The sequence below is a fragment of the Oryctolagus cuniculus genome, chromosome 13, assembly GCF_964237555.1.
Source record: "Oryctolagus cuniculus chromosome 13, mOryCun1.1, whole genome shotgun sequence".
NCBI lineage: Eukaryota > Metazoa > Chordata > Mammalia > Lagomorpha > Leporidae > Oryctolagus > Oryctolagus cuniculus.
The window spans coordinates 33,354,528-33,416,627 of NC_091444.1; the positions used below are offsets into that span (position 1 = coordinate 33,354,528).

The window sequence follows — 62,100 nt, forward strand, 5'->3', positions numbered from 1 at the left end:
CTGACATAAAAACCAGTACATACATCAATGGAACCGAATAGAGAGCGTGAAATTAGTCCTCATACATACAGACTACTGATTTTTTGACAAAAGTACACAAAACATACATTGGAAAAAGGATAGACTTTTCAATAAATGGTGCTGGCAAAACTGGATGTATATATGTAAAAGAATGAAATTAGATCCATACCTCTTACCATATATAAAAATCAACTCAAGGTGGATCCAAGACTTAAATTTAGTACCTGAAAGTATGAAATTGCTATAATACAATATAGGGACAACATTGCAAGACACTGATGTAGGAGGTGACTACTTGAACAATGATCTAAAGTGCAAACAACAAAAGGAAAACTAAGCAAATGGGATTAGAGCAAACTGAGAAGCATGTGCACAGCAAAGGAAACAATTGAGTGCAGAGAAATCCGATAGAATGGGAGAAAATAGTCGCCAGCTACTTACCTGACCTAGGATTAACAGCCAGAACTTATCAGCGTGTAAAAAACTCCATGACAAAACAACTAATCCATTGATGAAATGGGCACAGGATCAGAACAGACAGTTGTCAAAAGATGAAATACAAATGGCTAATAAATGTATGAAAAAATGCTCCATATCAATGGCCATACAAAAAATGCAAATCAAAACCTCCGTGAGCTATCACCTCATCCTTGTCAGAATGGCTATTATCCGAACAGAAAGCAACAAATGCTAACAAGGCTGTGGATAAAGGAGAATGCTAATATACTGTTGTTGGAGATGTAAATTAGTTCAACCACTGTGAAAAACAATACGGGGCTTCCTTTAAAAAACTAGAAACAGACTTGTCATATGACCCAGCAATCTCACTACTAGATATATACTCAAGACATGACTCATTGTATCAGAAAAATACCTGCTTCACTGGCTTTATAGTAACACTGTTAATAATAGCCAAAATATGGAATCAACTAAGATGACCATCATAAGTAAAATGGATAAAGAAATTGTGATATATATATATTCACATAATGGAATATTATTCAGCTATAAAAAAGGATGAAAGTCTATCATTTGCAGAGAAATGGTTGGAACAGAAAACATTTTGCTGAGTAAAATAAGCCAGACACAGAAAAACAACTACATATCCTCCTTTGTATGTGGGAAATTATTTTTTTCAAATGATTGTATAAGTTTTGCCACAATACAGTGTTTTGTCAAACTTTCATTTAAATGTTCGTTGAACTGACAGAATATCTATACTACTTTAATAATTTTTTTATTTGACAGATAGAGTTAGACAGTGAGAAAGAGAGTGTCGCTCCCCGTCTTCGTGGAGGAACGACACAGGACCCTGCGCTGTTCTTTCGTCTGCTCGGCCCTCCCCGGGTTTGCTGCTGGTTCTTCCCGGGTTGGCTACCATCCCTTCCACCTCCGTGGAAGGGCGGTTCCCCCTGCCACCTTCCCCATTTCCACGGGGGAGCGGCACACCGCCGCCGGCTCTCTCGGGGGCTGCACAGGTGTTCCTTCAGATAGATGTTCCCCTTAGATGTTCCTGGTGCATGTTGTCTCTCTCCTCCTTTATAGTCCTCTTCCGCCAATCCCAACTCTGCTACCCACACGCCGAGTACGCTGCTCTCCTCCAATCAGGAGCAGGATCAGCTCCTGGAGGTCATCACTCAAGTTGGCGAGAGACAGCTGCGTAGAAGCTGTTTACTCCTCTCCCAGCGCCATATTGTGGGAGAGCAGATGCATAGAATAAGTCTTAATTCCAGTAACTTAGTCTAGTCCGGGTTGCTCCCCACAGAGAGACAGAGAGAAAGGTCTTTCTTCTGTTGCTTCACCCCTCAAATGGCCACTACGGCCAGAGCTGCTCCGATCTGAAGCCAGGAGCCAGGTGCTTCCTCCTGGTCTCTCATGCGTGTGCAGGGCCCAAGCACTTGGGCCATCCTCCACTGCCTTCCTGGGCCATAGCAGAGAGCTGGAATGAAAGAGTACCAATCAGGACTAGAACCCAGTGCCCATATGGGATGCCGGCCCCGCAGGCAGAGGATTAACCAAGTGAGCCACAGCGCCGGCCCACTACTTTAGTATTAGTGATTTTGTGACTTTTAAAATTCATTTTATATGAGTGAGGTTGAACATATTTTCATTTGATTATTGTTTATACCCTTGTCTATTTTCCTTGACTATGGTCTTTTTATTTGTGGGATATTTATTTTATTTAGTACAGCCATTAAGCCTTTGAATATAATGTATATTTTAAAATGTTACCTCAAAAAATAAAATAATTAAATTTTTTAAAATCCTATGGAAAATGGGCAAAAATAGAAAGGTGTAACTAACTAACAAGTAGCCCTTAGAAGTTGGAAAAGTTGCTCCATTTTACGCACAGAAGGAGAAAGGTACATTAAAATTCACTGAAACAACTTTTTCCATCCACCATATGGGCAAAACCTCAAAAGGTCACAATGCACTGCTACAAGACTTCTCATACACTGCTGAAGGCAAGCAAAATGGTGCAATTCCTATGGGGGAGGTGATGAGGAATATTTGATGAAACAGTAAATGTATTTCTCTTTTAACACAGCAATCATATTTCCTGGATCTTATCCTGGATAATATGAAAATATATGCAAGAGGTTATTCATTGTCTCACCATTAGCAACTGCAAAACATTGGAAACTACCTAAATGTCTGAGCCATAAGCAATTGGTTGTTTATACTACGGTATATGTACACATTCAACAGTGTGGTATTATGCAGCTATGAAGTGAAAATGAAGAAGAATGCAGTGAGCTAACAGGGAGTTTATTCTAGAATATATCAAGTGAAAAGAGAAAAATGTAAATGTATGTAGTGTTTGACTTGTGCATCGCCTGAATTCAATCATTTTAGAATGGCTTTGTTAAAAATGTCTTAAAGTTTTGCTCTTAGAAAATACAATGACTGTTAAAGGACAATGATATCTGAAACCTACTCACAAGTGGTTCAGAAAAAAGTAGAGAGGAAAAAGAAAGAAAGCAAATATAGCAAAATGTTGAAATTGGTGTATCTGTGTAAAGTGCTTAAGGAACAACAAGGAGGAATCAGCGATGTCTATTGGGCTCCCCACAGCACCCGCTGAGCATTTCCATTGTTAGCCATCATGGATTGTGAGTTGCATAAGTCTGATGTTCCTTTTTTATCTCCGTTATTTTCAGCAAGATCTGCCCACAGGAAGATCTCAGTTATAATGTGAATTAATGAATAAAAAGAAATTAGAAAACAGAAACCACATTGAATTCTCCATGGAGTTATCTTGGGGTGGGTGTGGGGCAAAATTTAAAACGTACCTTTAAAACTGGGGGTCAAGGGGAATGGATGAATATGGGCAAAACAAACAACTTAACCAAGGCACAGAAATAGGTGTGAGTGTGGTCAGGCTATTGATAATCAGGGCCATTATGACAGGAACAGAGACTTTGGCATGGAATTAATGGGAAACAAATTGGTAACAACTGATGAAGAGAATCAGACTATAAGACCCCTCAAGTGCAGACAGAGGCTTGAGGAGGCACCAGAAACTTCTTTTGAGCCCTTACATAATAAGCAACATGATATCCACAATGCGCAGATCCTCTTCTTGTATTACGTACAATGGGAAAAAAGACAGGAATCTAGGCAAATGGTTTTGCCGTTACATAGCCACAGAAATTGTTATAGTGTTTTTTCTTAATCTGCTGTTCCAAGCATATTGTTTTATTCTAAAGAGTTTTGCTTTGATGAAACATTATGAGAAAAAGATAATATTAAATAAGTTATAACTTTAAAGTGAAGACAATAGTAATTTCAGCTCCCATTATTAACTATCCTAGGCATGGTTTATCCTCTTCCAGGTGTCAAAGCTTAACCTGAAAGATGTTGAATGCTTCAAGATGTGTAAGCGTATGATTCCTCAAATGGGAAGAAGTGATTCTCATGAAAACAGCCAAATGCTTACATGAGGGATGCACCCAGTAGCCACAGTTACATGAGGGCTACCAGGTCTAAATTATTTATCCACTAATTTTATTTTTGTTGAAAATATCAATTTTATACCTAATAAATATATCTTTATAAGGGAGCTATGATACAAGTATATAAGTGTAAAATACAGACAATGATCAGATTGAATGTAGCACTCTATGACCTGGAATAGAATGGAGAAACATTTAGAACTAAGAAAGAAAAGAGTTCCCCTTCCTGGGGAGTTCCCTGGCTGGTCCAGGTAGGAGAAGGCTGAAATTCAGAAAAGAAAATCAATACCCATTCATTCTGTTACTTGATGCATATTTATTAGCACAAGTAGGCATTAATCTTAAATCTATATCAAAAATTAAGCATCTCTGTAAATTCCTATATGATGAGTTGCCTTTATGACAATGGATTTGTAAATTAATTATATGATTACTAATTCTTCAACAAAAGTTTATGAAACACCAAACACTGCTCTGTGCACTGGAGAAATAAGAGGATCAAAAGGCAAAGACAAAATCCCTGTCCTCAGGAACTTAAAAATTTTAGTGGGGAGACACAGATACTAAGCATAAGAGGGCATGAAACATAACCCATTAAAGGTGAAATATACTGTACAGAAAACTGAAGCAGGGGAGCAGGGGAAGATAGCAAGGTTTGAGGAAATTGCTGTTTTAATGAAGGTCACCCTGAGAAGATGTTTAAGAAAATACCTGAAGCATGTGATGGAGGGAGCCATCGGAACAGCTGGGAAAGGTTGTTGGAGCAGAGACACAGCAAAGGCCAAGGACCAACTTGGTGTCAGTGAAGGAAATTAACTCAGTCTTTGACCATGTAGGTTAAGGTTTTGGGATTTTCTTCTTAAGAAACTTAGGAACCATGAAGTATTTTCCATGGAAGAATTACAACCTAAATTATATTTTGTGTGAAAATTCTCTCTGGGGGCAGCATAGATGGTAGAACATAGGGAGACAAAAGCAGAAGACAGAAATAATACATAAAGGAGATGTAGTCCAGGTAAAGGGACTTGCAGAAAGGTGAAACTATTTTGAAAGTAGACAGAGTTTTTTTAAAAAGCTTGCTTTTTTCTTAAATGAAATATACACATGAAGGAAGAATGGATTTCACACAGTAGCTGAAAGGAAAGTATGTTCTAATGATGTGCTTCAGAAAAAAAAGATGGGTTTGTAGAGGGCAAAGCTAGGAGGAACTGGAGACATAAGGCATAGAAGTTGCCTAAAAGACATAAAATTAGGCAGTTTAGAGGGAAAAGAAGGATACAGAGAGATAGGGGACTTTCAAAGTTAAAATCAGTAAGTTTGTGAGAGGACTCTCAGGAGATGGCAAAATAGAAAGCACAAGGAATCATTCGCATTGCCTAGAAACAAGTACATTGGCAGCATCTACTCCCCTCCCTTCATTTTCCTTTTTTCTCGCTTTTAAGAGCCAGACATTAAAGGCTAAGGCATTTTAAAATGACTGTATAAAGGGGATAAGTTAGAAAGTGACTACATATGCCTGGAGAAAGATTTCAAAAAGACCTAAAGTGATCTTAAGTTTACACCGCAGAATGCCTCTCAGCACAGAGACAGCCAACAACAATTTTTAAAAAAGTAGAAACAATTATGAGAAACAACAGACCCTGGGGAAGAGGGACAATATGACTTCTACTCACCACATTATTAAATTCAAGCGTCCAGTTTTCAACAACAATAGCATACAGGCCAATTATGTATTGTATGCCAGTCACACAAATAGATTCAAATTGAATGATAAGAAGATATCTCATGCAAATAATCACCATGGGAGGGCAGGTATAGTTATAACAATATTATACATTAAATTTTAAAAGTTTACAAAGGACAAAGAAGATCACTGTATAATAACAATGGATTTAGTACACAAGAAATATTTTTCTGGCATATAGAACACTCTACCCAACAGTAGCATATACAATCTTCTGAAGTGCACATGGGGCATTTTCTAGGACAGATCACATGTTAGGACACAAATTAAGCCTTAATATGCTTAAAAGATAGATTTTCTACAAAATATCTTCTCTGACCACAAAGTAACAAAGTTAGAGATAGGCATCAAAGTAAAAACGGAAAATTCAACAGATTTACAGAAATTACATTCCGAATTCTACATTCTGGAGATTTATAGCATAAATTTAAATAATCAATGGATAAAATAAGACTCTTAAAGGGAAGTCAGGGAACTTACTTAGAGATGAGATGAGTAAAAACTTAAACACGACATGCCAAAATCTATGGAACACCAGAAAAAGTGTATTAAGAGAGAAATTTACAGCTACAAATACTAACATTAAAAAAAATAAACTAGAAAGCCAGCATTGTGGTGCAGTAGGTTAAGCCAAACAGAATTACCATATGATCCATCAATTCCACTTCTTGGGATGCACCCAAATAGCTGAAAGCAGGGTCTTGAAGAGGTATTTGTCCTCTCTTGTGTATTGCAACATGATCCACAAGAGCTAAAGAAAGCATAGAAGCAACCCAAAGTACATGTTCCTAGATGAAAGAGAAGCAAGATATGGTATAAATAAAATGAAATACTATTCAATCTTAAAAAGAAAGGAAATTCTGAATACGCTACATGAGTGAACGTTGAGGACATCATGCTAAGTGAAATAAGCAAGTTACAAAAAGACAAACAATGTATGATTCCACTTATGAAATATTATTTTAGTAAAAAATCATACAGACAGAAAATAGAATGGTAGTTGCCAAGAAAGAAAAGTTACTGTTTAATTGGTATAGAGTTTTAGTTTTAAAACAGAGTTATCAAGATGGATGGTGAAAATGATTGCACAATATTTTGAATGTTTTAATACTATCAAACTATACACTTAAAGATGGCTAAGAGGGCAAATGTCATGTTGTGTGTATTTTATCACTGTAAAAAATTAGAGGGGCAGGTATTCAGCCTGGCAATGAAACACTGACCATGATACCCACATCCCAAATCAGAATACCTTGGTTAAATATACAGCTCCAGCTCCTGACATCAGCTCCATGAGAACCCAGAGAGACCATGGTGATGGTCAACCAGTTGGATTCCTGCCACTGATGTGGGAGACCTGGATTTAGTTCTCAGATCCCAGATTTGGCGCAGACCAGTCCTGACTGTTGTGGGCATTCAGGCAAGAAACCAGTAGAAGAAGAGTCTCTGTCTCTCTTTCTCTTTCTCTCTTTCTCTCTCTCTCCCTCTTCCTCTCCCTCTCAGTTTCTCAGAAACTCAAACAAATAAATTAAAAATAAATTTTAATTATAAAAAATTAAACACTTTGGGGTCAGCACCATGGCGTAACAGGTAAAGCCGCTGCCTTCAGTGCCAGCATCCTATATGGGCACTGGTTCAAGTTCTGGCTGCTCCACTTCTGATTCAGCTCTCTGCTATGGCCTGAGAAAGCACTAGAAGATGGCCCACGTCTTTGAGCTCCTGCACCCACATGGGAGATCCTGAAGAAGCTCCTGGCTCCTGGCTTCAGGAGCCATTCCAGCCATTGCGGCCAACTGGGGAGTGAACCAGCGGATGGAAGACCTCTCTCTCTCTCTCTCTGCCTCTCCTTTCTCTGTATAACTGACTTTCAAGTAAATAAATAAATCTTTTTTAAAAAATTAAACACGTGTTTTTATCTAAGGACTATATGAGAGCAATAGGTACTCATACTGACTTTGAGTGTCACCATGGCCTCTTGGCCCCTGGACCCTTCATATTTATTTTTTCTTAAGATTGTTTATTTGAAAGTCAGTGGCCGGCGCTGTGGCTCACTAGGCTAATCCTCCACCTAGCAGCGCCGGCACACCAGGTTCTAGTCCCGGTCAGGGCACCGGATTCTGTCCCGGTTGCCCCTCTTGCAGTCCAGCTCTCTGCTGTGGCCCGGGAGTGCAGTGGAGGATGGCCCAAGTGCTTGGGTCCTGCACCCCATGGGAGACCAGGAAAAGCACCTAAGAAAGAAAGAAAGAGTTAACAGAGAAAAAGAGAGAGAGAGAGAGAGAGAGATCTTCCTTCACCTGGTTCAGTCCCCAGATGGTCACAAAGGCTGGGGCTGTGCCAGGCCAAAACCAGGAGCCTGGAGCTTCATGTAGGTCTCCCACAAGGGTGGAAGGAGCCCAGACACTTGGCCATTCTGCTATTTTTACCAAGCCATTACCAGACATCTAAATTGGAAGTGGAGCAGCTGGAACACAAACCAGCACACACAAAGGACACTGGTGTTGCAGAGGACAGTTTCACCTACTATGCCAGAAAACCAGCTCTTACTGCTCCATACTCTAAGAAAGCATAACTAGGTCCATGAGACAGGTTATTAAGCTAGAAAATGTATGAAAATAGAGAAAGAATTGAGGAGAGAAAAACAAAGACATTTTGAGTAACAGAGTATTTGTAGATAGGTGAGAGAGTATGAAAGGAAAATGTTCAGGAAGAAAACAAAGACACACAGAAAACATTTTAACAGTATCAGAAGCAGTTGCCTTATCTGTAAACTAGTGATCAAGGGCAAGAATACAGCTGACCAAGGAGAAAAGAGTTCTGATCACACTGATTTTATTAACTCTGTAGATCTAGAGCATAGACCATCTGGGTATATGTCAGTTGTGATTACTGATATTTTTGTAATATTTGAGTAAAGATAAAAAGCTTTGTATTATCACTAAATTGTCTCAGGTTGTTTGTATCCCTTTGATTACACTGTTAATTTCAGCTAGAGATGTAGAAAATGATTGAATATAAAAATGAGAACTGGATGAAACTCAAACCAGAGCTTCATTGAGATTTGATTAATCTGATCAATCTAGACAGCTAAACTAGATAATTCAAGCCTTCAAGTGGATTTTTTGGATCAAGTAATCATACCAAAATGAGTAATCCAGTTTCGCTGTCTGAATTGATCAAGCAAACTAGATAATTGCAAAATCTCTCCCTTGTTTGCACTGGGTAGATATAGTTCACTTGTATAAAGGCAGCTTTTAAAAATTCTAATGGGATTAAATTGGCCATGTAGTTTTCCATGTCTTAATTCTCAGCATCTTCACTTAATGTCTTGTTTGACCAGAAATGTGGTTTGGAGTCCCTAGGTTCAGGACAAATGGTGCTTGACTATTTACTATTATTTTGTGAGCCCTCCCAGAATTTTTTTTTTTTTAAATCACAGTTCATGTCCCTGTCATGATCCTAACATCAGGTTGCTAGGTCATTACTTTTTTTCTTCTTCTTCCTGACGCACATCTGGAAACTCACCAGTTATTTTCCTATCCAACCACTGAGTAGGCCTATTTAGAAAGTCAGAGCCAGGCTGCAATTCTGAGTAACTGCCTTTCTCCCTGTTCTTGACATTTCTCCCCTCTCCTTCCCCCAGTATAAACTTTGCAGTGTCCCACCCAATGCCGCCTTGGGAATAACACAAACGTAAGCCAATAAGGCAATGCAGACAGCTTCAGGAACAATGGTGCCTCTACACATCTGACTATGTTCCATTCTCCCCTCTACTGAGTCTTCTCTGTGTGTATACTACACTTCCCCAACTCATATGGCTCTTATACCCCAAGTAACAGTTGCTTCCTTCTTGCCATTACAAAAATTGTTGCCTTATAGTAGTAATAATAATAGCTAATGCATCAGAGCTTAATAAATGCCAGTCACTGTTTAAGCCTATCTATCTACCTATATTTATATATATACACATATTTATCAAAAGGCTTGTGAAAATGGAATTAAAAGATCAACATAAACTTTGTTTCTTAACATCATTTCCATTAAACCTAATGCACTTTTATATGCAATAATTCTATCAATGTTATCTATCCCTAACCAGGAATCTGGGGAATTTAATCATGTCCATACAGTCTTTTTTACATAATTAACTAAGGGGAAATGTGTGTCCTTTAAAGAATTTTCTTTAATTTAGGAAACAAAAATAAGTCAGATGGAGCCAAATTAGCATTGCAAGAAGGTTGCCTAATGATTTCCATTTAAACTCCAGGAAAAAATGCCCTTGTTTGATGAAAAAAATGAACAGAAGCATTGTTGTGGTGGAAGACTCTCTGACAAAGCTTTCTGATCATTTTCTGCTAAAGCTGCAACTGGTTTTCTCAGGAAACTCTCATAATAAGCACATATATTATCATTCTTTGGATGTTGAGAAAGCAAGCGCCTTGAGAAACCCAAAAACTGTTGTCATGGCATTTGCTCTTGACCAGTCTGTTTTTGCTTTGACTGGATCACTTTCACTTCTTGGTAGCCACTGGTTGGATTGTGCTTGTGGTTGGATTGTGCTTGGTCTTCAGAACTGCACTAGAAAAGCTATGCTTCATTTCCCATTACAATTTTTAGAAGAAATGCTTCAGTATATTGATCCAACTTGATTAAAATTTCCATTGAAAGCTCTGTTCTTGTTTGTAGCTGATTTTAGAGCAACACTTCTGATACCTATCAAGCAGAAAGTTTGCCCCACTATAGTTTTTCATCAGAATTGTGTACGCTGAGACAGTTAAGATGTTTATGGTATTGGCTATTGTTTCTCCTGTCAATCACAGGTCCTCCTCAAATAGGGCAAAAACAAAGTTATTTTTTTCCTCACAAATTCATGCAGTTGGTCTGCTTCTGTAAACTTCATCTTCAACACCATCCCATTCCATCTTAAAATGAGTTATTCATTTATAAACTGATGATTTTTTCAGGCATTGTCTCCATAAATGTCTCATAAAGCATCAATTGTTTCATCATTCTTCCAGAAAGCTTTGCCATAAATTTGGTGTTTCTCCTGTTTTAATTTTAACAGATCTCATATTGCTCTACTAAGAGAGCTCTTTTCAAACACATGCCTTATACTTCTTAACACCTCAAACTAGATCCTATTCAGACATGTTACAGCAAGTTAGTACTACTTTATTTTTGTATAAAAAATTGAAATTTTTGGATAGTTTCTTCACAATTTGCATTTACATGAATTGTTTAAAGATCCCTCATACAGATATTCTTTGATATACAATGGTGCTACATTCTGACAAATTCATAAGTTAAAAATATCATAAGGTAAAAATGTATCTAATACATCTAACTTGCAGAACAGCATGTATGAGGCAATCTTACCTTAAACATGCTCAGAAGACCTAGACTAGTCTTCAATTGGACAAAATCATCTAACACAAAGCACCCTTTACAATGAAGTGTTAAATATCTCATGTAATTGAATACCTGTACTCACAATTAGCTGCCAGCATATATTATAAAGAATCAGTTGTTTACCCTGTAATCACATAGCTGATTAGGAGCTGTGGCTCAAAGATGCTGCCAAGAATCATGTAAGGGTCACACACTATACATCACTAGCCTGGAGGAAGATAAAAATTCAAGACTGCAGTATGATGTCTACAGAGTGGCTATCAATTTCACATCAATGTAAAATCAAAAAATGGTTAGTTTAACCATATGTTCAGCATAGCATTTGAGATCATCTCCATATTAAAGAAGAAAAAGGAGGACGAGGAGGAGGAAGAGAAGAAGGAGGAGGAGGAGAAGGAAGAGGAGGAAGAGAAAGTACATTGGGAAGATGAAGCACTCAACTCAAAATAAAAGAAGGATCCCACTTCTACTTTGTGTCCTGGGTTCCTCAGAAATGAGGTAATAGTCTAAGAAAGCAATGCCACAGTGCTGGAATGGATAATGGTTTCACAGTGTACCTGCAGCACAGACATTTTCTTGAGGCTGTTGGGCATTGTTTTGTTCCAAGTCCAGTTTATTCTCTCATGGCAATCTTATTTGTCAGTGGCAGGTTACTCTGATAGTTCTTAAGTGCCTGATGCCCACTAATCAAGTTGTGACTTTGGCTCTGTGATCCCTTTAGCCAACTAAGCAAATGATGCACCAGTTTCTGACTAAAGCAATCAGACAGGATTGCATACACCTGATAGGATCGGCTTCTGTTTCTGTCACGATTTCCACTGTTGTCAGCAACTTGGCAGTCACCACAAACCCCAAACGTTTGTAAATTTTTTTCACAGCTCAGACTGAAAAAGATCAGGGCTTGGAGGAAGCCTCAGTGCAAAAGAAGCAGAGTGTGACCTGAGGGGAACTTACCTGCAGCCGTGGGAGCTCTGAGGAAGTCAGCGAACCTCCAAAGGGGTCAATGGTACTTTTCATGCAGTCTTCAAGAGGTCTCCAGAGTCACCAGCAGTGTCCTTCAGGACCCACGTTGCAAGCCAAAACTAGGAAGAGGCAACAGTAGAACAAATTTAATTTCAAGACTTAATTGGCTTTTATTCATGACCCCAGAATCTGGCAGCATTCAGAACCAGAACAAACTCAAAGAGCTGAGACTACAATGTAGTCTGACAACATTTAGGAAACAAAAAATGGAAGTGACATACTGAGATAGCTTACTTGTAACAGATCCTTGTTTTGCCTTATTTAAATCAGCTGATGCTTGGGATTGGGTGAAGTTCATCTACTATGGTTGACTGAGACTCAGTCACTTGGTTTCAAGAGTGTCCTCCTAAATAAGGCTTTCAGTTAGTGTTGGTAATAAGCCAGTTACAGCTGACTGCATAAGGACTCAAGTACAAAGGTGCTTTTGGTCTAAACGTCCTCATACCTACTGGGTAGCATCAGCTAATGTCTTCAGCAGGATGGTATAAAGATAGATGAAATACGATCTCTGGACTGCAGTTCTTCCTACCTACTAGGGGCTCAGAGGCATGGGCATTTTTTCTTGTTCTTCAGAATTTCTCTGTGGTAAGAGGTAAGCCTACATCTTTTTGTTTAAATGAAAAGCTTTCAAAAAATCACTGGTGACAATTACATTGAAAAAATGCAAGATCCTTCATTTCAGAGGCCCAGTTGTATATTACATAAAAAGTGTTTGAGACCATGAAGCCACAATAAAAAAAAAAAAAAAGGAACAGAAATATATCATTCAACTTTTAAGAAAATATACATAGGCCAAAGCCGCGGCTCAATAGGCTAATCCTCCGCCTGTGGCACCAGCACACCGGGTTCTAGTCCCGGTTGGGGCACCGGATTCTGTCCCGGTTGCCCCTCTTCCAAGCCAGCTCTTTGCTGTGGCCAGGGAGTGCAGTGGAGGATGGCCCAAGTCTTTGGGCCCTGTACCCCATGGGAGACCAGGAGAAGCACCTGGCTCCTGCCTTCGGATCAGCGCAGCGCGCCAGCCATAGCGGCCATTGGAGGGTGAACCAACGGCAAAAGGAAGACCTTTCTCTCTGTCTCTTTCTCTCACTGCCCACTCTGCCTGTCAAAAAAAAAAAAAAAGAAAAAAAAAAGAAAAGAAAATATACATAAGATGACATATGAGCTCAATAGCAAGTCCAGAGTATTAAAGGAATAGAGACTGATTTTGAAAGAGAGAAAATGGCACCTGATTTAGTTTTCTAGGAGCTTGTGGGAAGCCTACTACAGAAAGATGAAGCAGATATTAAAAACTGCTAGATTCAGCAACTGAAAATATTTCAAGTTAACACCAACTAGAGTAAGGATAATACGGGCCACTTCACTGAGCAGGAAAAGGGACAAAAAATTTCTGTATGCAGGAAGCCTTCAAAAATGTAACAAAATCCAGTACAGCAGACTTGGAGGTGCTGTGCTTTTACTTATGTAAAAATAAGTACAAGCAAGGTAAGGGATTTTTAGCTTTAGCAATGCATGAAAGGATTAAATGCCAAACCACAGGAAAGTATCTCAGCTGAACAGAATTGGCTATTGAAATACCTTCTCAGAATAAAGGAACAAAGGTAAAATCTGCCCTTCTGACAAACTACTAATTAGAAATTTAGCATTTCATATTAGTATTGGGGGAGAAGAATTGACATGAATAATAATCCCAGTGGTTATTATTTTCTGCAGAAAGGATACAAGAGGAGCTGACCACCCCTGGGAACCCACTTCCTGGAACAACTGGAAGAGGTTTGAAAGTGGGATGGCAGAAATTAAAACAGCAGCTAAAAGCTGGCAACTGATGAGGGGAAGTATGCACCAGGTTTTAATAATATAGCATTACTCTTGTGAGATTTATAGCATGCTGTTCCACTGTATCAAAACCTTTTGTAGTGGAGTGATCATATAAAAGGATCAATAAAACAACCCTTTAAAACAATAAAGCAAACATGCTCCACATGTTTTAGAGGAAATGAAGACAAAATTAGTTAAGATTTAAGCTTGTTTAGGTCTCTCATGCCAAATTTGATTAGTAAAAATTCAAAACAGAAGTAAACATTATTTTTCTAAAGTAATATTGAGGATTTAAAATCAAAGGAGGGTCCCAGGCAGCATGTCCTAAAGATCTGGTAATTTTCTTGTTAATTTATTTAATGTGGATAGACTCAAAGTACTTTTTAAACTTGTGCTATTATAATTAATTTTCTAAATATTCTCTATGCATTACCAAGCTCCCCCTTTGTGCTGAATAAATATAGCATAAGAAATATGGACAGACTGGCGCCGCGGCTCACTAGGCTAATCCTCCGCCTGTGGCACCAGCACGCCGGGTTCTAGTCCCGGTCGGGGCGCCGGATTCTGTCCCGGTTGCCCCTCTTCCAGGCCAGCTCTCTGCTGTGGCCAGGGTGTGAAGTGGAGGATGGCCCAAGTGCTTGGGCCCTGCACCCCATGGGAGACCAGGAGAAGCACCTGGCTCCTGCCATCGGATCAGCGCGGTGCGACAGCCGCAGCGTGCCGGCCGCGGCGGCCATTGGAGGGTGAACCAACGGCAAAAAGAAGACCTTTTTCTCTGTCTCTCTCTCTCACTGTCAACTCTGCCTGTCAAAAAAATTATAATAATAAAAAAGGTAAGTTTATTTTGGTACAAAAAATTTTGAAATCCGCAAAATAGTTTTTTATTACATGCATTTTCTATGAACTTTTGAACACCCCTTATATGCATGGATTTCACATTTTTTGGCACTGAAATAAGTTTACCTTTTAATACCATTTTCCAAAAGCATTTTGAAGTATTTTTGTATCTTCAATTATTTAAACAGTGATGAATGACAGAAATCACAAATCTAAGTTCTTTACATGTTACCTCATTTGTACCTTACAAAAACATGTAACATAAATTCTATTATAATCCCAATCCTGTGAGAACACAACAGCCCCAATATTTGAGTTGACTTGTCTAAGATCACAGAGCCAGTGACGACATGTCCCTTTTTTGAGCAATTTTTAAAAACTTCCATAGTATGACATATTTTCTCCTAGACTCTTTAATAAGAATCAAAACACAGACAACAATGTAGTGAAGTGACTCTAAAGATAGACTAAGTGAGCCTTTCAAAATTTTTACATCTATTAGTCTCTCTTATGCTTAAAATCCTCAGTCTTTTTTTCTTTAATTTTTTGAGATGTTGAATTATATTTTCAAAGAAATAGTTTTCTTGGGCTACTTTGGACCTTTCTCTGAGAAAAGAATTAATATTTAATGTTTTGGTTTATAATTGGAGTCCCGAATTAACTGAATTATATAACTAAAATTGAGGTTGCAAAATGCCTTGATGTTGAGATTGACCAAATTTCACTTCCATTTCTGACCAATAGTCTAGCTCTATACCCCTGAACTGCTCCTACTTGTGTATCTTGCTAATTTTTTCTGAAATAAAATCAGCCTTTAATTTTGAAATCAGGTTTAGGGCTCTGATATCGTCCTTTGTTTCCTGCTGCTATTTCCACTAGTCCCCAGCACCCCCCTACCCACCCAATTAAGAAGTCAGATTCCTTAAAGTTTCCGCTCTTGCACTTGTTCTTGTTTTTGAGTCCTCAGGGACTGATAACAACAAGCCAAAATCTAAGTCTTGCTCTGTAAGGAGCCCTTCTTTGTAAATCAATGATTTCCTCCAACTAGCTCTAAGCATTAACTACAGAAGACTTCCAAATGACCAACTTCATGGTTGCACCCATACTGCAAACAACACAAAAAACACAACAACATCCTGGTAACTCTAAGACACCACCACCCTTCCACTCTTTATAGCTGCCCTCAGGACAATAGTTGCTCCCTGTCTTCCTTGTACACCCATACTTCAAGCCACCAGCCATGTCATGACATGGTCATCTCTCCCAAGGGACTGAACTTAAACAGCACACCTATTTCATTTTTTTTTAAAGATTAAATAATTTTTTTAAGTCAGAGTTACAGATAAAGCAGGACAGACAGAGAAAGAGAAAGGAGAGATATCTTCCATCTGCTAGTTCACTCCCTACAAGGCCACAACAATTGGGGTTGGGCAAGGCTGAAGCTAGGAGTCAGGAGCTTCTTCCAGGTTGCCCATATGGGTAACAGGGGCTCAAGCACTTGGATCATCTTCCACTGCTATTCTCAGGCCATTAGCAGAGAACTGGATCAGAAGCAGAGCAGCCAGGACATGAATTAGTGGCCTATGTGATGCTAGCATTGCAGGAGGCAGCTTTACTTGCTCCACACAAATAGGTGTGAACCAAGCACACCTATTTCAAAGACCAGTAGTAGGCCCAGAAACTGACTAATGACACTGTAAGAATGCTACAGCAAGGTAATATGAACTGGGTAACTTATAAACAACAGAAATTTATTTCTTATGATTCTAGAGGCTGGAAAGTCCATGATCAAGACACTAGATCTGGTAAGGGCTCACTTCTTTCTTCATGGACTGAATATTCTATTTGTAGCCTCTGGAAGCAGAGACAGAGACAGAGATCTCTTTGAGGGCCCTTTTATAGAGCACTAATCCATTCATGAGGGCTCCACCCTCATGGCATAATTGCCTTCCTAAGGCCTCACCCCCTAACACCAGGGTTAGAATTTCAATGAATTCAGCACATTGTATTACACTCATGGTCTCCCAAGTTCATATCCTTCTCCCATGCAAAAGACACTAATTCCATCCCAACAATCCTCAAGTTCTTAACTCATTTCAGTACCAACTGCAAAGTCTAAAGTCCACATTCTCATCTAAATATTAAAGTTAGATATAGACAACACTAGAGGTATGATTCATTCTGAGGCACAATTCCTTTCCAGCTATGAACCTGTAAAACCAAACAAGTCATGTGCTTCCAAAATGTAACAGTGGGACAATCATAAGGTAGCCACTCCTGTTTCAAAAGGAAGAAATAAAAAGAAGGGGTGACAGGTTCTAAGCAAGTACAAAACCTACCAAGGCAAACTTCATGGGATCTTCAGTCTCAGGAACAGTCATCTTTGGCTCAATGTTTTCCCTTAGACCCACTGAAGTAGCAATGTCACCCCTGCAATTTGGCTGGATGCCTCTCATGCTGTGGTTCTCGGCTCCCATCATGCCGATGCCTTGCTCTCTGTCAAGGAGGAGGGTGCACCCCACCATCCATTGTAAGCTGAGACCTTAAATTACCTCCAAAGAGGCTCACATCTGAAAAACTGCTTCTATGCAGTGCCATTGGCTGATGGATATTGTCAGTGTCAACCTAGGATGCTGCCTTTTTCAAGAAAAATGGGGTAGGAAGGACAATTGTCCTTCCAGGACACCTGGACAACTGTAGTTTTATATGAAGATAAGTCCATTGCATAGAACTTATACAAACCTACATAAGTGTGGATCAGAAATGTGGCTTCTTGAAAATTTTTTTTAAAGATTTATTTATTCATTTGAAAGTTAGAGTTACACAGAGAGAGGAGATGCAGAGAAAGAGAGAGGTCTTTCATCCGCTGGTTCACTCCTCAATTGGCCGTTACAGCCGGAGCTTCGCCAATTCGAAGCCAGGAACCAGGAGCTTCTTCCGGGCCTCCCACACGGCTGTAGGGATCCAAGGACTTGGACCATCTTCTACCACTTTCCCAGGCCATAGCAGAGAGCTGGATTGGAAGTGGAGCAGCCAGGCCTTGAACCAGCACCCACATGGGACGCCAGAGCTTCAGGCCAGGGCATTAAACTGCTGTGCCACAATGCCTGGCCGGAAATGCTTTTTTTTTTTTTTTTAATTTCTCTTGTATTATCTCTGACACTTAAGGAGTAGGTTTTCCCTTCTGTCTTTTCATCTTTTGCATGAACTGTGATTCCAGTGACTTTACATTGATATTAGAGAAGCAAATAAGAAGTTAATTCCTCTGCCTTTATTATGCATTCAGCCTTGCATAACATTCTTCAGTGAAATTAGAAACAACCACTGGAGGATCAGAAAATACCAGTAACAAAACCAAATTCTAACTCATTCGCTTTCATTTAGGGGACTATTAATTCAAAATTCATATTTCCTTTTAAAGTTTCATCCATTTTTAGAATGCATATAGACTGTATGAATTTGTGTCATTATTGCATGTTTTCTTGAGGGAATAGACTCTCCTCCAGTTTAGAAGAAACACTTTGAAAAGAAATGCTATGATACTATTCAAAACTAAAAAACATAGTAAGGAATATAGTATCTCTGAGTTTATGGTAATTGGTGATATGCTAACTTAAATTCTGACGTGTCCCTTGAAAGTATGATCCACATCTGACTTACTGATTTTTTTAATTTGGCCCACAAACATACACAGACAATAACTTAAATAGTACTAAAAATTGATGAATGAATTAAAAGAATGCATACAATTGAAGTGATAAAAATTCAATATATAATATAACATCAATTTCACCTTTTCGCAGTTGGGCTTCTTTGTGATGAACAAATTCCCTAGGGTTTTTAATATACAATATTTATATTAAATATTTGAGATATGTCTAACCATAGCATCATTAGCAGTGATCAGTTTGATTATTTGAGATTAAGGAACTAGATTGGTAATTTCATTATGTTATAATTATTTATGGATCTAGCACATCATGTAAAAATGTAAGTTTAGGACAATTGAAAAAATGCACTAGTGAAGAATAAACTGGAACAGACTCACCATAAAATGTTAAACTATTTTCGTGGATTTTGGTTTTGTTAAATTCTTAAATATGTTTGGCCTAACACATTTCCCTTTAATTCCCTTAATATACCCTGTGGATTTCCACAGAAATTTGAACCGTATGTTTCTGATTCATTTACACTTAACTCATCAACTTGTTTGGTAAGAATGATTTGAAGCACAAAGCCTCATGAACAGTTTTTGCGGGCTCTTTTATTTTAGTTAGTAAACAACTGGAAACTGAACCCAGAAATCTTGGGGCTTCATTTAATACTCAAATTCCATAAAGAATGAGAGAGTTCTTAACTGGATCAGGCATACTTTGCCTTTGACGGCGCCTTGCTCCAAATCTTGCAGCTGGGAGGAATTATTTTGATAGTTCACTCTATTTCTTGTCACTTTTATTTTAGAGGATATAAGCCTTTGATGGTGCAAAACTTGTTGGAGTCAGGACTAGATGACACCCCATCAGCTCTATTTGTTTATGCAAGTTGAGGTAAGGGTGGCCACCGCCACTCCCTGCTCATCAAGGGAATGTGAAAGGAAGGCTTTTCCATCCTTGCTGAAAATTAAGAAAATTAAGCAATGCTTTTTGGTAATCTCTCTCAAGACCTATCCACTGCAATCTGTTTATTTGTTTATTCAGAGAAAAAGAAATAGAAGTCCTTATTTCGCACTCTCTGGGGTCTTAGTGAGCAAGTCAATGGTTATCTATTTAATGACTCTTTTCACAAGCTAATTATTTCTTTATTTGTCTAGCCTAACCCTAGTATCTTTAACCCATGGGTGCCATCTATTTCCTTTCTCTGTCAACTTGGGAAAATTCGCAATACAGATCTGTGTCAGGGTATTTCTTGGAAGAAGTTGGTCGCAGCATTATGAACACTGGCTGATTGTTCTCTGCTGTCTGTCATCCGCGCTGCTCTATTTTTTCTCATTAAAATGGCTGACATCTCTTTTTTTGGAAATTAGCAGCCACACCTTCTGTTCCTCATGGGCATTCCTCCAAGAGCTGTCAGATCTCAGTTTCCCTGGGGTCTGTATTTATAAAGACCCTTAACACTCTGTAAAACATTACGAATAATCTTCTTAAACTGATGTCTACTTTTCCCTCCACCCATCCCCCTTCCTCCTTAATTACCAACCTCCAAGTCTTCCCTATAACTTCTAAGGACTCCTTTGGAAACAAGATCTGAAAGCTAAAAGCATTCCTTTCCTGCAACTACCCATTGGAAATTAGAAATAAAAATCCTCTGGCTTTGAGATGTATGTAACTTCTGTAGAAGAAACTTAAAAACAGAGGATTAGCGTACAGAAATAAGAATAATCCGAAGGAAATTCCTAAGGAGAAAAACAGCTCTCTTTCATCAATGCTCTTAGGAATTAAGGAGATGAAAACAGATATGTGTGGTATTTAGAGGAAAAAAGTGCACTTTCAATACAGAGCATAAAATCTACCTTTGAGTTTCATAAATAAAGATCCTGGTGTTTTCTTTTTTCAAACTAGACTGGTAGAATCAAGAGAAAAGATACAATAAAAGGGGGAGGGGATGTGGAAATGAGTTCTGAGCCATTCGTTTAATCAACATTCCTGGACCAAGGTGTTATGGGAAATGAGGCACTAGGGATGGAAGTATGTTACCCACCCTCACTTACAATCATTATAAACTTTTTTATTTCCCTGTTTACATAAACCATTCTACCCTACTAAGATAAAAATCTTGAGGCTTCACTCCAAAGTAGGGAATGAAAATTTCTAGGACTCTGTATGTTATTCATTTTTAATCTCACTTCTTAAAAATTCATTTTAATAGTACATTTTAAAATATGATCAATACATAGTCAGAAGCATGCTTACACAATTTACACATGAATGCGCAGATACCAGGAGGCTCAAAAATGCCTTTTGTTCTGTTTTGTTTTGCTATTCAACAGTATGTTTAGAGCTCATTCACCTATGGAAAAGAATTCAGGATTGGTAACCCTGGACTAAAACAAGTTCCCTATCTTACTGTTATCATTAAGCTCCTTGTCTTTGCACAAGTTGCTTAGCTCTCTGCATTTCCATTTCATGTTTCAAGGTTTTAATTAGATACTGCTTGAGAGCCCAATCAGAAAAATGCCAATAATACATTTTAAATATACTTGTTAAGACTGGTTACTTCACTTTCACAGTGACTTGCAAAAGATCAGGTTGTGAAGGGCAAACAAAACTTTTTGTCATCAAAGAGCTGGGAGTCTAATAGTAGAAGACATTTACAAGCTTATTGTGTTTTAATTTTTGCAATAATGAGGCCACTAGGAACAGTTCCATTCTGCTGTGCATGACTAAACTATGTGTTCACTGAAGTACTTTTTACTCAAAATTTCCCTGGTGTTGGGTTTAAGAACAGAGTTATTTATGTACACAGTGGGGGGAAGTTTTCAACACTAAAAAATTGTAATATACATGGGAAGCAAATCAAGGTTTAGCTGTTAAAGATGAACTAAAAAAAAATAGTGAAGCTCATTGAAGACCAGTTTTGATGAGTATATTTTTAAGTCTTTCTTATTTGCTTCTCCATTACTCTACTATTGAATTTTTTTTAGATTTGTTTTCAATGTCTGTTTATGTAAAATAATATGATGCATTTTCTTAAGATTCTTGTGTCCCTTTTAAGTTTAGGGAGTCAATTCAACACGGTTGGTCAAATTTCGCCCTCAACTCTTACTGCTCAACTTAAAAAATGGGGAGTTTATTTCATTTGATTCTTTAAAAGTTAAAAGATGTATATTCCTATGACCCTTACTATATTTTTGGTTGCTTGAAAAAGACAGACAATGTTTAATTCATTTAGATGTTCTGAAGCTCAAAGCATGAATTCTTACACATAATAGGTGCACAAATAAATGAATGAGTGGTTGAGAGAACAGGTTGAGAGTAGTTTGTTGCCAAAATCTAGAAGAACTTTCTCAAAATCTGATTTGTGGACTGTTTACATTCGCTGATTTGAGATCTTGTGAAAAGACACTTTATTGAGTCCTACATAAAATATATTAAATCTTTCATGTCATAAATTCACCAAGATGTTCTAGGCATGTAAAGTTGGAACCACTGACCTGACCAAGAGAAATGTCAACGCTTTACTCCTTTATTTTTTTTTTTTAACTACTACTGAGTATAAGAAATATGAAGGATGGCTTCTCTTCTGAGACTTCTTTGGAAGCAAATTTTGCTTACACTTCTGAACTTAGTTTAGAATGCTATAGATATCCCCAAGGCTGCATATTTATGGGAATTTAACAACAGAAATCTTTCTGTGGTGGTGGTTGAAGATTAGGGCTCTTTGGAAATAATGACTAATAATAGCTACGACATATTGAGTACTTATGCCACACAAGATTCTATTTAATAAATGTATTATTTATTTAATCCTTATATCCATTCCTATATATTTTGTACTACTGTTAGAAATACTTTACAGTTAAGAAAACTCAGTCACAAAAAAAGGTTAAGTAACTTGCTCGTAGTCACATAATTACATGGTAGACCTGAGATGAAAATCAGAAAATGCATTTTTATAGTTCACGTGCTTTACCACTTTTGCTAAATGCCCAATAAATAAGAAGACATGTTAAAGGACAAAGATGGAGAATTCAAGGATGAAAAAGATGGTTGTACCTTTGTAGAAAGCAGACCCCTAAAAGGAAATTAATGTTATGCTTCTGTACTTGTGAGTTACTAAAAAGGATTATGAAGATATGATTTGATAGCCTTTTCCTGAACACAGTTTAGCTGCTCTCACACTGTCCACAAACCAGTCACAATTGTAATTATTGAAGCTTGTGGCTCTGGTAAATGTTAGCATGAGCAGTCACTCTGAGAACCAGGGTTATCAGTATAGAAACATGGAAGTATGAGAATCATGGGGATGCTTAGACAAAAGGATAGATTTCTGGGTAGAATTAAAGATTCCATGTAGATTATAAATGAAAGATTAATTTTAGGAAGACACTAGTGATACTTTTTCACTGGTGATCAACTATAAATTGAAAGCCAAGAGTTCCTTATATTCTTTGATGCTTACATAAGTTACATAATATTTTTGAAAGGAAAGGACTATGGAAACAGAGGCCCCAGATCAAGTCATGTTTACCAGCCTGAAAATAATAGGGGTCAGGAATGCAGTGTTCTAAGTGTTAGGAAAAATCAGCCTTTTAGGCTTAGGGGATCTGTATACCTAGAATGGTGACTGAGAGGCACGTTGCACTTTATCCTTCTCCAAATAGGAAAGGCTAAGATCCATTCTCCCCCTTCCTTCCTGAGGTCAGGGCAGAAGAGCTCTGATTGTGACATCCTATTATCATCAACAAGAGGGATATAACATCAGATATGCTCTTTTGAGACAGCTTCCTGCTTCTCTGCTTGCTCTCAGTTAAGCCCAAAGATAGATCTCTCAAAACAGACATCTTTATCTCAGTACGCACAAGGAGGGACCAGTTAATAAGGGAGTTAAGTCCTAGAATTACCTGTGTTGTTGATATGGGACATGTATGTTAAGTCACCAAGCATTTTTTAAATACTTGCTAGTCCCCAGTGGAGGATTTCCTGCAAAGTATATGGAGTAGTATCAGATAGAGCAAGATGTAATGGAATAAGGCAGAGCTCAGTCACCAGATCTGGTGAAAACACACATGAAAGAACACAAACTAGTAGATCATTCTCATGAGTGAAGAGCTTTGAACTCTGATTAAAGTCCCATAGGGGTCTTTAAGAAAAAAAAAAAGTATTCTTGTTCCCTCTTCAAGGTAGAATGATTCTACTTTTCAATGTAAAATCCAAAAATAAAATGGACAAAAGAAAAAGATCTTTTTAAAATGTACACCAAAAAAGGAGTTTTCAGCACGAATATGTTAGTGCTATTCAGCATGTATTTGAAATGAAATGTGAATTATTCACTATCAAGAAAGTTCAATAAGTGTAGGTGCTATTCACAATATTTGTTACATAAATGACAGCATTTGAGAGGATAGCTAAACTGGTTTGCTTTCAGACTCCACACTCACTTTACCCCCTATTGCTTTAGTGTAATACGTGGAGAATTAGGTTTAGATATCAGTGTAGAACTTGCTTATTAGGATCTCATATATACAAAAATCAGGAGACCTTGGAAGACAAGTACAAGGCCAAAGATCTTGCTGTGGTCTGTCCAGTAAATCCTCCGTGAATTTGTTTGACTTGTTTGGCAGCAAAATAAATATGATTGGTTGTTTGTTTCAGGTACTTGTTCAAGCATAATCATATTACATTTTGGGACCATCAACATTTAGAAGTCCCAAACCTGTTGCATTACAACAGCATATGGGAACATCTCCCAAACACATGGCAACCAATACAATATGCAAATACATTTGCTCCATGAGCTGGACTCTGCAGCTTTCCAGAAATACAAAACTCAGCAAGTAGAGGAAGAAGTTACATGTTATAACTGAGACTTCTACCACTTGAAACACATCACTTGACTTGAAGAGTGAGGATTTGTGTTATTAATACTCAGTTAACTTTGTGAAACCAAGAACACCAAATTGCATTTCAAATGTCAGATAAAAGGCTAAAATGCAAGGTGTCTGACTTTGGAACCAGTATACATTCCATTACAAAGAATGATTCTCAATTCAATTTTCTGTATTGCTGAAGCCTGGGAAAGAGTTACTGTATAACTACGAACATTTCCACCTCTCCCCTAATTTTTAAGGCATGGCCTATGAGACAATCTAGATTTGGGTCCAAAACTTCTGCTAACTTTATGTCTAAACAAATTACTTAACTTCTCTCAAATCTAGATTTCTATTATATAATTGTATTAACTAAATTGGAGGAGTTTCAACAGGATTATATAAAGGTGATCACAAACGCTGAGCATAATACTAATATGTTAATACTGATGACAGTAAGTATCTACCTGAGATTAAGAATCATGTAAGGGTACTTTTAAATGTTTATAGAAAACTGGAATTAAAAGATAAGCTTTTATTGGCACAAGAAATTGAACTCCATGGATAATTTATTTGTAACATGCATTTTCCAGGAACTTTTTAAAGACCCCCTCGTATATATTCTTATTCAATTAAAATACCTTGGGAGAGTAGTACTAATAATGCCATGTGTCAGGCCATGATCTAAATGCTTTACTTGTGTAAATTTGTTTAATCTTTACCACAAACCTATGAAGTAGCTGCTGTTAATATTCCCAACCTACCTGAAGCTCAGTGACATAAATGGAGGAACAGAGATTCCAACCACAAAGCCTTACGTCATGGTAACCACTGAACAGGTGGAGGCCAAACTTTGTTTCTGATTCAGGGACCTCCTCCTAACCAGAACATTTAACAGAACTCATTGATGAGCCCCCCCCTTTTTTTTTCACAAGTTTCTGAATCACAGTTCACTTTCCTAACTTACTATGTGTGAGGCTCATTGAAGAAACACAAATTACAATAAGTGTAAGGTGCTATTCACAATATTTGTTACATAAATGACAGCATTTGAGAGGATAGCTAAACTGGTTTGCTTTCAGACTCCACACTCACTTTACCCCCTATTGCTTTAGTGTAATACGTGGAGAATTAGGTTTAGATATCAGTGTAGAACTTGCTTATTAGGATCTCATATATACAAAAATCAGGAGACCTTGGAAGACAAGTACAAGGCCAAAGATCTTGCTGTGGTCTGTCCAGTAAATCCTCCATGAAACAGGCAAGGCCTAAGGGACAATTCCACTGCCAGGCCACTTCCTGTGTTATATCCTGGGTCTCCACATTGTTGGCCACTCACTCCAGCAGGCCTTTCCCTCTACAGCTGTTCTGGATGACAATTTTCAAAATGTAAATTAATACAAGCCTAAGACATTATTACTAGCACTTGTATTGGACTAATTGTTGCCCCCCCAATATTCTCAACAGCTCAGAACTTAAGAATGTCTCTTGATTTGAAATTTGTATAAGTTTGCAGATATTAGTTTAGGATTTCAGGTTGAAATCATCCTGGATTTATTTTTATAATGTTTATTTACTTAATCTCATCTACTCGAAAGAGTGATACAGAGCAGAGGGGGACAGGGAGCAATATCTTCCATCCACTGGTTTACTCCTTCAGTGTCCACAAAAGAGGAGCCCAGAGCTCCATCTAGGTCTCCCACATGGGTTGCAGAGGCTCAATCAATTCAACCTTCATCAGCTGCCTCCCCTGTTGCATTAGCAGGAAGGGTAATCAGAAGCTAAATAGCAGGGCTCATACCAAGCATTTCAATATGGAATATAGGCGTTTCCAGCAGTGGCTTAACCTGGTATGCCACAATGGCATGACGGATCCTAGATCTAGAGTGAATGCTAAATCCAGTAACTAGTATCCTTATAACAGAAAGGAGAGGGGGATTGGGGAACAGAGACAGACACAGAGGAAACCTAGAAAAAGAGAAACCACATGAAAACAGAGGCAGAGATCAGAGTGAAGTAGCTGCAATCCAAAGAATACCAAGAGTTGCCAAGAGCCACCAGGAGCTGGAAGAAACAACGAAGAATTCTTCCCTAGAGATTTTGAGGCAAGATAGCCCTGCCAACACATAGCTTTCAGAACTTTATGCCCTAGAACTGTGAAAGAATAAATTTCTGTCTTTTTAAGCTACATGAGTTTTGGTAGTTCGCTATGGCAGCCCAAGAAGCTAAACACTACTAGTGCTGCTTATTTCACAAAGAATTAGAAAAAGTATCACAATGACTTTAGGATCCTCGGAAGAAATCAGCGATTCTATGTATAAGACAAAAGTAAAAATTTTGTAAATCACACTCTACTTGCAGAGCAATTTCTGTGAATCACATTCTACACAGGGAAATCACAGGCCATTACTGGCAACATTTGTTCTCAGTTTTGAGGCTCCAATAATTACAGCAAAATCTACTTATAGTGAGAGCCTTTTTCCCCTGTGTAGTATATTTCCACATAATCATAAAACAGCATGCTCTTAAAAGACACATTCTAGTTCTATAAAAGTAAAGTTAAAGGAAATATTTCAGAAAAAAATAATTCCAAAAATATAATAAAAGACTGTCATATTTCTGCCATGAAATAGCCATTTCAAGAAATATTTTCATTACTCTTAGTTACTACTGATCTATCTAGCCCAGTTTTAAATCTATTACACAGTAAAATTCATTTAAAATATTCATTAATCTATATTTTTCCACAATCTAAGTAACCAGGAACTATCAAAGATGATTTTTTAAAAATATTTTAACTGGGTCCATTTATGCACTTTCAAATATTTTGTCCTGGATTATTACCCAAATGCAACATAGAAAAGACCTCAAATTTTAATTTATTAGGGGGAAAAAAGAGCCTATAAAGTTTTTTATGCTCTGCAATCAAAGGTGGTGTTCCCAGCATGGTGCCTGCTACCCATGTGCAGCTGTGACTGAAAAAAAATCAAGGTGTGATTAAATGGTCTTTTTCATATTATCCTCTCTTAAAGGTTTTTTGATTGGAACACTGCCATCATTAACAGAGCCTGTTCACCAGAAATCTTCACTCCAAATGATCAAATGAGCCACCCAATTTCTTCATTCTTCATTCCTGTTTGATGGTCTGCTACTAACAATCTCTCAACAGAGTAGGGCACTATTGCATGTCAGTTTTAATTTTTAAAAAAAGCATGATAATAACTGTTTATGAGCTTTTGACATCCAGTGGTTGCATAAGAAAATTATGTTTTTATGGCACAAACAAGAAGCATGGAAACTAATCCGTATACTTGGCTACTTCTTCCCAACCCCCTTCCCGTTCTAGTATCCTCGCTGTCTTAGCTGGAAGGATCATTTCGGTTGTCTTGGAGACCTTAGAACCACTTTAACTGTTCCTTCTGTGTGGTACCTGCATGCAATTTGTCTTCAAATACTGTCATCTCTTAATTGAAGCTGTCTGCATTCATGTCACTGCTCCAAAGCTCTGACCTCCCATTTCCTGTCTCCCAGGCTTCTTCAATGACACTCTTGGGCATAGACTCATCGCTTTTGAAATCCTTTCTATAGTCTCCATCCAGATGAATGTGCCACTTTCTTCATGACACTTCTCTGCTTAATGTTTTGTTGTGATTGCCAATTTCGCCCTAGATAAAAACTCTCACTCCATAATAAGATGCCAAGGCCTTCCAAAATTAGCTCAATCTATGCACCTACTTTTCTCTTACAGTGGAGCCTTCAGCTGTGGTTCCAGACAGACCCAGTACTCACACGGCTTCCTCCTTTCTCTCTGCACCGCCCCCTTCTCTGAGCCTCATGATTACTTTTGCAGTGTGTTCCCAATTCTTCTTTGACTTTGGCCACAGAGTATTCTTCTTCCTGACCATAAAACCAGTTCTTAAAGATCCAGCTCTGTTCTATTTTCTAGGGAGCCTTCTCACATTACTATGCATTATAATGATACACCTCTGAAATAATTAACTTTCAATGCCCTTTTAAAAAATGGTTTAAAATCTATTTATTTGAGAAAGACAGAAAGAGAGAGAGCTTTTATCCCCTGGTTCCCTGCCCAAATGCCTACAATAGCCTGGAAGCCAAAGCTGGGAGCTGGCAACTCAAATCAGGTCTCCTTTGTGGGTAGTGGGGACCCAGTATTTGAGTCATCACTGCTGCCTTCTAGGATGCATTAGCAAGAAGCTGGAATCAGTAGCTAGAGCCAGGGATGGTATCTGAATACACTGATGTGGGACATGGATGTCTTAACTGCTAGCCCAAACAGCTGCACATCAATTCATCCTTTTCTTGTGTGCACATAATTCCCTGCCCTTCCATCTCTCATCTTTTCATTCCACTACATTGGAGGCCTATAGACTTTATGCCATATATTTCCAGGCTACCTGTCTTTGATTGGCTTGATTCTTTCCCTACTAAGCCTATATAGTACTACATTCTTACCAATCTGATCCACAGCACCACTCTTCCTTGATCTTTCCGCCTTGTTATCAGTAAAACAAGATCAATAAATGTTTCTTTTCAGAAGCAACTGGTACAAATTTGACGACAATGTAGACTAGTTCCTTTAAATGTTTTATTTGTATTTATGGCTCATTAGAAATTCTTCCCAATTCTTACTCAGCTCCCTTTTACTTGAAGCCTTCATACATTTTCTTCAGTTCCTAATTTTTTTCCTATTACATTCATCCTTAGCAAGTGGCCATTGTAGGGTATAATCTATCCTCTACTTTAGATTTTTTCTCTATTTCTTGTTCACTTTTCCCTTTCTAGTCCTGAGAAAGAGAGCCCCTATTTTCCAAGGTTCTCAGTCGCTCTTCCATCTTCTTTGATTTCTTGTCATATTTCAGTTTCTCCCTCTGGCTTGAATTCTCTTTTTAAGTTTGTAGGTTTAAATCATTCCCATAATTAGAAAAAAAATATTTATTTATTTTCTTCTACTTGAAAATCAGAGTGACAGAGCAAGAGAGACAAATAAACGGATCTTTCATTCTCTGGTTCACTCTCCAAATATCCATAATAGCCAGGGTTGGGGCAGGCAAAGCCAGGACCCAAGAAACTCCACGCAGGTCTTCCATGTGGGTGGCAGGGATCCAAGCACTTGGGCTACTGGCAGCTGCTTCTTCCAAGGGTGCTTAACAGGAAGCTAAATTGGAAGTGGAGTAGCCAGGACTGTAAACTGCACTCCAGTATGGCTCCAATTGTCTCCTTTACTTTAACAACATTCCCCAATTTTTTTCTCCTTTTATGATTCCTTTGAAGACCTTTTCACTGACTTCTCTTCTTTGACTTAACCACTAAATGTGAGTCTTCTAAAAATTTTTTTCTGTGCTGTCTTTTCTTTTCCTGCTAGTTTTCTCATGAAACTACCTCTTTAATTCCTATAGTTTTGTATGGTTCCCATATGTTGATGACTTCCCAGAGTTATTTCTATCCTGTCTAAACTTTAGACCCTAATTTCCAGCTATCACTAATTTTCAATGACATCTCAAATAACCCACCAAAAGCTGAATTCATTAAATCTACTCTAAACTTGTTCCCAACTCTATACTCTTTATCATTATTTATAGCTTGTCTAGAACACACTGAAATAGTAATTTTAGGCTACCTCTTGTACCCCAGCTCCAACTCCAGTAGATTACTAAGTCCTAACCCAATCAGCCTTTCGAGTCTACTCTCTCTGACATCGCCCCCCTCAACTTCCAAGAAAGGTTTCCAATGAATTTCTGCCTCTGTCAATCCCTCAGATTTTGTCCTTAAAGTTAGTTCTATGTTTCTAGAGCTAGTTTGTTATATACATAAACACATAACTTCTATATTAAAAACAAACAAGCATACAGAAAACTCTGAAGTTCTAGCCTAGTTTTTCTGTTTTCTCAAGTTAAAATGTAGTCTATACTTAAAGGCTGGTTAAGGAAACCAACGTATAACGTTCTCCCATGTAGTTTGTATTTGAAAGATGGTTTCTACTTTCTTCCATTGATCAAAGTACCAGATTTGTATACCATTTCTTCCTCCTTCCATGTGAAAAGGAAAGGAATGGATCTTTCCCTATCAGTGGTTATTTTGTTTGTTTTTTCTTGCTCTTTCCTTGAACCACACAGCAAGAGCTAAGAGACGGAATTGGTGCTTTGGTGAGCTCACTTAAAGATGTCTCATTTATTTCAGATGAAGAGCCTTTTCACTTGGCATAAAAATTAATGTTGTTATTTGCTTAAAACCCTGCTGTAATGTCCAGTGTCCTGGATTTCCCTCTGGATAAGATTTTGATTACAGGGATTAAAACAACCCATCAAATTGAAGATGGCCCTGGACCTTCAACATTATTTTAGATTTACAATTGTTATTTTGCATTTTACATTGCAAATAAATCCATCAAGCCAAATAAGGCTGTTTTAAGTTTATTTTGCTAGTACATGAAGGTACTGATGTGCCCTCAGTGCCAGCCTGAGGATTATGAAAGTCTTGACACATGGTTTTTTCTTCCCACCATGGCTGGGAGTATTTGGGAATGTTTTTCAAAACTTGCTTGGGCTTTGTAAAGGTTTTTCTTCCACCTTAGTTTCCAAAGTAAAGCATTACTCAGATGAAGACTAAAAACTTGATTTTGTGTTGATGTATAAGTCTTTCATACAACATAAATGTGAGGAGCTTTATCTGAATTTATTTGTACTGTCTCACTCAAGATGGATCTTAAAAAAATGCTTTAAGTATCTCCTCCCTGTCTTGTTTGTCACATGTGAGGGTGTGTATGAAAGCAAAAAAGAAGCCAAGGATTAAGTTTGTTTATCTTAAAATTTTTAACTTGTAGTCAATCATTTTACTTTAATGTGCTATGTCATGTTACAGTAATTGTTTTATCTCATTTCCGACTGCACATACCAAACCTGTGAAATCAATTTAATTTTGTGTTTTTGAAATTTCTTTTTGGAAAACAAAATAAATAAAGTTTTGAAGGATTTATGGGAAAAATTAAGTCAAAATCCAACTATTTAAGTGGAGCTTGAGTTTGTATTATTCTCTATGGGCTAATATGTTTGAACATATTTTTTGTGTTAGTCTTGCAGGATATAAAAATACTTAAATTGATTTAATCAAATCATTGATTGATTGATTGATTCCATATTGTTGCTCTCCTCTAATTATATAACTGTTAATATTTCTTTAGACTAGCCAAACAGGATATACTAGTTGCCATTCCTGCAAACTGTTATTCCATATTATATAAGTCTTGTAACACACAGTTACAATAGTCTTTCTAAAAAAAAAATCCCTTCCCCCACCAAAAAGAAAAACTATAAATTTAAGCCAATATAAACTTGTCAGAGTTCTCCCTCTCAATTTCACACCAGGGCGTGGTGCTACACAGCTGGGGAGCTGAGCTAATAAGTGTTGAAAAATGAAAAATGCTGCTTTATGGCATCACATAAACTGGCAAAAAGAATACTTTTACCTCCACCCCATTTTTTGACAAACAAATGCCAAAATGTAGATGCTGTGAGAACAACACTTTATGGCATTAGACACAAGGGATAAACAGAATTGCCTTGTGGGATTTTCTTTTCATTGAATACTATATGTAACTAGAAGTGGCATAACATTTGTAAAATCTAATCTCTTTTGATTTCTTTTTGAACCTCAAAGGGGTCATTTCTAGAAAGGATGTTGGAAACACTGCATAATGATCTATTTATCCAGTAGTGAGCAAGATTATCCCTTTTACAAGGAGATTGAGCTTTCTCAAAAAATATGAATACAATAATATGAATGCACAATTTGAGTCTTTTGAGGAGCATCATGATCAACAAATATTTACTGAATAACTATACTAAAGTTGAAAGGATGATTCCAAGAGCTCTTGCATGATTTACATACAATAATACAATCAGGACCGAGCTATTTTTCTTGGGCTGATTTATTTCCTAGAGGATGGTCATTCACTCACTCATTCACTCAATAACTGACTAACCACTCATTCGACATTCTATCAGCTAATATCCATCACGAATTTACCATGTCCAAATAATACAGGCCTAGTAAATCACAGAGAAATGTATTATGATATAGGAGATTTCACATTTATCAGAGAAGAAATTGCTCTATTCAGAGGCTTTGAATAAATCAGATGGAGTGAGAACAAGGTAAGCAAGAAAAGAGGCAACAGGTGCATTGTCAGCACGTATTCCTACCCAAAGCGAAACATTGAACTTTAGTGAAAGGCTCTATTCCACAGCTTCCAGGTGCCTTTAGACTCCAGTGACTGGTAATCTTTGATTATAGTATTTACAGAACTGTGATCGTTACTCAATATATGCCTTCTTTGATTTTTCATAGCTAGAAATGCATTCTCTCCTCCCTAAACATCTGAAAAACTAATCTATAACCTTTGTGCAACAGTGATTATTATGCACCGCATGTCATGGATATGTACATTTCTTATCTACCTACTAAATGTAAATTCCTTAAGGACTGGATGAATGCCTTATTTGTCTTCCATTCATCAACAATATTTAGCATAGTGCCTTCAATATAGGACATCCTATATCATTTGATTTAAAAAATTTTTCAAGGGATTCAACCAAAATATAATCAAATACTCATAGCATTAGAAAAACAATTATTGTAGTAGAAAAAATAAAAAAAAATGTAGGTACTAATTAAGAGACCCAAAAAGTGTGACTTGCATCTGGGAGAAATAACATTAGGATAGTGCAAATCACATGCAAATTAGTAAATAATAGGAAGAAATAAGAGAATTCTGGTTACAGCTTTTAAAATGTAGGATTGTATGAAGAACCACTGAAATGTGATCTTTTTCCATTTTTTGAATGGTTATCTGAATGTATTTGAGAGGAAAAATTAAAGATTTCAATTAGGTTAGCTTGTAATGTTACCATCTTTATGTGCCATAATTCATAATAAAATATATCACTATTTTCCTTGTAGACAAATTTAATTTCTGCAAATGATTCCCAGGGACAAAGCTATTCCATTGTCTATGTTATTACTTGTAGTATTAAATACATTAAATATCATGGAAATAATAAAGACAAAATGAATTTTGGATAGTTGTGGTGAGTTCTGAATATTTATTTATCAGAGAAGTTGAAAATGCATCTTTTCTCTCATTACTCTGCTGCTGTACTCTAAAAGTTAAGAAAGCAAATCCAAGTCAAGGCTTCTCAATTATCTTTTGTTACAAGGTGCGAATGTAACTGGCAATTTTTCAGTACTAAATTTAATGAAAAGTTTCTACTGCTGATCCTAAGATAGTTGCAATGCTCAGGTAACTGCTAAGTAAATTTTTTTGTCCAGTTGGACTTAGAGGATGAGTAACAGTGTGAAGGTCAGTTTAACCCAAGCTCCACATCATCTCTAGGAAGCCATCATTAAATCTTGATTTCACTCTGGAAGGAAAGATTAATCAATTACATTTTTTTAAAGACACAGACTGTTCATATCTGCCAGCTGTGAAAACTGGACTATTTTGTGGCAAGACTGGATATTTGTGAGCCAGCAATGTGGTGTAGTGGATAAAGCTGCCACCTGCGATCCAGGCTTCTCATTAGGGCACAGGTTCAAGTCCCCACACCTCAGCTTCCAATGCATCTGCTTGCTAGTGGCCTGAGAAAAGCAGTGGAGAATTATTTAAGTGCTTGGGCCCCTCCCACCCATGTGGGAGACCTGGATGTGGTTCTTGTCTGCTGGCTGCTGGCTCCTGGCTCCTGGCTCCTGGCTCCTGGCTCCTGGCTCCTGGCTCCTGGCTCCTGGCTTTGGCCTGGCCCAACCCCGGCCTTTCTGGACATCTGGGGAGTGATCACCATCTCTCCCTTTGTCTTTGTAACTCTGATTCTCAAGTGAATGGATAAATCTTAAAAAAAAAAAGGTTAAAAAAGTGGTATCTGGGAACCTGATACCTGAATAATCATTGATTATGCTGCATTTACAATGAGATGTTCATCCCTTGAATTTAGGTTGTGTTCATCACAATACAACTTCACTGGGCTAGCCTGCTATCCACTCTTTTGGATATGTACACTTGCATGTATTTTTAATCTCCCCAAAAGATATTCATTACTGAATACTGATGTTTTCCATCATTTACAGAACAGTAAATTCTTAGAAAGCATTATAAACAAAAGGAATGACATTAATAAGTCTTTAGAGTATGCATTAAAGAGAAATTTACCAATAGTCTTTATTTTCTTAACCTGTATTTATGACCATTATGACTATTATGACTCTCACATAAGTGCAGGAGCCCAAGGATTTGGACTATCTTCCACTACTTTCCCAGGCCATAAGCAGAGAGGTGGATCGGAAGACGAGTAGCTGAGACAAGAATTGGCACCTATAAGGAATGCCGGCACTGCAGGTGGAGGCTTAACCTACTAGACCACAGCGCCAGCCCCTGTCACAACTTTACAAATTATTTTCCATATGTCAATGGAAAAACGCAGATATATGGACACATATATCTGCAAATAGTTCACTACATAATAAGTTGCACATCCTTTTTTAAATTGCAAGTATTGACTTTGTATTTTCTGATTTCTTTTAAAAGAATCCTTTTAAACTCTATTTTCTTGGCTTTTATAAGTCACCATGGAAATAACAGGGAGAGTAATTGTGTTAAAGTCAGTCACACAAGGAAGGAGGAGACTCATATTTCCTGCTATTTCTAGTACTACTTACTAGTAGTTGGTTTACTATATTTAAGAGTTTGGCATCAAAATTGTATGAGTAGAATTAAATATCGAGGTGTAGTTATGAAAGTGGTGCATGCTGCGTATTTAAATCACTTCATGAGCCTGGAATCACAGAACTTCAGAGCTTATCAAGTCCTATTCCCTTATTTCACAGCTTTAGAAACCTGTCCAATGAGACCAAATGGTCTGTCTCATGTCACATAGCTTTGTCACCCAAGAAACTGGGACAGAAAGGCCATACTATCATTTCAATATTTCAACATTCATATATGAGTATATGAGTGTGTACGTGTATACACATACATATTCAATTTACCTATCTATTGACCTATATTGTGTGTGTTTGTATCTATATAGATACACAAAATCTTCTCATATAAATATGGCAAATACAGACTTTCAGGCTGTATTGATAAGGAAATTACTCTTTTTACTTTACTTTTTTTTGCAATAGATTTGTTGAGTGCAATGACTTCCCTTCATCTCATTGGAGAGTTTGAAGACTGAGCCTCCCCTGTCCGCAAGGAAAAGGGACCTGGCTAGGCATTATTATCAATTCTTGCTATGTATTGAAAAGCTGTCAAGATCTATTAGAAGAGAATGAAATAATGGGTTCCAGGTTACCCAGACAAGTATGCGTATCCATGGAAGGATTCCCCATTTTACTATGAAGATGTAGAGGAAGTTGAATAAGAAGGGTTTCAGAGAGTAACTTGGGAATTTGAGAACTGGTGATGGGAGATGTTCAAATGGGAAATAACCCCTTTCCTAGGGAACATTGTTCCTAGAGAACATTGTTGAGGTGCCCAGGCACGTGCACTGATCATGCAACCTTTACACAGGAATGGAACTTTTCCAAGGCCCACACATTGCTCTAGCAAAGATCAGCAGACTGATAACCTACCCATGTTCCAAGACTGTGTTTTGTCTGTGTTTGAATAACTCTGGTATTCCTTTTTCTCCATAGCCTATGTTGTCTCAGTCTATCTCACAATGTTCCAAGTGACCCATTTGCTCAAAAAGAAAGAATGGTAGAATGCAAATCCAGCACCACCTGTGAAGTGGAGTGGAGGAACTTGCCCCATCTGTATCTTAAAGAACCAAATTGAAATGCTTAAGGACTCTAGAACTCAGGTAATGAATGAATTTGATGATCTAATTTCTAACAAATTTACTTTTACTGTTTTGTAAGAATAACCTTTTTTCTCCCTAGTTTTTCCTGTCATAAATGGTTAGGGGGAATGGACACACACAAACACACACACACACAAACTCGCCTCATTCATATATAAAAATGTTTAGCGGGGCTGGCACTGTGATGTAGCCACTCCCTGGGATGCCAGCATCATACATGGGTGCCAGTTCACGTCCTGGCTGTTCCTCTTCCTATCCAGCTCCTTGCTAATGGTCTTGGAAAAGCAATGGAAGATGACCCAAGTGTTTGGGTCCCTCCCATGGGCCTCTTCCACCCACATGCGAGACCCAGATGAATCTCCTGGCTTCAGCCTGGTCCAGCCTAGGTCACTGTCACTCTTTCAAATAAATAAACCTTTAAAAAATGCTTAGGGGCTGGTGTCATGGAGTAGACAGTTAGGTTGCTACCTGTGATACCAGCACCCCATACAAGAACCAATTTGAGTACCAGCTGCTCCACTACCAATCCAGCTCACTGTTAATGTACCTGGAAAAGCAACAAAAGCTGGCCCACGTACTTGAGGACCTGCCATTCACATGGGAGACCTGGATGGAGTTCCAGGGTCCTGGCTTCAGCCTGTCCATCCCAGCTTTGGGGCCATATGGGGAGTGAATCAGCAGATGGAAGATTTGTGTCTCCCTTGTTCTATGTAACTGTCTTTCAAATAAACACAGTAAATCTTTTTAAAAATGTTTAAAGTTACCCAAAGCTGAGACATTTTGTACAACAAAAATGTAGTGTTTATGGACATGTCTCTTTAAATAATACAAGGCAAAAAGTAACCAAAGGAGAAAGTACAATTTGACGCTCAAGACTGAGGAAAACAACAAATGCATAGCTGTGTACTGTCTGTATGACTCATACACCCTCCTTTAACTGCTATTTGAAAATACAAACTAAACTATTCTAAATTGCTAACCTTTCAACTGTTTTTTTTTTTAATCTACAAGTATGGCTTAGAGGATGTCTAAACACATAGTGGAAAGGCAGATTAAGCTCTGATTTTGCCATTTTTACCTTTAAATCCACAAAGATATGGAAATCCTGCGAAATTAGATTTTTTTATGCTTTTGCTTTGTTTACTTTCCTGACTTTTAAGTTTAGAACTGAAGTTACCAAAAGGAGGTACATAAATAGTGGGCAAATAAATTAGCTGAAAGCAAACAAATAGCAAAAAAAAAAAAAAAAAAGATATTCTATAAACAATAAAAGATTGTCTGAATAAAAATCATCCCGGAATAATTTTCCGCAAGTTCAATAGGGCAATAGATACACCACAAAAGAAGCAAACAGCCATCCTGAAACTTAATTACATTTCAAAGTGATACAGTTACATGAAAGGAACAAAATATTTTTGTTCAATAGTTTGCCTACCAGATGGCATCTCTAAAAGCAGTCATCTTAACCTTTTGTTTGTTCTACAAATAAATAAAGATGAAAGCAATAGCAACAATGGCAAAGCATTTAAATCACTGGAAATCAAAGAGCACTTTGATTAGGTTCAGGAGAAACTGGTTCATTCTAATAACAATCCTAAATCTGGAAAGGCTCAGGTTCAAGGTGAAACTCAGAATCCCAACCTTCAGGTGTCTACCAATGCTCTTCTACCTGTTTACACTTGATGCTCATGCATTGAAGTAGGAAACCAGGAACTAGCACCATGAGACTTGGGGAAAGCCTAAAGAAACACAGAACTCCTAAATGACAGAGACTGGAAAGGATCCAGGCCCCCCCCCCCCCGCCATGCCCCGCAAAAGGACTACTGCCCCACAGCCAGAAGGCTGGTTCAAAATAAAATAGTTGGGGGCCGGCGCTATAGTACAGTGGGTTAACGTCTAGGCCTGAGGCGCCAGCATTCCCATATGGACGCTGGTTCTAGTCCTGGCTGCTCCTCTTCTGATCTAGCTCTCTGCTATGGCCTGGGATAGTAGTGGAGGATGGCCCAAGTCCTTGTGCCCCTGTACCCACGTGGGAGACCCAGAAGAAGCTCCTGGTTCCCGGCTTCAGATCGGCCCAGTTCCAGACATTGCGGCCATCTGAGGAGTGGACCAGTGGATGGAGGACCTCTCTCTCTCTCTGTCTCTACCTCTCTCTGTAACTCTTTCAAATAAATAAAAAAATCTTTTTTAAAAAATAAAATAGTTGGGACATGCCTTGGGCTTATTTGTGTGGGCCTGACTATGGAGTCAGGTCCAACATGTGAGTCCAGGCTCTACAGTAACCAGAAGGATGACTTTAAGCCCACTTCTTCACCTCTCTGAGCCTCATGGGCAAAAGCAGATAATGGTAGCACAGAGTTTTGTGGGAATTTACACACCATAAATAATCCATGATGATAGCTGTTTATCGGTATTATTAACAATAATCATAATGATTAAATCATCATGTTCCCAAATTTTTGCTGCCTCAAAAGCATGGGGTAATGTAGAGAAAGGTTTTATGACAGTAAATTGAGTTCTTAAAACTCAAAACCTTCCTTGACACATCTCCCATGGCCTCTCCTAGTAGTACTGCCCTCTTCTCAACCTGGACCCTGAAAGGTATCTAGAATTCATTTGGAGAAGGTAGGCCTAGAGACAGAAGCATTTTTTAAGAGTTGACTGTTAGAGTTCAGCTTATCCTGTCCTCTTCAATTATTTCACTTTAAGTACTCTGAGCTGCATATCTATGGGCTTTAGGGAAATGACTGAATTTCTTTTTGATCTGGTTAACTAATGGCATGTAGACTCATTCCTATTGACAGCATTGGTGTAACACTGTAATAGCAAAGAGCTTATCTTGGCAACTAACCATAAATTGTGAGCAGTTTTATCCCTTGAGAGTAAAGTGATTACCTTGAACAAATGAAAGATGAGTTGTAATTGCTTAAGTATCATGCAGACTACTATGAATGGATGTTTGGTATTTAATGGCACTTCAAGTTCTACTGGGTTATTTTCTTTAGTTTCACATTGAAAACAGCCATGAACTGGGGTTACAGCATTTGGTATTAAAAGATATCTATGTGGCTGCGCCATGGCTCAATAGGCTAATCCTCCGCCTGCGGTGCCAGCACACCGGGTTCTAGTATCGGTTGGGGCGCCGGATTCTGTCCCGGTTGCCCCTCTTCCAGTCCATCTCTCTGCTGTGGCCCGTGAGTGCAGTGGAGGATGGCCCAAGTTCTTGGGCCCTGCACCCGCATGGGAGACCAGGAGAAGCTCCTGGCTCCTGGCTTCAGATCAGCGCGGTATGCCGGCCGCAGTGGCCATTGTGGGGTGAACCAACGGAAAAAAGGAAGACCTTTCTCTCTGTCTCTCTCTCTCACTGTCCACTCTGCCTGTCAAAAAAAATAAAAGGTATCTATGCTTACACCTTTATAGGATGTAATTCCATTTTTTTGTTGTTGTTTATTTTAAATTGTGGTAAAATACACACAACCTTAAGTTTATCATTGTAACCATTCCTAAGCATAAAGTTCAGTGCCATTTAGTACATCACTACTATCAACTTTCACAATTTTTCATTATTCTAAACAGACTCTATATCCATTTAACAATAACTTCCCATTATCTGTCTCCTCTTAGCTCCTGATACCCACTATGCTATATTCGATCTCAATGATTCTGCCCAAATTAGACATAGTGCTTCACATAAATATAATTATAAAATATTTTCCTCTGTTTCCATTTTATTTCTCTAGCGTGATATTTTCTAGTTTCATCCATGTTGTAGCATGTGTAGGAATTCCTTTCTTTTAATGACTGAATGATATTCCATTGTATGGATTCCACATTTTGATTGTCCATTCATTTATAGGTTAATGTTTAAGTTATTTCTACTTTTTGGTTACAGTGAACAATTCTCCTATGAATATCTGAGGAGCAAGTATCAGTTTGAGTGCCTATTTTCACTCATTTTGGGCATACTTCCAAGAGGAATTGCTGGATCAGATAGAAATTCTAGAAGAAACACCAAACTATTTCCACAGCTGCTCTATTATTTTACGTCTCAATCAATAATGCACAAGAGTTCCAGTTTCTACATTTCTTCACCAACATTTATTTTCTGCTCTTTTGATAACAGCCATCCTAATGAATGTGGAGTGCTATGTCATGAAAATAAATCTGCTCTGGGGCTGGTGTTGTGGTACCGTGGGTTAAGTTGCAGCCTGTGATTGTGACATCAGTTAGGAGCAATAGTTCAAGTCCCAGCTGCTCCACTTTCAATTCAGCTCCCTGTTAATGCATCTGTGAAAGCAGTGGATGGTGGCCCAACTATTCGGGACCCTGTCACCCACGTAGAAGACATGAATGGAGTTCCAGGCTTCTGGCTTCAGCCTGGCCCAGCCCTGGCCTTTAAGGTCATTTGGGGAGTGAACCAGTAGAAGGAAGATCTCTCTCTCTCTCTCTCTCACTCACTCTACCTTTCAATTCAATTTTTAAAATAAAATAGATTTTTAAATTTTGTTGAATACAGGAGCTGGCGCCGTGGCCCATTTGGTTAATCCTCTACCTGTAGCACCGGCATCCAATATAGGCACCGGGTTCTAGTCCCAGTTGCTCCTCTTCCAGTCCAGCTCTCTGCTGTGGCCCGGGAAGGCAGTGGAGGATGGCCCAAGTCCTTGGGCCCTGCACCGCATCGGAGACCAGGAGGAAGCACCTGGCTCCTGGCTTTGGATCGGTGTAGCGCTGGCCGTAGCAACCATTTGGGGGGTGAACCAACGGAAGAAAGACCTTTCTCTCTGTCTCTCTCTCACTGTCTAACTCTGCCTGGCCTGTCAAATTAAAAAAAAAATGTTTTGAATACAGAGGAAAATATTTTTATTTATTTATTAAATATTTATTTTCTTGAAAGCCAGAGCAACAGAAATGGAGAGAGAAAGAGAGAGAATCTTCCATTTTCTGGGTTCATTCCCAGACAGGAACTCCCATCTGGGTCTCCCATGTGGGTAGCAGGAACCCAAGTACTTGGGCCATCATCCACTGCCTTCTCTGGGACATTAGCAGGAAGCTGAATTGGTAGTGTAGCAGCTGGGACTCAATCCAGCAGACACAGCAGGTGTTGGCTTAACTGGCTGTGCCACAATGCCGGCCCTAAATTATTTTCATTTTATGGCTGCCTTACCCTACATATAAAAACCTGCAAACATCCTGTGCAAGTCCTAAAGTGGAAGGTAAAATATGATCATCCTGTCAAAATTTTAAACAGAGTAACACCAATATTTCTACAAATAAGGCTTAGAGTTTTAGCATTGCAGTTGAAATTCCACAGCTAATGCTCACGACATAAATATATTCATTAATCTATTTGCAGCTGACACCATCCTCAGCAAAACCAAAGTCTTAGTACACCTAGAATGACCCCCTATTTGAACCCAAATTGTCAGAAGCAGGCCTGCGCGAGAAGCGCTGCGCATGCGCGCTCCTTCAGGCTGTTTGCGAGCCTGCGTGTTCCCGACAATGGCGGCTGCGTCCGGTTCAGTTGGCCTTCCGCGGTGTCTGGTGTCGCCGGCTGGGAGGCACAGCGCCTCTCTGATCTTCCTGCACGGTTCAGGTGGATTGCAATTTTCCATCGTGATTTTCTGCAGCGTAGGCAGTATCCTCCCCTGGGTTAGCACAGTTTTCTTTCCCGTGGAGGCAGCTCCGGGAGAGGGTGGCTCTCCGCTCTGCAGCCCGGGGCCGCGGACTTCCCGGCAGGATTACTCAGTTGCCCCGATCTTCCTGTCGTCTTCTTTCTACACTTCCCTCCCGCCCTGAGCCTCGCGGCTCTCAGCCCGCTCTCCATCCGCAAGGTCCTTTCCCGTGCCATCCTTACCACTCCCGTCCCAGCTCCCCGCGTTCGAACTGGGAGTTAAGAAGGTGAGTCTTCTGCTCATGAGAGTGACTTATTCAGGACTTCCCAGAGCCAGCTACTAGAGGGTTTTCCGCCGCTGTGGGTTTTTTCCACTGCTCGCTTGCGCCAGCCTCCAGGCGCACGTGGACCATCGCAGTCATGATTCACTGAGACACTGCGAGTATTAGCAGAGCATCTACTTGCCCCGTGCCTTTGTCTTGCCCACCCACACACTCCTCGCTTTCTCTCTGACATTAAGCCTCCAAGGCACAGCACCAGGTCAGCTCTGAATTCTCTGGGCGGGTATTCTGCCTTCCCTAACTTGATTTCCTATGGCGTTTCTTACTCTCATCCTAATTACTTAGGGCTTTCTTACCCCCACTGGATTGTCAGTCCTCCACAATAAGGACCCTTGAATCTTGTTTTATTCCTTGCATGCCCAGTGCTTGGCCCAGGGTAAGTCCCCAGGAGATGTTTTTTGTTTGGTTTTTCTTCTTCTTCTTCTCTTTCTTTCTCTCTCTCTCTCTCTCTCTCTCTCTCTCTCTCTTCTTTCTTTCTTTCTTTCTTTCTTTCTTTCTTTCTTTCTTTCTTTCTTTCTTTCATGCAGCAAGTGTCTTCTTTCTTTCTTTCAGAAATGAAATGCAGCAAGTGTCCTCAGGGGGCCTACCTACATTTAAAAACCAAAACAATTAGTTTGAGGCAGCAGTGCTTGGGAGATCACAAGACGGTGCAAGGTTCAGGCCAAGTGAAGACTCCTCGGGTTTTTCAGTGATCTTTGATCTGAGACCCATAGGGGCTGATGATTGGGTAATGGAGGGGATTGGAAAGGTGCAGGGCAGAGAACTGGATGTGAGCAGTTGCTAGAGTTTTGAAAATGGGGCCAGATGGGTGCAGCAGTTTGCCCAGGTCACTTGGCTATTACTGTGAGTAGTGGTGGAGAAATTGGGGACTTGAATCTTAATCTTTCTTTGACTCCAAAATTAGTACTCCGGTAGGATAAGGTGGCGAGTTAGGGAAGAAAAAGGCCTGTGGGTTTTCTGATGAAATATATTTGGAAGGTGAAGTGTCCAGAATTGTCAGCGGTGCTTGCATCTGCTGGAGATTGGTAGCACTGTTTAGCTAGGACCATAGGATGTACACTTTTAAGTGCCCTGAATTTTCTGAATACTGTAAATACAGCTAATTAATAAATAAGCTAATTCTCACTTCTTAGAAATAATTCCCAGTATTTTAACAAGAATTCATACATTTTGTTCTTTTTCCCCTGGACCACTTTATTTAAAATAAGGATCCATTCTCTTCAGTGTTAAATTACTGATAATGTTATAGCCTGTAATGACATATCTCTGGTTTTTTTTTTTTTTTTTTTTTTTTTGACAGGCAGAGTGGACAGTGAGAGAGAGAGAAAGAAAGGTCTTCCTTTGCCGTTGGTTCATCCTCCAATGGCCGCCGCGGCCGGCACGCTGTGGCCGTCGCGCCGCGGCCGTCGCGCCGCGCTGATCCGAAGGCAGGAGCCAGGTACTTATCCTGGTCTCCCATGGGGTGTAGGGCCCAAGGACTTGGGCCATCCTCCACTGCACACCCTGGCCACATCAGAGAGCTGGCCTGGAAGAGGGGCAACCGGGACAGAATCTGGCGCCCTGACCGGGACTAGAACCCCGTGTGCCGGCGCCGCTAGGCAGAGGATTAGCCTAGTGAGCCACAGCGCTGGATGACATATCTCTGAAACCCAGAGTCATGCATTATATATAAACATTCCCCTTTGTACTTTGGACAAAGAATTTACCCAAATAATTTTGCCAAGTATGGAAGTACAATGTGGTTTCCATATATTTAAATCTTTACTGAAGTAAATGAAGCTTTTATTGAGAATAGGTCTTTATTATTCAAGGTAGAGGCTAATGATTTTATTTCAGATTTTATGATATGTGTGGTTAGAGGAAATGTTTGGCTTTTGGTTAATCCAAAGAGGAGCAAACCAAGTTTAAGAATGTTATCATACTATTGGACTAAACTGCCTAAAAATGAACATTGTGAATGGATGGATAGTTGTTTTTTTGTAACATTAGTATTTTTAAGACTGGAAAAGTATGTTTAGGGACATTGTGTTTTTTAAAGAAATCTTAAAAGCTTGAGATCTTTTCTAGGATGTAACAGCCTCTAAAAAATATATGGGGGTGTAAAATATAGAAAGCCAGCTTCATTTGAGCCTTTCCTAATGGAAATACTAAAGAAATAACTTATTTTAGGAAGATAAAAATAAATGATAGTTCAATTAGCTTTTTCAGTCTCAGATTAATTTGTGCTGTTTTTTGTTCCCATAGGACGCTATAGTTCTTGTTTCAATGGTAGTCATCATACTTATCACCTCAAATGTCTGTGTTCTAGTCTAAATTATAAGGATCACAAAAGCCAAACCCTATGTATCTAATTTATGGCTTTTTCCCCCCATACAATATGTCTCAATGAGCTGACTTAGTTGTCACTTGTAAAGTCACTGGTAATGTCAGTTGCTAAATTTAGCAGACTTTTCAATCTTCTTGTTTGAATTGTTTTCTTCCTACCGCTATTTTTTCCCTCTGGTTTCTTTTGCAAACTCATCCTCCTCCTGTACTTGGACATTCACAATGGGGTTCCTCAAAATTTAGATTTAGGTCTACTCTTCCTACTCTACATTTTTCTCCCCAGACTAAACTGCGTGTAAACCTGAAGAGTCTTTTTTATACTGTTGACACAAATGTGTCTCTTCATTGTAGGCCTCCTTTGAGCTCTAGACCTGTTTATCCAACTGCCTGATAGACATTCATTCTTTTTTTTTTCAAAAAACATTTTTGTTTTTAAATTTATTTGACAGAGTTAGACAGTGAGAGAGAGAGAGAGAGAGAGAGAAGGGTCTTCCTTCCATTGGTTCACCCCCCAAATGGCCACTATGGCAGGTGCTGCGCTGATCCAAAGCCAGAAGCCACCTGCTTCTTCCTGGGCTCCCATGCGGGTACAGAGGCCCAAGCACTTGGGCCATCCTCCACTGCACTCCTGGGCCACATCAGAGAGCTGGACTGGAAGAGGAGCAACCGAGACGAGAACCTGGCGCCCATATGGGATGCCGGTGCCACAGGCGGAGGATTAAACTAGTGAGCCAAGGCGCTGGCCCCAGGACATTCATTCTTTAACCCATTCATTCAGGAAATACATCATGTGACTACCCGTGCACATGGCACTGTTCTACAGCACAGACCACTGAACAAAACAAACAAAGTCTGAGCTCTCATGAAGCTTATAATCTAATAGAGGAAATAAATAATAATAGTAGAGTATAGTGAGTTCAATGAGAAAAAAAGTGGATAAGGGGGACAGAAAGTATGAGGGTGTTACGGTTTTAAATAGGGTGATCAGAATGTACCTCAGTGTGATGATAACAGTGAAGCAGCTAGACTTGAGTGCGTGTAATCATGTGGATGTTGGGTTTGACTATTCCAGACAAGGAAAAAGTTGAGACAAAGGCCCCATGATGAATTCCTGACACTTCAGGGGAAGTAGTAAGGCTCGTGTGCCTGGAGTCAGGAGAGCAAAAGATGGTATTCTAGATGGTATTGGCATCTGTGTTGTGTGCGGTGGGGTTCATCATGCTTTTTCTTTACTGGATCAAATAGTGTTTCAGGCTTTGTGGGCCACATCAGGTCTTTTTCCCCTCTTCTTTTTTGTGGCATAATTAAAAATGCAAAATCTTTAATTAGCTTATATTCCTTGAAGATATTGGCTGGATTTGTGTCCTTCCCTCTGGCTGGCCATGCTTTGTTCAACCAACTCCTGGCATAAGACCTTGTATCTATTATATTGTATAGACTTGTTTTTCCTACCTTGTATTTCCTACCTTGGTGTATAATACTATTGTTCAACCAGGTGCTCTGACCAAAATCGTAAAGGTCATTCTTGAAATCTTTTACCATTGCCCCCTCATATATTACCAGTCCCTATTAATTTTACCTCCTAAATATCTCCATTATCAGTTTCTGTGTATACTGCTATCCCCTTAGTCTATGCGTCAGTCACCTAAACGGTAGTGTTGTAACTGAACTCCCCACACCTATATTTGTCCCCCTAAAATTACAGCCTCCAGAGTGATCCTTTAGAATCATGCCACCTTTTTGTAAAAGGTACTCATGACTTCCCCATGGTCTTGGGATTTGTCAGGTTCTTAGTTTTTCCAACCTCATGTTACAGTCAGCGTTCCTCTCATTCTCTGCTTTTCAGTTCTCAGATGTCACACTTATGTCTCCTGTCTAGGGTCTTAAACACTTGCCTCTTCACTGTCTGAGATGCTTTTTCTGTCTGCACTTCACTTGTCACCTTCCTGCAGATTTTAGTTCAGACCATGCAACAACCATATATTAAGATACCTAGTTTGTATCAGTTCTATTCCTAGCAGTAGATGAACAAATAGCTCAGTGGATAAAACAAAATGAACCTTGCTGTGTGGAGCAGATATTCTAGTGAAGTTATCCCTGACTAACTAGTAGGTCAATTCTGAACATAGTAAACCCCTCTGCACCCAGTGTTTCATGTTGGCAGTGGTTACATTTATAATTTGTATTTATTTTTGTGATTATTTGATGGCTACTCCTCATAATAGGATACACACTTAGTGGGAGTAAGGACTCTATCCACTCCTCACCTCCCCAACTCCCCATCCTACCCCCGCCCTGCACATCACTGCCTCTCAGGTAGTATCTGGTGGAATTGATTTCTAATGATTGATTAAAAAATTAAGATGTGAACTCTAAAATTTCCTCTTCTACATAGAATGGGCCTATATTTCCTTCCCCTTTTTGAATGCACATACACATACAGCAATCCTTGCATGAATTTTGGTTATTTTAAACCATGGAATATATGATCACTGTTTCAGATCATGTTATCAAAGTTAAATTCTATTTCATTCAAGTTAAAAATGAAAGACTTCATATCCTTTTGGAAAGGTTGTTCCTGTTTGAAACCAATAAAAATGTATTAAGTTGCTCCAACTAAAAAATTCAGTATGATCACTTTGGAACTTAGTTCTTTTTAGAGTAAGCTAAGACATGATAGTGTTAAAAATCAGAGATACAAAAATTTATTTTTAGAAAAATCAATTTTGTTCCTGCTATACCCATGAAGTAAATGAGTAAACCTAAAACTCAAGCTTAAACAAGTCCTTTAAGGTGTTCAGTGGTAAAGCAAGGAGTAAAGTAATCCAAGCTATTAATGCCTGATCAATTCATATCAGTGTCTATTCAGTTATGTTTATGTATAAATATTTTCTTATCTCTTATTCCAGCATCTGTGTGACATGATACTTACAGACTGCTTTTAATGTGTTATATTAATAAAATGGTTATTTTACTTTAGACTTTGTCATTCAACAGGTGATTCTGGACTAGGACTGAGAACATGGATCAAACAAGTTTTAAATCAAGATTTAACATTCCAGCACATAAAAATTATTTATCCAACAGCTCCTAGCAGGTATGTAGTAATTTATCTCACTGCTCAGTATGACTCTGTGGCATAAAATGTATATAAATAGATGCCAACTAAAGGGTCTTTAAGCTTACTTCTTAAATTAGGATACATTTTTTTCCAGAACATGTTCTTTATTTTGCATTTGTACTTTTGGGAGTTTTGTCAGGTGAGTAATTCCCTTCTCTAAAACACTCCTGAAACTGTGAATTGAAACTGACCAAGATGTACCTACTGGACTGTATGTACTCTGGCATTTCAGATTGTCATCTTTAAGACTCCTCTCTTTCCCTAATTCACCCTTCAAGGAAACTCAAGAACTTCAGTGAGTCTAATCTTTGTAATGATTTAGCCAAGGCAAAGATTGTAATCTCTGGAGAAGCATTTTATAACATTCTTTCTGCATTCAGAAAGATTATTTAGAAATAATGTTATGCTTTTTGAGTTGGCAGAACAAAATAGGAATATGAAATTGACTACCTAGTAAATCATCAGGTTAGATAACCTGTGTGCTTGACACAGTTCACAATAATATTATAGTGTTGAAGTCAGATTTCTTTTTATAAATATTAAATTAGCCTCTGCATAGTTTTTTATTCTGAATGTTTGCTTTTAATATGTTTGCAAATTTTTTGTGTGTATGAAATTATGTACCCAACCTGTTTTCTCATTGTTTATTCTTGATCTGAACTTATTAAGTCTACTTGTGTACTTATGCAAATACTTGGCTTGATTTTTTTCATTAATTTAGTATTAATTAGTAATAGAACCAGTATTTCAAGGACATTTTTGTATTTACTAATAAGGCTTTATTTACCTCAGCTGATAGAAATGAAAGAGCTTGAACACATAAATGATGAGTCAAGATTCAAAAAAAGTTATTTTAGTATAATTAACTTTGGTCATACAGATAAAAGACCTGCTGACCAAGAGGTTATTTTTTGTTATATAAGTTGAACACCTTTGAAAATGTCAGAAGTGCTTGTCACTTGTTTTTAGGATGGGCAAATTTAGGAAGGAAAAAGGTAATGATATTTGTGTGGATATAAGAAAGATAAATGCATTTCAGCTTAAATATAAATGCAGTCTGATGATTTGTAGGGAAGACATTTCAAAACATGATTATGGGATTTAATACATTTCATCATTATTTCATATTTTATCACCAATTGCAATATGAATTCTTGACCAATGTTTTTCAAACCTTATGCTGGAAATATTTGAGTCCAGAAGTCTCCAGATGCACTAAGCATTATTTGTGATGCTTTTGTGATTTAGCATAGTATCACTGAAATGATGCACTGAATTCATAGTAACTTTCTGTTGTATGTTTTCATGATTAGTAGTTATTTGGACAGATCATCATTGTTTTAGACCACACTGACCAACAGGAATATAATAAAAACTACATATATAAATTTAAATTTCCTTGGCATCATATTAAGAAAAAGGAAAAAAAAGGTAATATTAATATCTTTTATTTAACTCAATATTTCCAAAATAATCATGTGTAATTAAAATGATATTTTGCTTTCTTTTACTCATACCAAATCTTTGAAACCTTGTGTACATTTTACATCCATAGCACATCTCAATTTGGATGCTAAATTAATTAAACTTAAACATAGTGACATTAACATTTGGTTCTCTTGCTGTAGTAGCTGCATTTTAAATGCTGTACTACCATACGTGTCTAGGGTTTACCACTTTGGACAGTAGTTTTAGACCTTAGAAAGGAGTTTCTATATCAGCATGTTCAGAAGTAATGTTATAGACCAATTCATCATTTTTACCTCAGTAGAATACTCATTTGTTCAAGTTTTTACTTTTAGTTAGAAATTATAAAACATTTCCAAGCTTTTATGTTAAATATTAAATTATCTAATTGCAATAGAAAATAAAATAGCATAAACAAATTTGGAAACAAACCTAGTTAACTATTCTTAACATAGAAAAGGAAGCTCAATTTGTGGGAGCAAAACTGGGGATGTGCTGGAGTGAAGGCTCTTCGCTGGGAGCATTTAGGCTGCTGTGTTAGAAAAAGGAATAGACAGCTTTGGCTAGTCCTATGAGGCAGTCAGGTCAGTGATGAGAGATAGTACTGAGCATACTGTATTGTAATTAGCTGTATTTTCTCTACCTTAAATATATGTATTCCTTGCTCTCTACCTTATTTATATATCATGCTCACTGCTGGATCCTAACGGACACTTAGGGATATAATATTCCTAAGCACTTAACATAGAATCTAACAAAGTTAGTTAGTTACATTTTAATTTTAGAATAATTTTTGCTGATGTGTTTCCTTTTTTTAAGATTTATTTTATTTATTTGAAAGACAGAGTTACTGGGCAGAGCAGGGAGTGTGGAGAGAGTGATCCTCCATTCACTTTTCATTCCCCAAACGGCCACAATGGCTGCACCAGGAACAGGCCAAAACCAGGAGACAGCAATTCTATACGTGTCTCCCACATGGGTGGCAGGGAATCTTCTGCTGCTTTCCCATTAGCAGGGATCTGTATCAAAAGTGGAGCAGCCAGGACTCAAACTGGAGCTCATATGGAATGCTGACATCATAAGTGACAGCTCTACTTGCTGTGCCACAACACCAGCCCACTACGTGAGCTTTTAAAAGCGTGTTTTTGGGGGTAAAAAACAGAAATGTAGGTACTAAGGGACGGTAGTTATTCATCCTTAGACTTCAACAGTAATAGTTTTAATGCAGTTTGGGCACAGCTTTCTTGGCTTGGCTTTGCTTGGTTTTGCCTCATTTGGGAGCATAAACATCTCTGCTGCCTTCCATCTATTCGTATTACAACAGTGTTTCTTGAGCTGCTAATAGGAAGACTCCTGTATCATCTACCTTGTTTATGATATTCAGATAACACCAGAAGGAGACAAGTGGTACATGCTGTCCTTAACTGTCACCACTTAATGTAATTAATATGTTATAAAAGTAAACTTTAACAATCTTTTAAAATGTGCACCAGGGTTTCTTCCTTCAACATTTTACTGCACACTGTCTTAACCATTAGACCAAATGTTTGCCCTTTGCTGCACACTACTTGATATAGTCCAGATTTCTAGTACTGTGTGTGTCTCCAGTTTTTTCTTTCATCACCTTAAGGTTTTCTGTACTGTATGCATTTCATTGACTATCCATCTGTGTTACTCCCACAAGGATATCTGAGGATAACATCTGGATTTTTAAATCTTTGCAGTGATGTCATTTAATTAGTATGCACCGTTAATGACCTATTCATTAAGCAGTTTTGTCCTATAATTTATCTAAAATATCCCATCATTGAAGTATAGCTTTTCCCAAGCCAAATATTTATGGATATAAGTATCTATAACAAACCTTTCGACTTCTTAGGGGTAATTTTTACGACTTTCAGTGAACTGTAGAAGCTTTAAACTATATAAAGAGAGGTCCGTTTATCTCCCCTACCTTATGTTATAGTTGTCACAGTGTTTCATTTGCTTATGTTGAAAACTCCACCCACATGTTAAAGAACGGAAGACGAGAACAATAATCTATTGTACTTAACTCAGTTGTAGTCTATTACAGCATATTGTGTCTTGATTAAATTGTGAATTACCAATTTGGCTATGTAGTATTCCTTTCCTCCTCAACTGTATTTAATACAGTTTTTAATCAGCTAAGAGGCCAGCACCACAGCTCACTTGGCTAATCCCCCACCTGCGGCGCCAGCACCGGCACCCCAGGTTCTAGTCCCGGTTGGGGCGCTGGATTCTGTCCCGGTTGCTCCTCTTCCAGTCCAGTTCTCTGATGCGGCCCGGGAAGGCAGTGGAGGATGGCCCAAGTGTTTGGGCCCCTGTACCCACATGGGAGACCAGGAGGAAGCACCTGGCTCCTGGGTTCGGATCAGCGCAGCGCGCCGGCTGTAGCGGCCAATTGAGGGGTGAACCAACGGAAGAAAGACCTTTCTCTCTGTCTCTCTCTCTCACTGTCTAACTCTGCCTGTGAAAAAAAAATAAAGTAAAAAAATAAATAAAATAAAATACTCAGCTAAGAAGGGACATAATAAGTAAAAGCAATTAGTTTGCTTTGTTAATTTAGGTGGAAAATATTACTTTATTTTTCCTCATTATGTTAATTTGAATACTTTAATTAAAGTACCCATATTTGTGACATATTTGAGCTGTACCTACAATTAGAAGTTTTCATAATTTGGGCTTAATCTTAGAATTTTCATTTTTTCACAAAATATAACAATTTTTAACAAGCCTTTTATAATTTGTATGATACAGTTTCTCTTAGTATTTTTAAAATAGTCTAAAAGTAGTAAGATTTTAATGGTGCTTCTACTTTTCACTTCATTATTTTTCCACATAAAGATCATGCTTACATTTTTGTTAAATACATATTGTAAAATAAATGTAGGCACTTTTTATTTATGGGAAGTAAACAATGGATTAATCTTTACTCCAACACTTAGGATTCCTGTCTAATGCATGGTGTTAGATGATCACTGTCCTGACATCAGTAGATGTACCCAACAAGTACACTACTAAGAAGTCCTACTGAAAAATAGCTAAGCTGAAGAAATAGTTTATTTCTTTGGCAAGTATGTTAAATAGTGTGTTTAAATACCTGTTAATAGGTAAAAACCTTTTTCTTAGAAATCTTTTTTTAGGTTCAACTAAAGAAAAATTTGGGCATATTTTTAGAAGTTGCAGTATAGATTTTGTAAGAGTTAAAATCAAAAGATATGGAAACTGACATTTAACTCATCAGTTAACACATCTGTGTCCCTCATCAGAGAGCCTGGGTTCTGTTCCCAACTCTGACTGCTGACTTCAGCTTCCTGCTAATGCAGACCCTCAAGTAATTGGGATTCTGCCCCCCAACATGGGAAACCAGAATTGTGATCCTGGCTCCTGGCTTCAGCCTTGCCCTTCCTCAGCTGTTGCGGTAATTTGGGGAGTAAAACAGTAGAGGGAAGTTGTCCCTATATCTTTTTCTCTCTCCACCTGTCTTTTTTTTGTCTATTTCTAAGCCTCTCAAAAGATTATTTTATATAAAATCAAATTAAGTTAAAATATTCAAATTAAATCAAAATATTCAAAGCACATATAAAATAACTTTAGGCATTCAGCTATTTCTAAGTGATACAAATTACTTGCAAGTGACACAAACAATTATTGGCATTTGTCATGAAGAAAATCTTTACTTAATATCTACTGTATATCAAGTTTTGGTCTTGGCCTTGAGGCTATTATTGCAGAAAATGTAGAATCCGTGCTCTCAGAGTACTCACATAGAGATGGAAAATAAAAGAAAATTTAAACATTATAATTTCAGATAGTGACAGATGGTATCTAGGGAGGGCAGTGGAATGGAGAGGATCTATGTGTGTTACAGGGTGGAGGGGAGGCAAACATCCTGTGGGAGAGTCAGAGACTCCTCTGAGAAAGTGACATTTAAGCTGAGACCCGAATGATCAGAGGGAGCCCAGCATGCAGAAAGATGGTGAAGAGCATTCCAGGTAGGGGCACGATCAGGTACGGTTCCCTTGGCTCAATCATGAGCTTGTGTTGTTGGAAGAGAAGAAATAGGAAGTGTACCTGGAACTTGAAAAATGCTCAGGGAAGTGAGATGAAATGAGAACAAGAAGCCAGACAAGCCAGATCATCCTAAAGGTTATGAATCACCTTTGATTTTATGACTTTAAGGGAATACAGATCAAAACAGAACTTGGTGTCAATCTGATACCATTTCTTAAATAACCTTGGACAATTTATTCTAGCTTAATAACTTACCAATGTGTAATGGGCTCATTGATTGATTGATTGATTTAGGAGTCACACAGATGTTCTTTGCTGAGCATATTTATTTATTGTGGTAATGTCTGAGCAGTTTTATACCAGCTAATAAAGTGATTTATTTGTGGATGGAGGTGAATGAGTATAACATATGTGCCAGGTTTTTTTTTTAGCTATTTTAAAAACAATCTTTCATGCTTTATTTAAAGGTTATTCTAACATATTTGGAGAGTTATGTGTTCTTGATTATGTTTTTTAGCAAAAAGAAAAAACTTTAAAATTATTCTTTGATTAAATTTTTGATTATTCCCTTTGAAAGAAAATTTTCTTAGAGACCTGAGAAAATACAAAGCTACTGTATTAGTAAAATACTTGCACTGGGGTTCTACCTCTATGGAGCATCTATATCTAAATAATTAAAGCATTGTCGAAGAAAAAAAGTTACAGGAATATCATTTTTTCCATTAATGGATGAGTTCCCAGAATGATTCACATTTTAGCCTATGATATCATCCTTATTTAAGTGCTTAGACAGACAAATAGCAGAGAAAAATGGAAAGGGATGTAGAAATAACTCAAAAGGGTAACAGCCTAATTTGAACTTTATAGTGAGTGCTGTATATTCAGTTTTGACTTAGAAATTTACATGTTTTTAGGGGCAATTGGAATACAGATTGGTATTTCATTTTGTCTGACAGTGACTATGTGGATAGCACCAGCTTTCATTTCGAGTGCTTTAAGAAAGTTAATGCTAAGAAGGGATTCTGAGAGGTAAAAGGCTTGAATGCTTTCCGCCTTCTTTCCCTTTCTGATTCCAATTGTCTCTACTTTTTAAGGCAGTTGGCTTCTGGGATAAGGAGGCTTATGTGAGCAAGGCAGAGTTTGGGCTTTGGGTGGCAGTGAGGTGGTAGCAGAGAGCTGGTGCAAGGTTTTGTCTTTTCTGCTGCAGTTGAGATCCTGGGTGGAGGACAACGCAGGAGAAGTGCTAAAAGCTTACACTGTACAACTCTGTCCTCCTGTCACAGATGTCATAAAATGTTAATTCTCAGACAATAAGACGGTATTGGTTTAAACTCGGAAAGGATTTTTTAGATTTGAAAGTATTTTAAAGTTTACCAAATGTTTTGATTACTTTATTGGATAAAGAAAGAATAATGGATGCCTAAGAATAGGTGGACAGTTGTGAAAAAAATAGACTAATGGTGATTACGGTAAGGATAGTGGGCCTTTCCTTGCACAACTTCAGAAGATGCTGCAAAACCGCCGTGAGATGGTCAAATGAAATCAACTGATAAAGTAGTGGGACACAGTGGAGCCTTTTGCAACCCAGCTCCTTCCTCTGAATGGCAAAACATGGAAAATTGTTTGAGTGACTCTTTTCTTGATTTTTCTCCAAAGATAGTAAAGAGCAAGTACCACTGTAGATGCGTTGAAGAGAAGTCAGTTCATTACATGGTATAGGTCTTAGGTATTAGCACTTAATTTTCTCACAGAACTCAGGTGAAGAGAGAATAGATAAAGTAGACCTATAATGTTAAATAAATGACCAAGATGGAGTTTCACCTTTTCTCTGTTCTTTCCTTCTGTTCAAAACAGTTGATTATTCATATGGTATAAAATTAATATGAACTCTTAGGTCACCCTTTATTTGAAATAAGTTCTCCCACATTTCAAGATTTAAAAGTAAAGAATAGAATAAAAATCTTAGTAGAAAATCTGGATTCTGTGGATTGGGAAAAGCTTCTTAAATAAATCAGGAAATCTGAATATTTAATTTTTAAAAAGAGTATCAAACGTGAAGTCTTTGATCAAAATGAGAATCTGAAATATATCCTCTTAGTATCAACATTCAAACATAAATTTGGAAAAATAAACTTGAGATGCAGATGACAAATATTTAACAGTAATAAAGAGTGCTATTCTAAACCAAAACTTTTTTAAAAATCCAATAGAAAAAGAACTGCAAGTAGCATCAATCCACAGTTCCAGTTATGTGAAATTTTTAAGTATATACATCTCTTTTTGTTAATAGAAATGCTTGTGGTTAACTGGCAAGTGTATAGGAATTGCTCACCAAGAGGTATGATGGAGTTTTCTGAGGAAAGCTAGTATTTTTTTATCATTATGTAAATGTGGCTGCACTCCAAAAAGTATTTGAAATGTGTACTAAAAGTGTATACTTTTCTGTGTGTAATACCTCAGTAAAGTTCATTTTTAAACTTCAATAGGTTCCTTTAAATGATAATTTTTTAAAAAAGATTTATTCAAGAGGAAGATACACAGAGATCTTCCATTAGCTGGTTCACTCCCCACATGGCTGCAATGGCCAGGGCTGGGCCAGGCTGAAGCCAGGAGCCAGGAGTTTCATCTGAGTCTCCCACATGAATGCAGGGGCCCAAATACTTGAGCCATCATCCTCTGCCACATTAGCACATTAGCAGGGAGCAGGATTGGACGTGGAACAGCTGGGACATGAACCAGTCCCAAATGGGATGCTGATGTTGCAGGAGGCAGCTTAACAACACTGGCCTCAAATGGTAACATTTTAAAGTATGTTAACACAGTTACCTTTATTGTGAAAAGGTGAATTTTTACAACCTTTACAGAAGCTACTTTGAAGCATCTATTAAGACAGAAGTTATAGCTTTCACCCCAGTGGGCTGAACAGAGTTGGACTCTGTTCCATACCCCAGTGTAGGTATGGCCATTTGGACTAGCAGTTGAGCTGCTGGTTGGAACACCCACATCCCATAATGGAATGCCTGGGTTCAAATCCTGTCTCCATCTCAGCATTCCACTTTCTGCTAGTGTGTACCCTGGGAGGCAGAGGGTGATGGCTCAAGTGGTTGGGCCTCTGCCACTCATGTGGGAGATTGGGATTGACCAGTTCCTGTCTTCAGTTGGTTGTGGATCTTTGGGAAGTGAATCAGCAAATAGGAGCTCACCCTGGCTGTCTGTCTCAGTACTTATTAAGTAAAATAAATAGACACATACATACATATATACATATATACCCCTAGTACATGAAAACATGTCTGCATATATGTTTAATGAATCATTTCTCTTAGTGGCCAAAACCTGGGTACCAAATGAATGCCAATTGTTAGGGGAATGGCCTATTAAATTGCAGAATATATTTATCATAGAGCAGAAGATAACCATGTGAAAGGATGATCAGAACTTTATCAAATGGAAGGATTTCCATGATGTATTTTTTTAAAAAAATAACTATGAAGCACATCAAAAAGCAAATAAGTTTTGAAAACCTAATAAAGAGCTCTAGAATGTATCCTGTAAGACAAATATCATGTGTTTTCCTGATTTGTGGTAGCTAACAGAGTACAAAAAATGTAATTCTTTTAAATGATAGGAGCAAAATTGACAGTTTGAGAATTGATTATTGTTTACAGCTCTTGTCTCTACTTTTGAAGAACAATGTATTTTCTTTATTACTATTTGTTGAATTCTTCACTTAGTAGAGGGTTAAGCTTATGATTAAAAATAAACTGAAAGTATATCATTATAAAAATTAAAAGAAAAAATAAGAAAGGAAGGTAGGAGTGTGAGAGTGTGAATTCATGGTAGGGTAGAAGGCATCACTATGGTTATAAATCTATATATATGAAATACATGATATATGTTCACTTTATATAAATATTTTTTTTAAATTGAAGGCTATATTTCTACATCATTGACCAGGCACTTAGTGTGAAGGACAGATGTGTGGGAAAGAGGAATGGAGAGATAAGCAAAAAATAAGATTTATATGGATAACATTAAAACCATATATATAGGGGTTGGCACTGTGGCAATAGCCGGAAAAGCCATCGTCTGCAGTGATGGCATCCCGTATGGGTGCTGGTTTGAGACCCAGCTGCTTCACTTCCTATCCAGCTCTCTGCTATGGCCTGGGAAAGCAGTACAAGATGGCCCAAGTCCTTGGGCCCCTGCACCCACGTGGGAGACCTGGAAGAAGCTCCTGGCTTTAGGCCAGCCATTGTGGCCATTTGGGGAGTAAACCAGTGGATGGAAGATCTCTCTGCCTCTGCCTCTGCCTCTCTGTAACTCTGCCTTTCAAATAAATAAATGTTAAAAAAAACTGCATATATATATATATATATATATATAATATGTGTATTATATATAATAGACAGACAGACAGATAGGGCATAGCAGGTTAGAGTGCTTTGGATTGCATACTTACTTCACTTCTGATTGAACTTCTTACTAATGTACCTGGGAGGCAGCAGATGATTGCTGAAATACTTGGGTTCCTGCCAGCCATGTAAGAAACCTAGAGTTCCTGGTTCCTGGCTTCAGCTTGGCCCAGTCCAGCCTCAAGTACTGTGGGCATTTAGGGAGTAAACTGTTGGATACAAGATTGATGTCTGGGCCGGCGACGAGGCTCACTAGGCTAATCCTCCACCTGTGGTGCCGGCACCCTGGGTTCTAGTATCGGCTGGGGCGCCGGATTCTGTCCCGGTTGCCCCTCTTCCAGTTCAGCTCTCTGCTGTGGCCGGGGAAGGCAGTGGAGGATGGCCGAAGTGCTTGGGCCTAGCACAGGCGTGGAGACCAGGAGGAAGCACCTGGCTCCTGGCTTCGGATCGGCACAGTGTGCCGGCCGTAGCTGCCATCGGGGGGGGGGGGGTGAACCAACGGAAGGAAGACCTTTCTCTCTGTCTCTCTCTCACTGTCTAACTCTGCCTGTCAAAAAAAAAAAAAAAAAAAAAAAAAAGAAAGAAAAAAGATTGATGTCTGTCTGTCTGTCTCTCTGTCCACCTCTTTGTATCTCTAATAAGACATTATGTATGACTCTATATATATAGACACTCCATATTTGTAAAAATTATTTGTATCTTCATGAATTGTGGAAAGTGTTACAATTTTGGGGGTAGGCCCCGTGGTGCAGTAGGTTAATCCTCCACCTATGGGGCCGGCATCCCATATGGGTGCCAGTTCTAGTCCCTGCTGCTCTTCTTCCAATCCAGCTCTCTGCTGTGGTCCCAGGAAAGCAGTGGAGGATGGCCCAAGTGCTTGAGCCCTGCACCCACATGGGACAGCAGGAGGAAGCACCTGGCTCCTGGCTCCTGGCTTTGGATCGGCACAGCTCTAGATGTTGCGGCCATTTGGGGAATGAGCCAATGGAGGGAAGACCTTTCTCTCTGTCTCTTCCTCTCACTGTCTATAACTCTACCTCTCAAATAAATAAATAAAATCTTTTAACAAATTTTAAAAAAGAAATTGTTACATTTTTTATATAGCGTCTCTGGGATTTTCATCATGTACATCCAAATTTTAGAAATGGTGTTGCAAAGTAATGTTTAGCTCATGATTCTATTTGAGTAAATAAACAGAAGATCCTCTGTATATGAATTTTTCTTCAGTTTGAGTCATAGTACCTTTCTTGCTTCCAAGTTTCTTTCAGCTTCACTGAGAAACTTTCCAGAAATAATCCTCATGACTCGCAGGCTCCTAATGTTGGTGTCCATTTGTTTTGGAGCGGCATGATCAATACAGAATGGAAGGAGGAAGAAGGGTTGGAGTATGGGCAGGAGGGAGGGTAGGGTGGGAAGTATCACTGTGTTCCTGAGTCTGTATGTATGGAAATACATGAAACTTAGAAAAATAAAATTTTTTAAAAAGCAAAAAAGAAAAAATTCTCCTGTAGTTCTGTTCTTTTCAACACCATCTATTGGTCCTAAAGATTACATGCTTCCCCGGGGCAGAGAGAATAGAATATTGCTACCTCCTAGCATTTGCTAAAGTTCCAGAGAAGGTACAAGAAAACAGTCATATCTCAACAGCCTTTTAGCCTTCTAGTTTTTGTCCAATCTAGCTGTACATTTTATACTTTTTCTTGACTGAGTTTGGAGAGTGACACCTACAATAGCATCTGAGATGGCAAAATACTAGAGGTACTGGTGAAGGGAGAATCCTGCACCTGTAGTCATCAAAAGGAAAAGTTAATTACTTGTCAGTGGTTTAGATTGCTTCCAAATAATAGTGGCTGTGTTTTCTAAGGCACTCTTGCACATAACTTTTGCAGCATTCTGTGAGGAGAAAACAGGGATTGCCATGTGATAAGCTGTATCTTTTGTCAAACTTTCTTTTCCCTTATCTATGGAAAACTGTTGTTTTTATTTATCTAATATGAGGGGACTTCAGAAACCTTGTGGAAAACACAATTAAATGATAAGTTTACTTTTGTGCAAAAATTTTGCAATCCATGGATTGGTTTTTCACAATACACATTTTACAAGAACTTACAATTTTTATAAATTTTTAGTTTTGTTTATTTATTTTCATTTCATGTGAAAGAGAGCAAGAGAGAGAGACACACACAAGAGATTGTCATCCACTGGTTCACTCCCCAAATGCCAGCAGCGGTGGCTGGGCCAGGCTGAAGCCAGGATCCAGGAGCTCAGCCAGTTCTCCCAAATGGGTAGCAGTCATCTGCTGCTCCCAGGCATGTGAGTAGGAAGCTGGATCAGAAGTGTAACTGAGACTCCATCCCAGGCATTCTACCAGATCTGTGGGCCATATAAGGCCTACAAAAATAATTTTATCTGGCACCGCCAAGTCAACCCCAGGTGGAACTTAAAATCTAGTAGATCTATTGCAGCCTAATTTTTGAGTTGATAATTTTGTATGGCCTGTGAATGATGTTACAACTATCCAAATGGCTCTTGTTAGAAGAAAAGGTTCCCTACCCCTGTTAGGGGATGCAAGCATCCCAAGTGGTGGCTGTAACCCCTTGTGCCACATGCCCACCCCATATCCTCCATGAACTTCCTAAAGACCCCTAAAATGCATTGATTTGTGTTTGTGTGTATAAAACAGAGCATTCCAGAGTATGACTGTATAATAAATGGGTTAGGATAACAGTGGCACTCTATCTCACTTCTTAAAAGATAGAGTTTATATATATAAAGATGTTAAACTAGCTTTAGTAAACATGAATTGAGTCAGTGTAAGTATAAGAAAGTTAACACAGTATGCTTGGGAGTCTGTTTAATATGAATTATTTATAAAACTTGGAAAAATTAAAATCATTCTTTCAAAACATTAATCTTTTATAGATTTTAAACTCATCATCTTTTTCTTTCCTGTGTTTTGGTTTCAAACAGGCCATATACTCCTTTGAATGGAAGCATCTCTAATGTATGGTTTGACAGATTTAAAATATCTAATGACTGCCCAGAACACATAGAATCAATTGATATAATGTGTAAAGTGCTGTCTGGTTTGATTGATGAGGAAGTAAAGAGTGGCATCAAAAAAAACAGGATATTAATAGGTAAGACCTAAATTGGTGTTTTTTTTCACTTTTGTCTAATTCTATAGGAGACATTATTAAAAGCATTTGTATGTCATTCAACACATTCATAGTTTTATATGTAAATGTTAATGTATTTTGGATTTCAAAGATATTAGAATAATGTCTTATACAACTATAATTGATTTTGAGTAACAATATTGTGAAAACTTCATGGCAGTTAAATTTTTCTTTGCAGTTTAATTTTAATTGATATTATACCTTTTAGCTTGTTAAACATTGTTTTTTAATTATCTTAACTCTTAGAAGTTTTTTTTTAAGTTTTTTTTGAGGAAAGGTCTTTTTTTAATTTTTATTTTTGACAAGCAGAGTTAGACAGTGAGAGAGAGAGAGACAGAGAGAAAGGTCTTCCTTCTGTTGGTTCGCCAATCTGGTGCCCCAACCGGGACTAGAACCCAGGGTGCTGACGCTGCAGGTGGAGGATTAGCCAAGTGAGCCATGGTGCCAGCCAACTCTTAGAGAGTTTAAAATACTATTGCCATGATTCAAATAGAGTAAGTGCACAGTCAAAATATGCTGAACAATTCATGAAAATTAAACTTGTTAGTTAATATTACAAAATTAAGATATTTATGTATTTTTGTTAAATGTGTCTTTAGCCTTGTTCCCAAAGGAGTATACCATAGCTTTATATAAGCTCTATTTTCTACTTAATAGCCTTTTCTTTTTCTGTGCTCACTAAATACATAACCTAACAAATCCTTTGTCTCTAATGTATACAAAACTGATTTAAGGTGTATAGAGTGTGAGTGCTGTAGAACGTACTTTGGTGAAACAGTTTTCTTTTGAAATATTACTATTTAATTTATAATGAGTTACATTTGTTGACAGAATTGTAAAGCAAGCATTTACATCACGTTCTAAATTATTTTAAAATATATGTTAAAATTCTCTATAGAAAGTATTTGTATGAATCAGTAAACTTCCTTTGTGTTTACTGGAGTGCTGGATTCTGTCCATTAATTTATGAGAGACAACATGATCTATTGGGTATTCATTCTATACTGCATTGGGTTCACTTTCCACTTCTGTTATTTAAAAATAGTGTGACCTCCTGTCCAGCAATAAAACTTCCGGGGGCCTTAGTATCCTCATCTATGTGCCACTCTGTATTTCTTTCTGTGTCTAGCTTGAGAAAGAATATAGGGAAAAGATGCCCAACTCAGTCTTTGGCACTATGAAACAGAGATAGAATTCAAAATATGTGAATAAATCAGAGAATTCATCATTTATTCTTTAGCAAATAATGTTTAAATCCTCACTGTTTGTCAGAAGTATTTGAGATCCCCAAAGGGATACACAGATAAATAAAACCGGATTCGTCTTCAAATTTCCTATGACCTAGAATGGCCCAAGAGGTTGAAGTAAAAATAATAACTGTAATCCAACCAGCTGTGATGGATCC

General features: G+C 38.2%; 1 protein-coding gene and 1 long non-coding RNA gene across 3 annotated transcripts; one reads left to right on the top strand and one right to left on the bottom strand.

Moving 5' to 3' along the window:
* Positions 1–1,001: 1,001 nt before the first annotated feature.
* On the bottom strand, positions 1,002–12,447 carry LOC103350970 (uncharacterized). 2 transcript variants are annotated; one of them, XR_518803.4, is made up of 4 exons: positions 12,385–12,447; positions 12,082–12,209; positions 6,366–6,509; positions 1,002–1,960 (listed from the first exon to the last, which is right to left on the bottom strand). It is a non-coding gene; the product is annotated as an uncharacterized lncRNA (long non-coding RNA). The 2 variants fall into 2 exon arrangements; XR_007909923.2 differs by lacking the exon at positions 12,385–12,447 and having other exon boundaries at positions 12,082–12,343.
* Positions 12,448–41,663: 29,216 nt separating this feature from the next.
* LYPLAL1 (lysophospholipase like 1) lies at positions 41,664–60,656 on the top strand (the record flags this gene model as incomplete). The annotated part of the gene is given in 3 exon segments (XM_070054951.1): positions 41,664–41,794; positions 47,476–47,575; positions 60,487–60,656. Coding segments are annotated over 3 exon segments (364 nt in total), but the record flags the coding sequence as incomplete, so codon positions are not given.
* Between the last annotated feature and the right edge of the window lie 1,444 nt (positions 60,657–62,100).